This window comes from Anomaloglossus baeobatrachus, chromosome 7 (assembly GCF_048569485.1).
Source record: "Anomaloglossus baeobatrachus isolate aAnoBae1 chromosome 7, aAnoBae1.hap1, whole genome shotgun sequence".
Classification (NCBI taxonomy): Eukaryota; Metazoa; Chordata; class Amphibia; order Anura; family Aromobatidae; genus Anomaloglossus; species Anomaloglossus baeobatrachus.
Genome location: NC_134359.1, coordinates 57,654,626 through 57,726,714, shown reverse-complemented (window position 1 = coordinate 57,726,714; position 72,089 = coordinate 57,654,626). Strand labels below are relative to the sequence as shown.

Here is a 72,089-nt window from a genome sequence, read left to right as displayed (position 1 = left end):
CTCACCGCCTGTGGGGAAAGACACCATCTCTGCTGCTATTACCATCTGCCCCTGGAGGACAGCGACAGCAGAGGTGGCTAATCTCTGGCCGCGTACCACAAGTGGCGTCACAACAATCTCCTACTAAAATCGCCATTACTCTCCCTCCTTATTGGTGTACACCTTGGGGCACAAAGCCCGGCAGGCCACCGCGACACCTCAGACCACCACACCGGCACGGTGACGAGTAATTCAGGTACGAGACCCCATGCCTGATTTCCGCTGCCCCCTGGGTGCTACTGTGCCGCCCCCATGCCAGCAGCCGGCGCTGCTCGGATTCGGGCCTTCTGGGGTGGTGGCTCGAGGGTCTCCGGACCTGGTGGTCTCGCGGACACGCCGAATAAAAAGGCTAGGCCGTAGTAAGTTTGTGACGCCACCCACGGTGTGTGGTGAGGTGGAACACCACCGCTGCTGTTGTGCGGCACCCAGGGGAGATGTTGTGGCAGCTAGTTGTTAACTCCTCTGTGGGTAGGGGTCGTTGCCCCGGGACCCGGTGTCTCTGTGCAGGGTATAGCGACCACAGGGAGCGTTTGTTTACTCATAGTTAATAAACCACCAGTCTCTGGTAAACCAAGGTGCTGGTGACCGGTGCCGCGGCTGGTTGCATTCAGGCCCCCCGCCCGACTGGTGGTCTGTATCCTTTTCCTCTACACTGTTTTGTGTAAGGTGGACTTCCTAATCTGAAACTCAGGAGTCTGCTCCCGGCTGGATGTGGCCTAAGGAGCCGTGCCCGAAGACGCTGGCCCGTGGAATCTATGGGCCCTGGCGGTGACTTCCTATCCCTATCGGTGGGCTGTTGTCTTCTATGAGGGACTTTGGGTGGGACAGGAACTCTAGTCCTGGCCTCAATCGGCGAATTAACCAGTCCGCTTGTTTCCGGTTCTGGCTTCAGGGTCCGAGTACCCCCCTTTGTGCTACGGTTTCCGGGTCGGTTACCCGTGTCGGTACCAGCGGGCTACAACCCTGTCCCGGTCCACCTCGGTTCTGCCGAGCAGTCTTCCCATCTCCTGCTGACGGAGACCACCGTCTGCCTCCTAGCCAGTGGCACCAGGGCAACTTGAACTTTTCTGCTGGAGCTATACTTAGCTCCAGCCCAAACTCCTCTCCAACTTGAACTACAGATCAGACTAACTACTGTTTTCCCACCCTGGTCTGTCTAAACCCCTGGGTGGGCGTGTCCAACCACCTGGTCACACCCACTGGTGTGTCTGTCTTTCCCTAAGGGGTTGACTAGGCTTTCTAGGTTGGCTGTGTGTTTCCTAGCGGGGGATGGTGTTATGCGGGGGCCTATTTGTGACTACCTGGTTTTGCCAGGGCGTCATACTACAAATGCATATTGTCATGTTCAGCCAACATTAGTGAATGGGTAAGGGGGCTTTTAGTATGTACCACCAATTGTCTTAGGCCCCTTTCAGACATCCGTCTTTCAGGTATGTGTCACATCCGTTTTTAACATGAATGCCACACGCACCACTCTATGGTGTTACTCACACATCCGTCTTTTCACATGGACAGTGTGGCCCCGCAACACGAATGTAGCACCCCTGAGGTACCAGGTGCCACAAAATGTAACCAGTGGAAACCCACACCCCGGAATATCTGCGCCACTCAACACACCAGCACCTTTAGACCACATACACAACCCCAACACCAGATTGGGAGACTGCCTAGCAACAGGTAAAAGGGATGGGCACAGAGTGGATAGCTGCCACCCAATCTGTAGGGAGAGACTCAGAGAGGGGGAGGAGCCAGTGGTCAATTGGGAAGTTGGTGGGAGGAAGTGTTCAGTAGTGAGAGAGCGGAGTGTGTAGTCGGAGAGTAGTAGGAGAGGAGTTGCGAGGAGAAAGAAGGAGTTGAGAGTGAAAGTACAGAAAGAAAGGAAAAGACCTGCAGTAATAATGGAGAGCTGTAATAGGAGTGAGGGACTGTGGAGTAAGGAACCAGGATTCCAGGAACTGTGGGTTACTTGTGGAAGTGTAATACTCCAGGAATCGCGGGACGCCTGTGGAAGTCTGAAACCAAGGCTCACAGGACTCAGTACGAGGCGGGGAGCAGACCCTAGGACAGCGGGACACTTCATGGTCAACTGTTAACTCTGTCAGGCGAGAAGATCTTCAGGGTCTATCACCAACCAAAGAGTCTGAAGCATCAGCAGCAAAGAGAGGATCGGGGATTGAACCCCTTAAATAGTCCAGGCTGCCTGCAATAGGACCAAGACAGAAATGGAGGGGTTCCCAAGTAGCTCTAGGCCACGAGAGCACATTAGCAACAAGTGTGCACAGAGAACAAGGGGAGCGGGAACACCTGGAACTGGCACCAGCGGGTCCAGACACCGAAACCAAGTAAAGACAAGGCAAGTTAAAACTGCAATACTGGTGTGGACTGTTTCCTTTTCTCCTCCGTACACACACACTGACTGTTCCCTAATATAACCCCCATCATCCACTGCTGGGTTCCAGCCCTGCTGGCGGAGGGCCCAAAACACCTAAGCTGCACCACTCCACCAGCCCCAGCAAGACTCTGCAGCGGTGGCTTCAAATAACTTGGCCGCATACCGCAAGTGGCGAAGTCGAAAAACTCTTTATTTTTACTTCTCCATTTTCTGTTATTTGTACCCCCTTTTATTCGGACCGACACTCAGGGTCATGGAACCAGGCATCGGCCGCGACCACGACTGTTCCACACCACGCACCATGCGCCTGAGGCCGAGTACTCCACAGCCCTGGGGTGTCACACCCCAAAACTTGGCATAGTCGGCAGGGGCTGTGGGGTACTCGGTCCCAGGCGTGCGGTGTGCAGGGGTGAATAGTCATTGTCGCGGCCGAGGCCCGGGACAGAGTACCCCACAGGCCCTGGGACGTCAAACGTCTTTGAAATAAAATAATTTTCTATATTCACCTGTCGTCGGCGATGCTGTTTTTAGTGCTGCTGTCTCCTGCTTACAGGCTTGCTCATCATGCTCATGATTATTCACTTCACTGCGGACGTGGAAGCAGAAACATCGTCAGGGACAGCATTGCTGGAAACAGGTGAGTATCCAGCAAGCAGTGTGTGTGCAGAGACATCCAGGAGGTCATCAGAGTATCCGATGTACTCGGATGACCTCCTGATGACACCCCCTCTACTGCAGGTGTCACAACAGTGACTTCACGGGTTCATCAGTGTTCATTGGGAACTCTGGGGTGTCGCCAGGAGGTCATCAGAGTTCATTAGATACTCCAATGACCTCCTGGTAGTGTTGAGCAAGTAGTTAACTATTCGTAGTCGCTATGCTGTTAGCGAGTACTATCCGTTACTCGCAGATTCGTTACGAGTAGCAGGCACAATGTAAGTCAATAGGAAATACTCGCTAAGGCTAAAGTTTATACTTAATTTGTTTTCCATCAGTCACAATCCGTCGTTTTGAGAAACAACTGAATCCTGCAGAGCTTCAGTTTTTTCCCCATAGACTTGTATTAACGACGGATTGTGACTGATGGCATTGCGTTGCATCCGCTATGCGACTGATCAGTCGTGAAATGACTGACAGTCGGGCGGAAGCAATGCAGAATGTAACGGTTTTTTTGAGCGCCAAAAAAAACGCACCGCGCAGGATTTCGTCGGCATCCATCATGGTTATAAAATATAATGAGGGCTGGAATCCATCACAATCCGTTAAATGACTGATTCCGGCGACGGATCTGTTTTTAGCAACAGAGCATGCTCAGAAGTGTAAATTCCTTTCTGGTTAGAACAAAATTCTCGCTCTCTCTCGGTCTCTCTCTCTCTCTCTCTCTCTCTGTCGGTCGGTCTCTCCCTCTGTCTCTCATCACCGGCGAAGCGCTGCATGGCTGTTAGACTGCTCCGGCGGCTTCTCCTGGTTTGAAAATGCCGGCTGCCTATTTTTCCATCTCGTATTCACTGCTTCCCCTGCCCATCGACGCCTATGATTGGTTGCAGTTAGACGAGCCCCCACGCTGAGTGACAGCTGTCTCAAGGCAACCAATCAAGCCACCAGTGGGCGGTTCTATATCTTGCAGTAAAATAAATAATTTAAAAAAATAGCGTGCGGTCCCCCCCCAATTTTGATACCAGCCAAGGTAAAGCCACAAAGCTGAGGGTTGGTATTCTCATGATGGGGAGCCCCACGTTATAGGAAGCACCCCATCCTAAAAATATCAGCCAGCAGCTGCCCGGAAATGCCGCATCCATTAGATGCGAGAGTCCCGGGACTCTACCCGGCTCATCCCAATTGCCCTGATGCGGTGGCAATCGGGGTAATAAGGAGTTAATGGGAGTCCATAGCTGCCACTAAGTCCTAACTTAGTGATGGCAGGTGTCTTAAACACCCCCATCACTAAACTGTAATGAAAGTAAATAAAGACACACACCAAAAAATCCTTTATTTGAAATAAGACAAAAAACACCCTCTTTCACCATTTTATTTATCCCTAAATACCCCTCCAGATCCGACGTAATCCACACAAGGTCCCACGATGATTTCAGCTCTGCTACATCGGAAGTTGACAGGAGCGGTTGTAGATCACCGTTGCTTGCTGTGAGCTCCACAGGGAAACTGAAGAGTCGCGCTGTCAGCAGTGACGTCACCCAGGTAGTGCCGGTGTGTGTGCGGTGATGATGGGAGCGGTAGTGCCTGTGTTTGTGTGTGGTGATGATGTGGGCAGTAGTGCCGGTGTGTGTGCGGTGATGATGGGGGCAGTAGTGCTGGTGTACGCGGTGATGATGGTGGCTGTAGTGCCGGTGTGTGTGCGGTAATGATTGGGCGGTAGTGCCGGTGTACTCGGTGATGATGGGGGCGGTAGTGCCGGTGTGTGTGCGGTGATGATGGGAGCAGTAGTGGCGGTGTACTTGGTGATGATGGGGGCAGTAGTGCCTGCGTGTGTGCGGTGATGATGGGGGAGGTAGTGCCAGTGTGTGTGCTGTGATGATGGGGGCGGTAGTGCCAGTGTGTGTGCGGTGATGATGGGGGTGGTAGTGCCGGTGTGTGTGCGGTGATGATGGGGGCGGTAGTGCCGGTGTGTGTGCGGTGATGATGGGGGCGGTAGTGCCGGTGTGTGTGCGGTGATGATGGGGGCGGTAGTGCCGGTGTGTGTGCGTTGATGATGAGGGCGGTAGTGCCGGTGTGTGTGCGGTGATGATGGGGGCAGTAGTGTTGGTGTACGCGGTGATGATGGGGGCAGTAGTGCCGATGTGTGCGGGGATTATGGGGGCTCTCTCTCTCCCCCCTTTGCCAGGTAACTAATCCATTTTTTTAACGGATCCATCCCATCAGTTGTACCACAATCTGAAACGCATCAGTCACAATACTGATTGTGACTGATGCAAAACAATGGAAGTGTGAACGTAACCTTAGTAGCGAGAAACCCGAAAGCTGTACTTTTCTTGCGAGTAGTGAATAGTACTGCTTTCGGGTTACTCGCTAATTAGCGAGTATTTCTCATTGATTTACATTGCACCTGCTACTCGGAACGCTTACGAGTAACAGCATAGCAAGTATGAATAGCTAACTACTCGCTCAACACTACCTCCTGGACATCACTGCACACACACTGCTTGCTGGATACTCGCTTGTCTGCAGCGCTGCTGCAGCTTCCAGGTCCGCAGTACAGGGAATATGCATGAGCATAATGAGCGGGCCTGTAAGCAGGAGACAGCAGCACTGGAGACAGGTGAGTATAGCAATTCATTTTATTTCAAAGACATGTTTTTTATCCGGCACGTGAAACATGTATGACACACATATGACCATACCTATGCATGTGGCTTGTACCTGTTTAAACAGATGTCTGAAAAGGGGCCTTACTTTGTGCCAAAAATTTGCAACAAAATGTTTTTTTTGGGGTTTTTTTTGGCTTAACACCCATTTTCAATTTAGCCGCTGCCACACCCCTTGTTGGACAAGGCACTGAAAAGGTCTAAAAAAAAAAATGAAAATATTCAGCAATATTATTATTCATTTCGGCACTGTGAGTATTACAGTACCAGTAAATTAAATTATGAGCGCTCAGTTAGCAGAAGTATAAGTTTCATAACATGAATAATGAGTCATTAAAAATGTGCAATTTAATCATTTTCTGATATCAGCGGTAAACAAAGTTGTGTAATCACAATAAGGGCTGGAAATTATTTTGTACATTTCTGTAATACTCATTTATTCTGATCCTAAATCCCTATAATTACCCTTTTTATAATACTAATGGTGCATTATGATAATGTGTACTGGATAGGACCGGAGTCATTGTTCATTAATTTGCTAAACCATCTTTATTCCGTAAGACTCATATTTCTGAACTATTCAGATGACTTTTATGGTTTTGTTTTTCTCGGAGATATGTTCTGTAATGCAAGTGACATATGACGAAAGAGCCGTGATGATTTAACAGTGGATATCAAGTACATAATAATAGCAAACCTCAAAATTACCTCCATATAAAGCCCAGCATCAGGGGCGGAATGATCACAGTTGCAGGGGTCGCCATCGCGACCGCCCTCGGGGTTCTGGGGGCCCGAGGACTCAGTGGCGCATCACCAATGGCAGCAGGCCACTAGCATACCCAGTACATCAACGGTGGACAAAACTACTGATATCAACAGGTTCTGCCAATAGTCTAATGTGTTAGGTGGACCTTCTGACACAGGAGTGGAGATACACACGTGGACAAAATTGTTGGTACCCCTCCTTTTATGAAAGAAGACCCCCCACAATGGTCACAATAATAACTTGAATCTGACAAAAGTAATTGACACGCCCCACCAGGGCGTGAGGCACTCGGAACCGGGTCGATTCTGTTCTGGGTTGTCACGGCGGCAGGGTCCGACTCCGTGACCCTGGCGGGGTCATTTAAATGATGAGTGGGGGGATATATTTACATGGGATATGTCATGACGCCACCCATGGTATGTAGCAAGATAGGGGCCACCACTGCCATTCAGTTCCCCTGGTGTCGGTGGGGAGGCAGCCGAGTTGGTATAGCTCTCCACAGGTAGAGCTGGGCCCCAGGGCTGGGAAATAGATGATAGAGTCTATGGTGTTGAGATGTCATGACGGGGAGCAGGGCCGGAGGTGCGGGTAATCACTGGGCAACACAGGAATGCAGTCACAAGTCTCTTACTCACAGTTGTCAGTTCCAGGTTACCACAACTAGTCAAATGTTGACCTCGGAGTGCTGGGTCCCATTGTGATGGGCCCCAGCCGATCCCCGGATAGGTCGGAGGCACAACCCGGTACACCCTTCTGTGTTCCTTCCCTGGTCGACTCCTGCGCTGGCCTCTCCCGCCTGCTCCGCGCCTTGCACACAGTGCCCTGAGCCGGTGTCCACGGATCCTTTTTATAGGTGGCTTTCTTGCCTCGTCCCCTTGGTCCTATGTGGTCACCTTTTCAGCGGATTATGTACAGTGGTGGCTTCGGTACTTGAAGTAACCTCAGCCTCCGGTTTGCGAGATGAGTCTTGTTGTTCTCCACTAGTCCAGGGGCCAGTTCCCCTTTGCGGCCTAGTTCTTCCACACCGGTACGTCGGCTGTGGATGCGAGTCCACGAGTGGATCTCTCACTTCCCGTGGCTCTAGGACCCCTTTTCCTTCTTCCTCCCTTGTTCTAGGACGAGCTCGCCAACTCCAGCCCTCATAACCTCTCTTCTCCTTACATTCTTCACCTTCCCCCTTACTTAATCTGCATCCTGTGTCTAGTTTCACTTTCCTTTTCCACACTGTTCTAAGTGGCTACCCACTAGCTAACCCCACGTCTATACTGGTTCCCGGGACTGTGCTCTCCCTAAGGAGCAACTCGCTCTAATCACAGCTTAATGGAGTGTAGCTAATTTAAGTGTGTGTCTGTGTACAACGACTTGTGACCTCCTCCTCACTCGGGAATGGGATACCACACCTCTGGCTGACATGCAGTACCTCTGTGGCGACTGGACCCTGTGTTGCCACATAATAATAAACAAAAAAATCTATGAAAATGAAAAAATGAAAGTCAGACATTGCTACTTTTCAACTTCCACAGAAGTTGTAAAAAAATAAACCTCATGAAGTCGGCCTGGATAGAAATGATGGTTCCTTCCTTAACTTAATATTTTGTTCCACAACCTTTTGAGGCAATCACACAATTCCTTTAACTGTCAATGAGACTTCTGTACCTCTCGACAGGTATTTTGGCGACTGCTCAAGAGCAAACTGCTCCAGTTGTCTTGTGTTTGAAGGTTTCCTTTTCCAGATGGCATGTTTCAGCTCTTTCCAAAGATGCTCAATAAGATTTAGGTCAGGGCTCATAGAAGCAATTTCACAATAGTCCAATGTTTTCCTCTTAAGCCAGCTTTACACCTTACAATTAGGTGTGCAATCTCGTATGCGATGTGACACGCCCAGGTTGCATATGGGATCTTATGAGATTACACGTAGGTCGTTCATTTGCTGTCACACGTGCGTTAGTAGTCTATGTTAAATTCATCAATTTTGTGTGCGATCCTTTAGATCATGTGTTCTGTGACGTATGCATTGGGCACCCTTTTTTTTTTTTAATAACAATCCAGAACTGTCGCATCTAATGTATGCGGCAATTCTGGGCGGCTGCTGACTGATATTGTTAGGCTGGGGGGCTCCCCATAACGTGGAGCTCCCCATCCTGAGAATACCAGCCTTCAGCCGTATGGCTTTATCTGGCTGGTTTTAAAATTGGGGGGGACCGCACGCCGGTTTTTTTAATTATTTAATTATTTATTTCACTGCACAGTATAGACACGCCCACCCGCTGCTGTGATTGGGTGCAGTGAGACACCTGTCACTCAGCGTGGGGGCGTGTCTCACTGCAATCAATCATAGGCGCCGGTGGGCGGGGAAAGCAGGGAATAAGAGATTGTTTAAGGAGCGGCCGGCTTTTTCAAAATAGTAAAAGCCGCCGGAGCAGTGTGAATGCCGTGCAGCGCTGCGCCGGGGATCGGGGATCAGTGAGTATGAGAGAGGGGGTAAGAGGGATAGACTGACATGGACAGAGAGAGAGGGACAGAGATAGTGACCGACTGACAGAGATTAGTGAATGACAGACATTGTGAGGCGCTTCAGAATGCAGCTTTTCAGCTGCGCTCTGAAGCGGACCTTTTTTAAGCTGCGGTGCAGAGCGCACACCTGCCCACATAGCCTCAGACACCAAAATCGTATGAGGAATGTCACACGTTTCAATTGACTAGGTTCATACAACAAAACGTCCAATGTATGAGGAATAAAAGACGTGTTTGCAATAACCGTATTTTCGTTCAATCTTGATTGCACGTAGGTGTCACACGCAAATACGTCACGAACGATGCAGGATGTGCGTCACTTAGAACTTGACCCCGACGACGGATTGAAAGATTTATTGAAGCGTGTAAAGCGGGCATTAGCCATTCTTGGGTGTTTTTAGCTGTGTGTTTTGGGTCATTATCCTGTTGCAAGACCTATGACCTGTGACTGAGACCAAGCTTTCTGACACCTGGCAGCACATTTCTCTTTAGAATCCCTTGATAGTCTTGAGATTTCATTGTACCCTGCACAAATTCAAGACACCCTGTGCCAGATGCCTCCTCCATGTTTCACAGTAGACACCGTTCTTTTCTTGATATGCTTCATATTTCCGTCTGTGAGCATAGACCATAGATGTGCCTTGCCAAAAAGTTCCATTTTTGTCTCATTTGTCTATAGGACATTCTCTCAATCTTTGTGGCTTGTCAACATGTAGTTTGGCAAGTTCCAGTCTGTCCTTTTTATGATTTTTTTTTTTTAAACAAATGGTGTCCTCCTTGGCCGTCTCCTATGAAGTTCACTTTGGCTCAAACAATGACAGATGGAGTGATCTGACACTGATGTTCTTTGAGCTTGAAGTTCACCTTTAATCTCTTTAGAAGTTTTTCTGGGCTCTTTTGCTACCATTCGTATTGTCCATCTCTTTGATTTGTCATCCATTTTCCTCCTGCGGCGACATCCAGGGAGGTTGGCTGCTTGGATATGGTCTTATAACCTTTACCTTCAACATGCTTGTTTATAATTTTCTTTCTAATCACCTGAGACAACTCTTTCCTTTGCTTCCTCTGGTCCATGTTGAGTATGTTACACACCATGTCACCAAACAGCACAGTGAATATCTGTAGCCCTATATACAGGCCCAGTGACTGATTACAAGATTGTAGACACCTGTGATGCTAGTTAGTGGACACACCTTGATTTAACATGTCCCTTTTGTCACATTTCAGCAGTACCATCATTTTTCCAGTTTTATTTCAATGTTTTATTTTTGAAAAATTCTGTGGAAGCATGATTGAAAAGCAATGTCTAACTTTAATTTGTTCCTTTTCATAGATAGTTTATTATTACTTTTGTCAGATTAAAGTTATTTCTGTGACCATTGTGGGTTTTTCCTTTTATTAAATGAGGGGTACCAACAATTTTGACATGTATATCATTGGTGCAACGTTTGGGCAGTATAGGAGCCCAAATGGTAAAGGGGTCCATTTCTACCTTCAAAGTAGGAGGAATTGTGCATTAGGATGAGCTCTTTGCTACAAAAGGCCCATATATTGTTCTTGCACAGGGACCCTTTTCTGTCCGTGTCCGCTAGTGCCCTGACAAATGGTTGTTAGGAAAGATAAGGATGTGACGTGTCCAATTTGCTAATCATTTTGTGCTCCGCAATCTAAGCCATCGTCAGAGGAGTCCTACAGCGGCTCTTGTAGACTTCACAGGAAGGCTCAGCCAAGGGGGCGCCCCTGTGTATGGCAAAGTCGGGCAAAAAAGCGGCCATCCAAACCATCATTCGGTCAACAGCCATTTATTGACTTGGGGGAGTTTAGAAAAGTTTCTCCCGCTTATTAATGCATGTGACCAAACTCTCCAAAGTTACCTATAATATAAATTAATTTCACTGTGGACAAGATTTTGCATTTGCTGTCAAGTTACAATAATATAGTGGGTGCTGTCTGTGTAAACAGGTGACATCTCCAGCTGTGATTATCGCCTCAAGGAATATATTGACAAAGAAAACAAAGGGATGATAGAATTTAGCAAAATAAATCAACATGTAAATTCAAACGAAGGAAGATCAATATGTATACACATGGATTTCTGCACTTAGGCGCCATTCACATGTTTGTGATGTATGGACCAATGCCAAGACCAACTGTGGGTCTCCTGACCCCAATTAACAGCCTCGTATATAACGATCAGGCTATTACTTTGAGTCAGGAAACCACACCATTGTCGTCCATACCAAAGACATGAGAATGAAGCCTTTTTGGAAAAAAACCAAAAAAAAAAAACCACACAAAACACACATTAATAAGGGGTTGCCCGCTCATCCCCGCTAACTCCAGTTTTGCTTTCAGGAAGTCTAGCAGAATTGCTCTTGCTTTAATAGTCCACTTACAGTTATGGTATAAAACCTAAAAAAAAAGTTTAATTTTTACAGAAACAGCATCACTTATGGTGTAACTTGAAGCTCTTGTAACTTTCCGATAGGGTCCCTGGTATTTTCATATGGGCCAAAGGAACCTTTTGGGTCCCCATAGGCTTCAGGACACTGATGCAGCTAAAGTTATACTAAGAAAATAATGGTCACCAGAATTAGCAAGAAAAGCAGAGCAAATCGTATAGGCAATTGTGTGATAACAAAACCATTAAAATATAACTTTTAATATACATCACTTAAAAAATTAAAAACACACACACATGTATAGTTAGTTGCATAGCAACCAATGTGAGGACAGTAGAATATATAGAGGCACTTGCTAACCAATATCACAGTGACCTCTCCATAAGTTCCACAGTGAGAAAAAGAAACCACAATAGGTGGACAAAAACAATGGTAACAAACAATAAATGGCAATGGTTATGAATAATAAATACCAAAGACAGTGTTGACCAAAAACGGGGGGGGGGGGGGGGGGGGTGTCAATTTTTCAGCCTCACAGTGCCCCTTAATGGCAACACTCTGTCCTTCTATGCTCCTGGACCTCCCGACGCGTTTCATAATTTATATAATCATCAGGTGACAGTGGCCAGGGGAGCAAAAAGATAATCATCCATAATGGACCTCCATGAAATGGTGACCGGGCATCTTTTTTTTTTTCCTGTGATGCCCGGTCACCATTTCATGGAGGTCCATTATGGATGATTATCTTTTTGCTCCCCTGGCCACTGTCACCTGATGATTATATAAATTATGAAACGCGTCGGAAGGTCCAGGAGCATAGAAGGACAGAGTGTTGCCATTAAGGGGCACTGTGAGGCTGAAAAATTTGCCTCCCCCACCCCCCCCCGTTTTTGATCAACACGGTCTTTGGTATTTATTATTATTCATAACCATTGGCGTTTACTGATTGTCACCATTGGTTTTTTCCACCTATAGGGGTTTCTTTTTCTCGCTGTGGAACTTGAGAGGTCACTGTAATATTGGTTAGCAAGTGCCGCTCTATATGCTACTGTCCTTACCTTGGTTGCTATGCAACTATACATAGTGTTTTCATTTTTTAAGTGATATATATTAAAAGCTAAAGTTACACCCCTGAGCATGACCCTTTTATTGGCAGTGCAGCTTGAAGGGAACCTTTCCCCTCAAAAAAAAAAAAAAAAAAAAAATGCTATTTCCCTTCAGATGTAAGGCTATGTGCGCACAGTGCGTTTTTCGCGGCGTTTTTGCGCGTTTTTCGGGTGCGTTTTTGGCCTCAAAACTGCAGGACTTTGCTTCCCCAGCAAAGTCTATGAGTTTTCATTTTTGGTGTCCGCACACATTGTTTTTTTTACCTGCGTTTTTGAGTTAAAAAAAAAAATATAAAAAAATGGACATGTCAGTTTTCCGCCGATGCAATGCATTTGAAAAACGCAGCAAAAGGCAGAGATCAAAAACGCAGCAAAACGCAGCCAAAAACGCACCAAATCGCGGCATAAACGCATGCGTTTTTTGATGCGTTTTTTCGACGCAGGTGCGTTTTTAGCGGCCAAAAACGCACAAAAACGCAGCGTCAAAAAGACGCAGTGTGCGAACCTAGCCTAAAAGTTAATCTGTAGATAAATTGCGCTACAATTAGAGTTAAGCGAGTAGCTAACTATTCCTACTCGCTATACTCATAACAAGTACTGTCTAATACTCGCGTATTTGTTCCTAATAGCAGTAGGAATGCAAGTCAACGGGGAAAAACTCGCAAAGTAACGAGTAACCCAAATGCCATACTATAGGTGCAAGTAGCGAATAGTACGGAATTCAGGTTAATCGTTATATTGCGAGTATTGCCCATTGACTTGCATTGCACACACTATTCGGAATGAATACGCGAGTAGTAGACAGTACTCATTCTGAACATAGAGAGTACGAATAGTTAAGTACTCGCTCAACACTAGCAACAATACTACCTGGCAACTTAGGTGGAAGTGCGACTACAGGGAGAAAATAAAATTAATTCCTCCTATGGGGCCGCCAGCTTTCAGTCATGGGAATGTACATTAAGCAATAACAGTTACAGCACAGTAATAATAATAATAATAATAATAAAGTTTATTTATATAGCGCCAACATATTCCGCAGCACTTTACAATCAGGTGGGGGGTTGTATAGACAAATAGAAAACAAAATAGTACATAATTCAACAGCTACAGTAGGAATGAGGGCCCTGCTCGAAAGCTTACAATCTATGGGGGAAGAAGGGGGACACAAGAGGTGAAGCACACTTGTAGATCTGGCCGGCCGTCATTATGCTAGTTTATTGGTTACATATAAAGATGAATAATCTGGTCTTTAGACAGTAACCTTTTGGGTGCCTTTAAGTGCTATTGGTTGTATGTATGATGTGAGAATAGCATCTAAAAGGTGGGACAGGAGAGTTAGGTTAGTAAGTTATTATGATAAGCTTGTTTGAAGAGGTGTGTTTTTAATGTACATTAAAAACTTGGGGGCTGGATATAAGTCGCATTCTTTGGGGAAGTGCATTCCAGAAAACTGGCGCGGCACGAGAAAAGTCTTGGAGACGGAGGTGTGAGGTATACACAGTATACTGTGTGCCGACACTGTAAGAACATCCCAGCACTTTGACAGAAAACTCTGCAGCACATCTGTACATTCTGAGCAGAGTGACCTGTCAATCATAGTTCCGGGCCGTGCGATGTGCAACAAATAAAGCAGCTTCGTGCATGTGCCATGACTGAAATCTAATCTAAGAAGACAGCTCAAAACATACAAGGTTTCTTTATTTATATAAAGCACATAAGAGCAAACATCACACCAACGCGTTTCAAGTGCAAGCCATGACTGAGTGCGCCTTGCATTTGAAACGCATTGATGTGACGTTTGCCGTTATTATGCAGTTTATATAAATAATTTTGAGCTGGATTCTCTTTATTCAGTTGGAAGCCATGGCGAGGCTGGATCTGGGACTCCATACTGTGGATGAATGGACAAGGTGGTGAGCTTGACTTTCTTTTTCTTGCAATGGCTGCAATCTGGCAGCTTCCAGGAAAACATAAAGCCATTTTCTCCCAGTAGCTGCACTTTCAATAAGGCGGCTGGGCAGCATTGTAACATTGTTTACCTGTAGATTAAGGGGTGCTTCACACACAGCGAGCTCGCTGCCGAGATCGCTGCTGAGTCACGCTTTTTGTGACGCAGCAGTGACCTCATTAGCGATCTCGCTGTGTGTGACACTGAGCAGCGATCTGGCCCCTGCTGCGAGATCGCTGCTCGTTACACACAGCCCTGGTTCGTTTTCTTCAAAGCCGCTCTCCTGCTGTGACACACAGATCGCTGTGTGTGACAGCAAGAGAGCGACAAATGAAGCGAGCAGGGAGCAGGAGCCGGCATCTGACAGCTGAGGTAAGCTGTATCCAAGATAAACATCGGGTAACCAAGGTGGTTACCCGATATTTACCTTAGTTACCAGCAGCTCTCACGCTGCCTGTGCTGCCGGCTCCGGCTCTCTGCACATGTAGCTGCTGTACACATCGGGTTAATTAACCCGATGTGTACAGCAGCTAGGAGAGCAAGGAGCCAGCGCTCAGTGTGCGCGGCTCCCTGCTCTCTGCACATGTAGCTGCATTACACATCGGGTTAATTAACCCGATGTGTACTGTAGCTAGGAGAGCAAGGAGCCAGCGCTTAGTGTGCGCGGCTCCCTGCTCCCTGCTCACACTGGTAACTAATGTAAACATCGGGTAACCATACCCGATGTTTACCTTAGTTACCAGTCTCCGCAGCTTCCAGACGGCGGCTCCGTGCAAGCGCAACGTCGCTTGCACGTCGCTGCTGGCTGGGGGCTGGTCACTGGTCGCTGGTGAGATCTGCCTGTTTGACAGCTCACCAGCGACCATGTAGCGATGCAGCAGCGATCCTGACCAGGTCAGATCGCTGGTCGGATCGCTGCTGCATCGCTAAGTGTGAAGGTACCCTTACCCTATAGCTACGTGTAATTAGCATTTTCCAAGGTCATAGATTGTGTAAGTACGTTCACTTGAATGGAGAGGGCGTCAATTCCTGACACAGCCCTTAAACAAGGATGGAGCCATTTCTAAGAAAAACAGACGTTCTTCCATAAGTTAAACACTTTTAATGTAAAATTTATTAATCGTTCTTCAGATTAGGGAAGTAAAAATTCTGCAAATCAATTTGCCCAATGTATCCTAATGGGAATTTTAATGCAAATCAATTTTTTAAACATTAAGTGGATTAATCTCTAAAATCAAGAATAAAGTATAAATCTCACCACACAATATGCCATCAGGTATACATTTTATTCACAAAATACATAAAGGAGAAATACATCTAAAAAAACAAGATCTAGAAATGTGTCAGAAGATACCATCAATGTAGTCCGTGAGTTTAAGACTGGCAAAAGAAAAAAAGGGACCAAATTTTAGCTTTACTTTGGAGGATTTCCAGGTTGCATGCACAGTCTTCAATGTGAACACAGGGAACAAGCTCCTGGTATACACATTAATGTTTCAGTCGGTCATCGGTTTACATGACGGAGGTCAAACCAATGTCGTTTTGGCTTCCATCTGGCCGGTATGCGTCTATAAACCATTTATATTAAGATGTACAGACTGCAGTTTCCAAAAGAAAGCATATACAGTGGAGAAATATGGTGGACGGATCTCACTAAAATCTTATTGGATCCGGTTGAAAATCCTCCAACAATTACATTCCATATTTGTTCTCGACCATCGTCACATTGTTGATCTTTGTCCGGCCTCATCTAATTTCAGGTTCCTTTTTCTGGCTTCACTGTTTAAATCCACGTCAGACTTGTCTTTGCTGTAGTCAGTAGTGCTGGCATCATCAGCAGCACTTCCAAATGGATGTTGGTCTATCAGGACATGCTCAGGTGGCCTCTTCCAGTCTGGTCGTGTGGTTATCCATATAATTAATCCTCCGAAAACAGCAATCAGGAGCCCCAAAGTGTTCACGAAGACTCCATGTGGTGGCAAACTACTGTAGGGTGGGTTTTTCCTTTAAACAGAGAACAGTGGATTTGATTATTAGGGGAGTATTTTGATTGTGAAGCCCTGGCACCAATATTTAACTTAGCCACTATAGAGGCAATAATTGGTATATTGGTGGGATTTTGACCCAGATCCAGAAATATTTGGACAGTAACCAAATATTTGTGATTTCAGCTCTGCAAGCCACTATTTTTTATTTAAAATTAAACAACTGAGATTCAATTGAAGTGTAGATTTCCAGGTTTAAGTAAAGGGGTTAAACAAAAATATCTTTTGAAAAGTTTAGGAATTGGAACCATTTTTCTACAAAACCTCCTCATTTCAGGGGCTCAAAAGTACTTGGACAAATTTACTTTATCATAAAAAAAGAAAAATGTTAATTTTTAATTCTTTGTAGAGAATCCTTTGCAGGCAATGACAGCCTGAAGTCTGGAAGCCATGGACGTCACCAGACGCTGGGTTTCCTTCTTTGTGATGCTATGACAAGGCTTTACTGTAGTTGCTTGTTTGTGGGTCTTTTTTTCCATTAAGTCTGATCTTAAGCATGTGAAATGCATACTCCAATGGGTTGAGATCTGGTGAATGACTCTGCCATTGCAGAATATTCATCTTATTTGCCTTACAAAACTCTTGGGTTGCTTTGTTGGTATGTTTTGGGTCATTGGCTGTCTGTGAAGCACCATCCAATCCACCTTGCTACATTTGGTTGATCTGAGCAGAAAGTATCACCCTGTACATCTCAGAATTCATCCGGCTGCTTCAGTCTTCAGTCACATCATCAATAAATCCTAGTAACCCAGGGCCATTGCAAGCCATGAATGCCCGGCCATTACACTACCTCCACCATGTGTTACAGAGGATGTACTGTGCTTTGGATCATGAGTCGCTTCCAAGCCTTCTCCATACTTTTTCTTCTCATCATTCTGGTACAGGTTGATCTAAAGGCCCCGTCACACACAGAGATAAATCTTTGGCAGATCTGTGGTTGCAGTGAAATCATGGACATATTGTTCCATTTGTACACAGCCACAAACCTGGCACTGATTGTCCACAATTTCACTGCAACCACAGATCTGCCGCAGATTTATCTCTGTGAGTGACAGGGCCTTTAGATTCATCTGTCCTCTGCAGCTTTTCTAAAACTGGGTGGCTTCTTTATATTTTTTTGGCAAAGTCTAATCTGGCCTTTCTATTGTTAAGGCTGATTAATGGTTTGCACCTTGTGGTGAACCCTCTGTATTTGCTCACATGAAGTCTTCTCTTTATAGTTGACCTATACACTGAAAGACCTAATTCTGGAGGCTGTTCCTCCATTGGGTGGATGTTGAAAGGAGTTTTCTTCACCATGGAAACGATTCTGCGATCATTGATCACTTTTGTCTTCTGTGGACTTCCAGGCTTTTTTGCGTCCCAAGTTCACCAGTGCACTCTTTTTTTTTTTTTTTGCCGAATATACCAAGTTATTGAATTGGTCACTCATAACATTTCTGCTATCACTCTGATGACATTCTTTTCTTTTTGCAGCTTAATGATGGTCTGTTTCTCTTCCATTGAGAGCTCCTTTGACTGCATGTTGTGGGTTCACAGCAACAGTTTCCAAATGCCACACCTGGAATCAGCTCCAGACCTTTCTCCTGCTTAATGTATTATGAATTAATGAGGCAATAGCCCACGCAGCCCGTTAAAGAGCTTTTGAGATAATTGTCCAATTACCTTTGGTCCCTTGAAGAAGAGCCAGCTACATGTTAAAGAGCTGTAATTCCTAATCCCTTACTCCAATTAGGATGTGAATACCCTCAAATAAAATCTGAGAGTCTGCATTTTAAGCCCATATTTATTATATAACTGTATCTTGAATATGTTATGGTAAACAGGTAAAATGCAAAAACTTGTGTCACTGTCCAAATATTTCTGGACCCAACTGTATAACGTGTTGCTTTCTTCATTCGCCTCTGAAAGCCCATTTCACACATCCGGCATTTCGCCGGATTGCCGGATCCGGCACACTCCAGTACAGTATGAATACAGTACAATGGTATCGCGGCAAGCTTCGGTCACATGATCGCATGTGACCCCAGCTTGCCACGATGCCATTGTACTGTATTACACTGTACTGGAGTGTGCCGGATCCGGCAATCCGGCGAAATGCCGTATGTGTGAAACGGGCCAAATGGGTTTATATTAGAGAAGAGAAAAAAGATGTGCACCACCACTTCGGTACGCCATAGCAGCCAGACCAGTGCTAAGCGAACGTCCTCGTTCGGCACTCAACTATAGGCATCTGAGGCTACTCTTCTGATTACTATACCCCCATAACATCTTGGCACGACTCACACCATAACGTTGCTTGAGCACTTGTGACTTGCATGGAGTTGCGGGTGCCTAGTAATTGTAAGACACAAACACTAACCTCTGATTGTCACACCCGGTCAGCGTAGGGGTAATTATACAAACACTATTTGCCCAAAGGGCAATAAGAGGTACCATAACTAAAGACCTAATCAAATAAACTTTTATTAAACTATATAAATGGACAAAAGTTAAAATTGGCAGGTGGGAAGCCAATTCCGTATAAGATAAGTGCGGCCGCGGACCGACACTACTCTGAATAAATTCCTAACGTAATATGGCTGGCTATCACCTACACTGCCTGTTAAAAACTAACAGCTAATAGCCTCTCCGACATGTTTCGCCATGACTGGCTTCATCAGAGGGCTGAGGCTATAGAACCATTCTATAGCCTCAGGCCCCTGATGAAGACAATCATGGCGAAACATGTCGGGGAGGCTATTAGTGGTTAGTTTTTAACAGAGTAGTGTCGGTCCGCGGCCGCACTTATCTTATATGGAATTGGCTTCCCACCTGCCAATTTTAACTTTTGTCCATTTATATAATTTAATAAAGTTTATTTGATTAGGTCCTTAGTTAGGGTACCTCTTGTTGCCCTTCGGGCAAATAGTGTTTGTAGTACTTGTAAGAGGCTCCCAAAATGTTGGCATTCAAATGCCGGGAAAGGGAGTTTGAGGAGCTCCGGTTTGGATGCCATGAGGTCCAGAAGTGTACGCCGAACCAAGATGGTGCAAATCTTTCTGCTCATCTCTAGTTAAATTTAGATACAAAACTTTATATTTATTACAGTCAATTTATTTTGCTTTGATGATACTTACAATGAAAATATAAGTTTCTCTGTGATTCCCATAAGTGCTGTCGCAATAACCCCTCCAAAAAGAAGAAGCCCAGAGTAGACGTGGATCGGCATAAGAGCCGCCCGTATGGAAACAGGGGTGAACGGAAGAAGGTAGACAAAAATACTGGCAACAAGCTGAAAAACAAAAGTAGGAATACATTGAGGACTTTGGGAGGTTGTTTGACATCAATAAATAACAGTAATTATAGTTTTTTTTTCTATTAATTAAAACCACACACTGACAGATTTTTTTTTTTGATCTATGTTTATTATAGAACTTATTTTTTCTGCATATGATTATGGGGCACCAATCCTATCTGGGCTATAGTAGCCAAATGGACCATAGAAAACAATAGCCTGGGGATGTTCATTTACTTCTTTGGGACAGTTTTGAAGGCATGTTCTTTGATCATGTGCAGTGAGGGAGAAGAGGCGAGCTGTGACCATCAAGTATTGTGATTGGTTGATCTGATATTGACACAGATCTCTCAGCAGGATTTCACCCCCCAAACTATTTATATGTGCATTTAGCTCTTTCACAGTCAAGTCCAGCAATATCTTTACACGACCAGTTTCTTCCTCCGTAACTTAGAAATCAGTATTTGAATTGAGAGGCAAAAGAAGCTGAAGAGCTATTTGTAGATCTGAAGTCTCTAGCATTCCAGCTCTATTCCCCGGGCTGCCTCCTCCTGCTTCACTGATGGCTCTTTTGCCTGAAGTTACACAGCATAAAGGCTGTCAGTCAAACAGGAGGAGGCGGAGCTGAGTGTGGAATAGAGCTGGAGTGATGGAGGCTTCAGATCTACAAATAACTCTTCACACTCATTTGCATATTAATTCAAACACTGATTTCTCAGTATCGGACCGGACATGTAAAGTTAAAAGAGCTACATGCACATATAAATAGTTTGGGGGTGAAATCCTGCTGACAGTGTGTTAAAAATATGAATAATAATAATAATAATAATAATAATAATAATAATAATAACAGAATCATGCGCACTGGCAGAGTAAAATAACGCGCCATATAAAATAGGTACAGTGATGCCTCAGTTTTCGTTGATAATCCGTCTGAATACAATCAATGAAAACGGATACTGACTAAAACCGAAGCAATCATTTCCATAGGAATCAATGTAAATCCAATTAACTTTTTTGGACACACTAAAAATACATACAAAAAACCCCACATTTTATAGGGAATAAAGATAGTGTCTAATACTAAAAACAATAAGAAATTAATATAAAATGAATATAAAACACTAATGTAAAGAATAAATAAATTTCATCTTACATTTCTTACATATATTTTGAAACTGACAAGCGGAGTGACACTCACATAATGCCACACAGAGCCGGAGAATGCATGGATCACCCTTTGTTGTTGCAAAAATAGCAGCGTAGTCACGTGGGCAAAACAAGAATGCCGCGGAGACACCATCACATGTTTCTCAACGCTGGCAGGAAACTAGCCAGGTCTTTCACCGGGAAGGAACAACCACGGGAAGGGCAGTCTCCAGTCAAGGAAACCGCCTATACCAAAACATGGTATCCATCTACAGACAGCTGTTTCGGGGTATTTGCCCCTCATCAGTGTGGCGTAGGAAACTAGCTAGTGGGAGCAATGCCTAGTAGACACGTTGGCATGCAGACAAAACCAGATGAAAACCGAGGCACATTTGTAGAGGAAAAAAAAAAAAAAAAAAATCAACGAAAACTGAAACCAACGATAACAGATATCAACGAAAACCAAGGTATCACTGTAAATTCAAGGGTGACCCTCCACTGTAGGGGGTAGTAGAGACACACTGACTTTTCCTATTCTTGGGTCAAAAAGTCTCAGTTATCTTGAAGATGATGTGTACAATGTTCAGATCCTGTATTTTTAGGATTACAGGTAAAGCATGAAGCATCTTAACATTGGCCAGTCATCCTTAACAGAAAAGACTTAACTTTAAGGGGTCAATGTGTCTCTACTATACCCTACAGTGGAGTAAGAGTCACCCATGAATTTGCCTATATTCAGTGGCCTCTTGGTTTTATTTTATCAAGGCTGGTTTATTTATTTTACTTTTTCCCCACATCTTTATGTTGCTATTCACCCCAAACAAGCACCTTCTGGAATTGAGCAGACACCAGCGGCCTCCAGTTTGGATGTTTTTTGAAGACAGATTGTGTTCGTCATTTTGTAAGTTATCCTGGCCCAAGGTGTAATGGTCGATGTCAAATGTCAAATGTCCTGGGGCATCTTTTTCACACCAGATGACGAGTCTGTAATTTTTCCTGTCTGGGTTACAATTATTATCATTCTAAATTGACTAGTTCTCAATTCTTCCTACTTTATAGTTTTATGGATTACCCAGCAAGATGTTATCACTAGTGATGAGCGGGCACTACCATGCATGAGTGCTTGGTACTTGTAATTAGTGATGAGTGAGCACTACCATGATCGTGTGCTCTGTACTCGTAACTAGTGATGAGTGAGCACTACCATGCTCAGGTGCTCAGTACTCGTAACTAGTGATGAGTGAGCACTACCATGCTCGGGTGCTCTGTACTCGTAACTAGTGATGAGTGAGCACTACCATGCTCGGGTGCTCTGTACTCGTAACTAGTGATGAGCGAGCACTACCATGCTCAGGTGCTCAGTACTCGTAACTAGTGATGAGTGAGCACTACCATGCTCGGGTGCTCGGTACTCGTAACTAGTGATGAGCGGGCACTACCATGCTCAGGTGCTCAGTACTCGTAACTAGTGATGAGCGGGCACTACCATGCTCAGGTGCTCAGTACTAGTAACTAGTGATGAGCGAGCACTGCCATGCTCAGGTGCTCTGTACTCGTAACTAGTGATGAGCGGGCACTACCATGCTCAGGTGCTCAGTACTCGTAACTAGTGATGAGCGGGCACTACCATGCTCAGGTGCTCTGTACTCGTAACTAGTGATGAGCGGGCACTACCACGCTCAGGTGCTCAGTACTCGTAACTAGTGATGAGTGAGCACTACCATGCTCGGGTGCTCAGTACTGGTAACTAGTGATGAGCAGGCACTACCATGCTCAGGTGCTCAGTACTCGTAACTAGTGATGAGCGGGCACTACCATGCTCAGGTGCTCAGTACTCGTAACTAGTGATGAGTGAGCACTACCATGCTCGGGTGCTCGGTACTGGTAACTAGTGATGAGCGGGCACTACCATGCTCAGGTGCTCTGTACTCGTAACTAGTGATGAGCGGGCACTACCATGCTCAGGTGCTCAGTACTCGTAACTAGTGACGAGTGAGCACTACCATGCTCGGGTGCTCAGTACTGGTAACTAGTGATGAGCAGGCACTACCATGCTCAGGTGCTCAGTACTCGTAACTAGTGATGAGCGGGCACTACCATGCTCAGGTGCTCAGTACTCGTAACTAGTGATGAGTGAGCACTACCATGCTCGGGTGCTCAGTACTGGTAACTAGTGATGAGCAGGCACTACCATGCTCAGGTGCTCAGTACTCGTAACTAGTGATGAGCGGGCACTACCATGCTCAGGTGCTCAGTACTCGTAACTAGTGATGAGTGAGCACTACCATGCTCGGGTGCTCGGTACTGGTAACTAGTGATGAGCGGGCACTACCATGCTCAGGTGCTCTGTACTCGTAACTAGTGATGAGCGGGCACTACCATGCTCAGGTGCTCAGTACTCGTAACTAGTGATGAGTGAGCACTACCATGCTCGGGTGCTCAGTACTGGTAACTAGTGATGAGCAGGCACTACCATGCTCAGGTGCTCAGTACTCGTAACTAGTGATGAGCGGGCACTACCATGCTCAGGTGCTCAGTACTCGTAACTAGTGATGAGTGAGCACTACCATGCTCAGGTGCTCGGTACTGGTAACTAGTGATGAGCGGGCACTACCATGCTCAGGTGCTCAGTACTCGTAACTAGTGATGAGTGAGCACTACCATGCTCGGGTGCTCGGTACTGGTAACTAGTGATGAGCGGGCACTACCATGCTCGGGTGCTCGGTACTGGTAACTAGTGATGAGCGGGCACTACCATGCTCGGGTGCTCTGTACTCGTAACTAGTGATGAGCGGGCACTACCATGCTCAGGTGCTCTGTACTCGTAACTAGTGATGAGCGGGCACTACCATGCTCGGGTGCTCTGTACTCGTAACTAGTGATGAGTGAGCACTACCATGCTCGGGTGCTCGGTACTGGTAACTAGTGATGAGCCGGCACTACCATGCTCGGGTGCTCAGTACTCGTAACTAGCAGTTGGATGCTCGGATGGACGCGACTCATGTACTGAGTATAATGGAAGTCAATGTAGGACTCGAACATTTTTCTGGAAGATTTCCCAGAAAAATGCTAGAGTTCTCCATTGACTTTTATTACCTCCAGTCAATCATCAGGTATCACTGCTTGGCAATGGGAACAATGATATCTGCACTAAAGTAAATACCCAATGAAGCTACTAACTGGTTGCAGTGGCCGTGTGTCGGGCAGACTATTGGCACCGGATCGCTGGAGGATAGAAGGAATAGTTTAATAGAATTCTTCACTACAGATGCAAGCATCAGATGTTTCATATATTAGAGAAAAATTTGCACGCAGTTCAGTTTCTGTATTTTTGCATCAAGCTAGACACGACACAGGGCACATGGTAAGGTCGTTTTCTCTCTAATATAGTGATGAAAGTGTGGGACATGTTTAGATCAGCTATAGACTATATTGAGAACATGAACCGGTCTCACCTGCAAAATGAAAAGTATGACCACAGTCAGCCCAACCCAGCTGTGCAGACTGTACATGTTGGGAATATTTTTGGCATTGTGGAAATCAAACACCGCCACCAAAGCCACCACCACCAGGACGGCTGCGGTAAGGTGCAGGCCAGCATGTATGCACTTCATCAGCAGCTTGCTACATTTCCAGGTCCATGGTAATCGATAAACTATTATTGCTGTAAAAAAAAAAAAATATTCAGAAATGTGAGACTTCAGAAGGCTAATATTATATAAAAAGGTACAAATAACATCACATTTTTTAAAAGGGATTTTCTACTACCGTACAATTGTAATGAGATCCTAAACCTGACACATAGCTGATCTACAGCTACTCCTCACATGCATCGATAGTGCCCATTAGACAAGTGATTGGCTGCAGCGGTTAGCTGTGCCATGTGCTGTAGTTTACTGTAGCCTGTAAACAAACACCAGGAGCAGCAACAACAGAAGGGATCGGGAAGGAAAGCTCGGATTTAAAACAAGACAATAGTCTTTAAAATATTCTAACAGTAAAACTTTTTTATTCTATATTTTTGTAGTAACTTTTGTTTTCTTTAAAACATCGCTCCAACTTCCAAAAGGTAAATGCTAAAATCCACACTGCCTGCAACCACCAGTAGGGGGAGCTGAGGAGCTTCCTGCATACTGTTTGTGGACTGAGCTCAATAATATTCAGTGAGTTCCACCAAGAGGTGACAAAAAGCTGCCAGAATTTTAATCATTCCAGCTCTATGTCTCTGCAAAGTATTTGAAGCTCTGTATCAGTAAAACTTGCAAATCAAAGTAAAGCTTTGAGATAAACTAGATTTAGAAATTAGCATAAGATAAACATTATATTCAGATTTATAAACCAAAATAATAATAATAATAATAATTCTAATAAAAAAAAATAATTGTGGAAAAGGCAAAAGGCAACATTATTATATAATATTTATATATATATATATATATATATATATATATATATATATATATATATATATATATATATATATATATATATATATATATATATATATATTTATATTACACACATATGCTGGTCAAAAAAATAAAGGGAACACTTAAACAACAAAATGGTATTTTAGTGTTGCCTTTAGTTTTTGAGCAGTATATAATATTTTTTATTTTTATTTTTTTTTGTCTTACAACCTCACAATACCAAGCACAGTGATGCCTCTGACACACGCCTTCTTAAACATAAGTCAGTGATACATACCTCTGTGCAGTGACATTAACCTTATGTGTACAAAGGCATGAAATTAAAGTGGCAAATGCACTAGAAATGTCCACATCTCCTAATATAAGGACAAGAACTGAAGGATGTAACCCAAAAGCTAAAAAAGCAACTAAAAACACATGTGATTTGTTAGATATTCATGAAAAATCTCAGAATGAAAAAAATATGATGGCGGCAATAAAAAATATGCTAGTGCAAGTTATGTATATACCTCAAATGTCTAATAAAATTTTTTGTACTTGGCTGTCACAAGGAGCTTTATACAAACACTGCAGACTGTCATGGCGGCATCAGGATCTGTGGAGACTACACATCCTGGCAATCTGTGTGTCGCCCGAGGACCAGGGGTACTCAGATCCGGGCCACGGGGTCACTTCTGTGGGTATCACGGTGGTGTGACCCGGTCTGTGATCCCAGGCTCCACAGTAAAAGGGGATTAGGTAAGGGAGATTGTCCGTGACGCCACCCACGGTTGTGGTGAGGTCGTGACACCACCGCTGCTCTGGACGGGGATCCCGGGAGCGATTGTGTAGACCAGCTAGGATGTTGTTTCCCCTCCGTGGGTAGGGGGGTTTGTTGTCCCGGGGCCCGGTGATGGGGTAGGGATTGATGATGGCAGGCGGGTCGCGGGGGCAGCGCTGTGCCGCACGGCACGGTGGTACTCACTCAGCCCAATGATGCACACAGAGTCTCTGCTGAAACAAACGGCTGGATGGACAGGTCCCACAGGCGGCTGCGGTGTTTTTCCCCTGACCCCAGGTTGGTAATGTAAGTCCTCTCTTTCACCTCCGAGCACGCTCCTCCTGCAATCCGGTTTCCAGCTGGCTCCCCGATTCAGTACCGGTGGGCCACCGCCCAGCCCCGGCTACCTACGGTTCCACCAACTGTCTTCCCGGCTCTCGCAGACTGCCACTACCATCTGCCTCACTCTCTGCACGGGGGCCTTAGGCTCCAACCGAGGCCCCTGTCTGCTTCTGTCTCCCTGCAGACCTTCTCTCTCCTCCTCTCCCTGGACTTGACTGGGCTTGTTTCCTGCCTCAGGCCAGCTAAACTCCTGGGTGGGTGTCTCCATCTCCTGACTCCGCCCACCTGGTGTGTCTGTCTGAGCCCGACGAAAGGAATCAAGTTTCACTGGGGATGTCTGCTGTGAACTGCTGGGGGTGTGTGTGTTATTACCTGTGGCCCCTGGCTTGTCCAGGGCGCCACATTCCCCCTTAGCAAAATGCAGATCGTCCGCGGGCTGCCCATCCATCACCGGTTTTATTTTTCTTTTAACTGCAAAAAGTAGAAAGGCATATCAAACATTAAAACACAAGCATTACTTTTTAACTTCCCATCACGGGATGCATATCACTTTAACGTTGCAGCAACAATCAAACACTTTTAATAATGGCAACGGAACGGGTCCTTTAGTCACCCACCCAAACAACCTGGCCCTGATGCTGCCCCTAAGAAATGGGCAGCACCCCTTGACCCCAGTCCAGAACCAGGTTGCCCAGATAGTTAACGGGATAGGTGCTTCACTGCCGTTGCGGCCGGGCGGACTGCCGGAGCCGTCGTCATCTCCGTCACGGCCGGGCGGACTGCCAGGGCAGTCGTCATCGGCGGTGCGGCTGGGATGGAAGCCGGGATCGGTGGCAGGGCGGTGACAAAGGTAAGACCTGGGCCCTCCCTCACAGACGCTGCGAGCTCCGCTACCGGTGACAGAGGTAACGGGTCGGTCGGGGCGTTGGCCGCGGGCACGGGCACTGAGGTTTCAGCGGTGCCGGACAGACGGGACATCTCGTGCAGCGGTTTTCCAGGAACCAAACACTGGCAGAGTCCTGGCGTCCCTGCTTCCACAGCCGCGGTTCACATGCGGCCGGACGCCATCCCGTCCCCCTTAGTCTCTTTTTAGCACTTCCTTCTTCAGGGGACGGGGCTCCACTTTAGCGCCTTTCCTGCTCGGGGAAGACGCTCGAGCGGGAAATTTTTCGCGCCCAAGATGGCGGCTTTGCAAAATTTTCGGCCGGACACCTCCGGCGGTAACAAGGCGCACCTCTACCAAACGGCAGAGCGGTAGGATCCTGTTCGTGACGCCAAATGTGTCGCCCGGGTAACAGGGGTACTCCGATCCGGGCCACGGGGTCACTTCTGTGGGTATCACGGTGGCGTGACCCGGTCTGTGATCCCAGGCTCCACAGTAAAAAGGGGATTAGGTAAGGGAGATTGTCCGTGACGCCACCCACGGTTGTGGTGAGGTCGTGACACCACCGCTGCTCTGGACGGGGATCCCGGGAGCGATGGTGTGGAGCAGCTAGGATGTTGTTTCCCCTCCGTGGGTAGGGGGGTTTGTTGTCCCGGGGCCCGGTGATGGGGTAGGGATTGATGATGGCAGGCGGGTTGTGGGGCCTGGTGAGGTGCAGGGTCGCGGGGGCAGCGCTGTGCCGCACGGCACGGTGGTACTCACTCAGCCCAATGATGCACACAGAGTTTCTGCTGAAACAAACGGCTGGATGGACGGGTCCCACAGGCGGCTGCGGTGTTTTTCCCCTGACCCCAGGTTGGTAATGTAAGTCCTCTCTTTCACCTCCGAGCACGCTCCTCCTGCAATCCGGTTTCCAGCTGGCTCCCCGATTCAGTACCGGTGGGCCACCGCCCAGCCCCGGCTACCTACGGTTCCACCAACTGTCTTCCCGGCTCTCGCAGACGGCCACTACCGTCTGCCTCACTCTCTGCACGGGGGCCTTAGGCTCCAACCTAGGCCCCTGTCTGCTTCTGTCTCCCTGCAGACCTTCTCTCTCCTCCTCTCCCTGGACTTGACTGGGCTTGTTTCCTGCCTCAGGCCAGCTAAACTCCTGGGTGGGTGTCTCCATCTCCTGACTCCGCCCACCTGGTGTGTCTGAGCCCGAGGAAAGGAATCAAGTTTCACTGGGGATGTCTGCTGTGAACTGCTGGGGGTGGGGGTGTGTTGTTACCTGTGGCCCCTGGCTTGTCCAGGGCACCACATCTGCATGCTAACTTATCTTATGCCTAGAATTAGTGCATGTGTACTGCCCCCGAAACAGACGAAGGGCTGCTTGGATCCGGATCCACAGTGGCTCGAGAGGTCTCCTGACCCAAAGCGGGGTCGCGCGGCCACTCGACATCAAAAAGGGGGAAGAATATTTACAAAAGGGAGGGTGAAAGGATTAAAGAATGTTTGTGACGCCACCCACGGGTCGTGGTAAGGCAGGATACCACCGCTGCTGCGTTTGGGAGAACGCGCCCGGGAGCGATGGGATGGCAGCTTGGGATGTTAACCCCTCCGTGGGCAGGGGGGGGAAGGTGTCCTGGGGTTTGGTGATGGGGTATGGTTGGGGACCCATTGGGGTAAAGGGGCACAACATACTCACAAAGTCCAGAGATGCTGACACTGACACCGGATAAACCAAAGTCCTGAAATGCCCTGTAGCCTTTGTTTGAACACGCTGGGTCCGTGCCCCTTTGGCGTTGCTGGTTGGTCTGAAGCCTTGTCCCTTGGCACTGTGTTTAGTCTTTGTGGATCCCTTTTGCCTAAGACTACTCGGGTCCCGCTCACCTGCGTGGCCAGCAGGGTGAGATTGCTCTCAGGGTTCACGTTTGGGATTTTCTGGACGGTTTTGGGAAGTCCTATACCCCTTGTTGCGCTAGTAACACGATTTTGGAGCGGGTGGAGACCGGTTCATGAAGATTCAGTCCTCGTCGGGTGAATTACTGGGCTGCATAAAGCTACTTCCCAGCCTAGGGTCTGCGTACCCCATCGTGCCCTGGCCCCTGCCCGGTTGTACCACAAGGCCGCCGAACTGCCCTCTGTGGCAGTACCATGACCCTTGCCACTACCCCTGCGGCTGGTGTTCCATCTCCTTCTAGACCAGGCCAACGTCTGGCACCTGGGACGGGTACAGGAGCCCAGCTCCGCAGCGTGACCTTTTCCGGTCACGGCTCACTGACTACTCTGACTACTCCTGACACTTCTGGCCCTCCTTCTACCATCACTCCATCTGGGCGGCCCTATTCCCCTCAGGCTGCCCAGTGGGTGTCTGGTGGGTGTGGTGCAGAGTGTTCCTCAGGATTTGTGTATACCTGTTCTTAGCAACACCAAATGGACAGGACCCCTAACCAAGGAGGAGCGGGTACCATGCAGAAGGGCAGATTGCACGGCACCCTTGTGACGACCCGATAGGCCAGGGCGTCGCACATGCAGACAGCGGGCATCAACCCACAGACTTCTAGTTCATAGGCAGTTAATCTCTACTAGTCTGCTTGTTAGTCTCTTTTGATCACATGCTGGGAATGCCGTCTAAAAATATGTGGTGAACATTTTCGGCTACCGCAGCTCACCTCCTAGTCACTTTAAAAGAGCTGAGCTGTAGGACTTGAGAATGGCTGCTACAGAAGGACTGTGCGGCACCTTTCTTTGTTTAGATCCAGCTGCCACCAAAACTGTAAACAGTGGATCAGTAGAGGACGGGTCTGATAATGATGACTTTTCTTTAGTGACCAAAACCAATCGCTCTATTTTCATGTGTCATTTTCAAAAGTTAAATTCTTACCACAGAAATAATTAACAAATCCCCTATACAATATGGCTACTTCACGTCAGCATCATTTCTCAAATGACCTTTTATTTTACAAATTATAAAAGTTAAAAAAAAAAAAAAAAAAAAAGTTTTGCAGCAATTTTTTTTCCAGTAATTATATATAGCATTTGCGTATACTGTATATAAGAGTCCAGGCCGCTGTGTATAACGTAAAAAATACCTCTATTATTATACTCACCTAGGGGGCGGTCCGGTCCAATGGGCGTCGCTGCTCGCCGGTCTAGCGCCTTCTCTCCATTGCAATCGCCATACTCATTCTTCCCAGCCCCTTGTGGATGACGCATTCTACGTCTTCCACACAAGCCAATATTGCGGTCCTGCACAGGTGAACTTTGACCTGCCCTACTGAGGGCAGATCAAAGTACTGTACTGCGCAGGCGCAAGGAAAGGTTAAAGACCGCCCGCGCATGTGCACTACAATACTTTGATCTGCCCTCAGTAGGGCAGCTCAAAGTGCGCCTGCACAGGACCGCAAAGCTGGCTGGTGTTGTTGATGAAGGACACGTCATCCACATGGGGATGGGCAGGATGACGGCGATCGCAAGAAGAGAAGAGGCGCCAGACTGAAGAGCAGTGACGCCCATCGGACTGGTCCACACCGTAGGGGAGTATAAACTGTTTTTTACGTTATACAGAGCAGCCTGGGCTCTTATTTACAGCAGGTTAGAATCCTGTATATAAGATCCCACCAGATGCGCCGCATCCGGCCGTCATAGGCATGCATTGAAAAATGCGCCGCATCGGCCGAATGCGGCGCAATGCGTTTTTTGCCGCACGAAAAAACGTGCCAGGCAACGTTCCATCCGGCCGCCGCATCGGCTAAATCTGCCGCATACGGCAAAAAACGGATGGAACGCAAGGCCTTGCGGCACAATGCGGCACTAATTAAAGTCTATGCAGAAAAAAACGCAACCGGCAGCAAAAAAAACGGCTGCGATTTTCCTGCAAAGTGCCGGATTGTGCCGCATTGCAGAAACCGGAGGTGTGAAAGCAGCCTAACCCCATATCTTCAGGTTAATAGCATTTTTTCATGTGACTGGTTCACTTCAAAGCAGACGTCCCACTCCCTTTGTTAACCATCATGATGTCATTCTCGCTATATCAGGGGAAGAGCAATACCCAATTTTGAGATCCCGATTTCTGAGATAAAACGCTTATTGATCGTCATAACTGTGTCTCTATGCTTTGAAACGAGTGACAGAATCAGGACTAAAGTCTCTCATTGTCATCTTAGAATCTACAGGTGCATCTCAATAAATTAGAATATCCTCAAAAAGTTAATTTATTTCAGTAATTTAATACAAAAAGGGAAACACATATATAGAGTCATTACACACAGAGGGATTTATTCCTATATATTATATAGAGTCATTACACACAGAGGGATCTATTTCTAGTGTTTATTTCTGTTAATGCTGAGGATTATGGCTTACAGCTAATGACAACCCAAAAGTAATTATCTCGCAAAATTAGAATAATTACCACAAAACATCTGCAAAGGCTTCCTAAGTGTTTAAAATGGTCCCTTAGGCCTCCAACACACATCCGTGCCGCCGGTACGTGTTTGGTACGTTTTTGCACGTACCGGCGGCACGGAGACACGTACACCAATGTTACCCTATGGTAACAGGCACACACACGCAAAACCACACGGAACGTATGTCCGTGTCGTTTGTACATGTGTGCATTTCTCCACACGGTCAACATGTCCGTTTTTCTCCGGCATCACGCAGGCACGGACACGCTAAAGTCAATGGGTCCGTGTCTGCACGTATGTGACACGTAGCATGTCCGTGTGCTACCTGTACTGTTCATGTGCGCTTTTTTTGTGAGTTCTGGATGCGATGTCTGTTAATCTCCCTCTGTCGGTCGTTCGGTATCTTTCGCTGTCAGATGGTCGCTCTGTGTCTCTCTCTCTTTGTCTGTCCCTCTCTCTGTCCATCGGTCGGTCTCTCCCCCTCTCGCATACTCACCGATCCCCAGCGCGGCGCGGCACAGCTGTCAAAAACCTCCGGTGGCTTACTTTTTTGAAAATGCCGGCCGCTCATTATTCAATTTCGTATTCCCCGCTTTCCCCGCCCACCAGCGCCTATGATTCGTTGTAGTCAGACACGCCCCCACGCTGAGTGACAGCTGTCTCACTGCAACCAATCACAGACACCGGTGGGCGGGTCTATATCATGCAGTAAAATAAATAAATGAACAAAAACGACGTGCGGTCCCCCCAAATTTGATACCAGCCACGGTAAAGCCACAGCTGAAGGCTGGTATTCTCAGGATGGGGGGCTCCATGTTATGGGGAGCCACCCAGCCTAACAATATTAGCCAGCAGCCGCCCAGAATTGCCGCATCCATTAGCTGTGACTGTCCCGGGACTCTACCCAGCTCATCCTGAATTGCCCTGGTGCGGTGGCAATCGGGGTAATAAGTGGTTAATCATGGCAGGCATCTCCCCGAGATACCTTCCATGATTAACCTGTAAGTTAAAGAAAATAACCACACACAACGAAAAATCCATTATTTGGAATAATACAAAAAACAAACCCTCTTTCACCATTTTATTAAGCCACAAATACCTATCCAGGTCCAAATGTAATCCACGGAGGTCCCACGATGCTCTCAGCTCTGCTACATGAAGGTGACAGGAGCGGCCACATACCATGACCGCTCTCTGTCAGCTCCACGCAGCAACTGAGGTGAGCCGCGCAATCAGCGATGACTCACTCCGGTTACTCGCAGCCACCGCTGGATCCTCCAACTGTGACAGCAAGTCGTCCAAGTTACTGAAGTGAGCTGAACGATCTGCAATAAAGTCACAGGTGAGTTACGGTCTCAGGTGGAGGACTCCAGCTAACCGCGGGTAGCCTGAATGACGGCAGCGCTAGTCACGCCGCTAACTTCAGTCACTCAGGGGATTATCGGTCACCAGTGAGTCCTTCACGGGTGACTGCTAATCAGGACGCCACACACACAGAGCCGTGGTATGACAATGAAGTCGGGTGAAGTTCATCCGAGTTCATTCTCATCGCGCGTCTCTGTCTGTGTCTGCTGTCAGCGGGTATGTAGCAACGACATTTTGCCTCACACACGGATCATTTCAAACGGACCACACGGACATTACACGTACGTATCTCACGCATACACAGACATTCCATATGCACACACGGCGAGCATACGCCATCACACGGATGTCACACGTACCGGAGAAACGCCCATAAAAAAACGGAACACGGACCCAAAAAAGGGAACGTGAGACACGTACGTGTTTTTTGCGGAAGTGTGGCAGAGGCCTTTGTCTGGTTCAGTAGGCTACACAATCATGGGGAAGACTGTTGACTTGACAGATGTCCAGAAGGCAGTCAGTGACTCACTCCACAAGGAGGGTAAGCCACAAAAGGTCTGTACTGCCCCGCTCGCAGCAGCCGAGCTGCTCGGATCCGGACCTGCTGGTGGGTGGCTCGAGCGTCTCCGGACCCGGGGGTCTCTCGGTCACTTCGACTAAAAGGGGGGTTTGTGGATTGGGGACGTAGATGTACGGCCGGAGCTGTGTTAAGTTCGTGTCACCACCCACGGGATGTGGTGAAGGTGGACACAACCGCTGCAGTTACGGGGCACCCGGGGGAGATGTTGTGCAGCCAGTTGTTAACCCCTCCGTGGGCAGGGATGGTGGGCCCGGGACCCGTTGGGGGTTTTGGTTGGGTGGTGCAGGGAGACGGGCGACCGGAGGGTGCTGATGTACTCACTATTAGTAAATACACACAAGTCTCTGGTAAACCAAGGTGATGGTGGTTGGTGCCCGCAGCCGGTTGCAGTCTGGTCCCCCACCCGGCTGGTGGTCTCTATCTTTCTCCTGCACCTTTGTTGAATGGTGGACTGCCTGTGCTTGCAACTTCAGGAGTCCGCTCCCGGCTTGTGGTCGCCTAGGGAGCCCGTTACTCGTAGACGCTGGCCCGTGGGATCTCTGAGCTGTGGCGGTGGCCTTTTATCCCCCTCGTTGGGCTGTTACCTTCAGTCGGGACTTTAGGTGGGACAGGACTTCTAGTCCTGGCCTCAATCAGTTAATTAGCTAGCCCCCAGTAGCTTCTGGACCTAGCTTCAGGGTCTGAGTACTCCCCTTTGTGCTCCGGTTTCCAAGTCGGTTCCCCGGGTCGGCACCGGCGGACTACAACCCCTGCCCCGGTCCACCTCGGTTCCACCGAGCCGTCTTCCCGGCTCCTGCAGACGAAGACCGCCGTCTGCCTCCTAGCCAGAGGCACCAGGGCTCCTACCCCGGCACCTGCTCAAATTCGGCTTTTCTCCTCTGCTGGAGCTGCACACAGCTCCAGCCCACACACCTCCCCAACTTGAACGCCGAACTCACTCTCCTCTCTACTTTCCCGCCTCAGGCTGTCTGAGACTCCTTGGTGGGAGTCTTCCAACTGCCTGGTTCCGCCCTCTGGTGTGTCCATCAAGCCCTGAGGGGGTGACTAGGGTTTTGCGTTTGGCTGTGTGTTACCTATGATGGACAGGTGTAATGCGGGGCCCTATTTGTGACTACCTGGCCCGGCCAGGGCATCACAGGTCATCCCTAAAGAAGCTGGGTGTTCACAGAGTGCTGTATCTAAGCATATTAATGGAAGGTTGAGTGGAAGGAAAAAGTGTGGTAGAAAAAGGTGCACAAGCAACTGGGATAACCGCAGCCTTGATAGTATTGTTAAGAAAAGTTCATTCAAAAATTTGGGAGAGATTCACAAGGAGTGGACTGCTGCTGGAGTCAGTGCTTCAAGAGCCACCACAGACAGACGTATCCAGGACATGCGCTACAACTGTCGCATTCCTTGTGTCAAGTCACTCATGACTAATAGACAACGCCAGAAGCGTCTTACCTGGGCCAAGGAGAAAAAGAACTGGACTGTTCTCAGTGATCCAAGGTGTTTTCAGATGAAAGTAAATTTTGAATTTCATTTGGAAATCGTGGCCCCAGAGTCTGGAGGAAGAGTGGAGAGGCCACAATACAAGCTGCTTGAGGTCGAGTGTGAAGTTTCCACAATCAGTGATGGTTTGGGGAGCCATGTCATCTGCTGGTGTAGGTCCGCTGTGTTTTATCAAGACCAAAGTCAGCGCAGCCATCTACCAGGAAATTTTAGAACACTTCATGCTTCCTTCTGCCGAATGGACAGCAGGACTTGGCACCTGTCCACACTGCCAAAAGTACCAATATCTGGTTTAATAACCACAGCATCACTGTGCTTGATTGGCCAGCAAACTCGCCTGACCTAAACCCCATAGAGAATCTATGAGAGACACCAGACCCAACAATGCAGACGAGCTGAAGGCTGTTAATAAAGCAATCTGGGCTTCCATAACACCTCAGCAGTGCCACAGGTTGATCGCCTCCATGCCACGTCACACTGATGCAGTAATTCATGCAAAAGGAGCCCCGACCAAGTATTGAAGCATTTACTGTACAGACTTTTCAGTAGGCACCAACATTTCTGAGTTTAAATTCATTTTTTCACTTGGTCTTCTATAATATTGTAATTTTATGAGATAATGACTTTTGGGCTTTCATTAGCTGTAAGCCATAATCATCAACATTAACAGAAATAAACACTTGAAATAGATCACTCTGTGTGCAATGACTATATAATATATAGAAATAGATCCCTCTGTGTGTAATGACTCTATAATATATGTGTTTCTCTTTTTGTATTGAATTACTGAAATAAATTAACATTTGTATGATATTCTAATTTATTGAGATGCACTTGTACATACTAAACGTGTTTTCTTTCTTTGGGCGTGGCAAGGGTTAATGTCAGTATTCCTTGCTAGCAGCTCCTGATTCCTGGTCAGGTGTTTTTGTAGCGCCCCATGGGGCAGGTGGTTAACCTACTTATTGTCAGGCTGTTGAGGGTCGGGTCAGGCGATGTCACGGATGGCGTTGACCGATTCTGTTGCCCCAAGGCATACATTAAATGAAGGGAAAGTGGGGTGTTTGGGAAAGTTTGTCGTGACGCCACCTGTGGTATGCAGCCAGGGATTAGCCGCCGCTGCAGAATTCCTAACCGGGGCAGGTGTTATGGCAGCCGGAATGGTGTCGCTCCCCACAGGCGGAGCGGGCCCCAGGTGGATGATGAGCGCGAGCGCAAGAGACAGAGCGAGAGCGAGAGCGAGAGACTGTCCCCCTTAGCAGTTAGGAACCCGTGCTGAGCTCCCGCTCCAAGCCCCGGACGTAGTTGAGTCCAAGAGTTCCAGAAGTGTCATGTCAGAACTATGGTCCCGACTTGTCTGTCTCGTGCAAGTGAGTTGCGCCTACCTCTACCCCTACTGGTGCTCGCCTTCTGGCGGTTGCCCTAGTGACTAGAAAGTCCCATGACTCCGTACGGTTACCCCCCGTCTGCCCCAAGACAGCTCCCCAGTGGGAAGCACCTAACTGTATGTAAGATGAAATGTGGTGACACCGATGATTAACTCTCCCCTTACCCGAGATGGATACCACACCTTAACTAAGGTGCAGCACCCTGTGGCGACCAGAGCCTCAGGGGGAGCCACATTTTTGGTTTGGGACCACTCCCAGTCCCTTTATATACCTTTTGCTTCCAGCAGAAGGTGCTGGTTATTGTCTTTGCCATTTGGATTCTGGGCCTGTAGGTGGAAGGAGCAGCTGGAGTCCTTACTGTTGGTAGCGGTGTAAGTGCAGTGCTGGTACCTCACTGCGGCCTAGTTGTTATTTTCCTCCCTGTCTTTCCTTTGCTTGGTGTGTTTTAGTGCAACGGTGGGACTAGTGATCCTTACCTTCCCACTCACTAACCAGGGCTTACCACAGGGTCTCTCAGGGTTTCAGGTTCCTGCTAAGTGACAGGTGAGGAATTTTACAGGGACTGGCTAGGTGTGCAGGGTACAGCGGCAGGTAAGTGGAGGTGGTGTCCCATCTTCCCTCTCACTAGCATCAGGGACCACCGTTGTTAGTGTCCCCCCGATGGGCCCCTTTTAGGTCTTGGTAAAAACCCTGTCCGTTGCATGTTTTACCTCATGCCGAACCTTCCCTAAGTCTGTGCCATCACATTGACAGTCATTAAGGGATTGTCAGAATAACCTTGCTGCCTTCTTTGAGAAGAAGCACCACTCGCAGGTCATCCTAATTTTACATGACTATACCTGTGCTGCAATACCACAGACAACCTGTAGACAGGTGTGGCGCTTTTTTTTTTTTTTTTTTTTTGCTAATCCTGCATAACTCTTTTAAACAACCTACTGATAACAAGTGAATATTCTGTGTAATGTTAACCTTTTCCTATCTGTGTCTGATAGCCCAAGAGTCTTATATCCGTAAATATTACAGACCAGACAATTCTAAAGAGCTTGTATCCTCACTGTAGGTACAATCCTTCCACAAGAGAGGCTCGCTCTGATTTTTGTTATGAAACATTTGTACACGCGGTCCAAGATTTTATGTCACATGTTTTCCATATCCTGTGCTCCAAACACGGAATAATAAAAAGCAACATCTCTTTTTACCGAAACAACCGAAGAAATGATATTAGAAATGTCAGTGTCCAACAGTTCGGCCAGAATTAGGAGATATTTTTGAAATGTGATTGTTAAAAAGTTTAAAAATGTTACAAATAACAAAAATAAGTCTCTTCTCTGATTAGCACAGTCCATTGCATAGAAGAAAAAAAAAGCAGGAATTTTAGGCAGAGTAAAACTTAATGGCCGTGGTGTATAGAGTGACAGATTTATACGAGGAAAATACAGAGCTATATGACTCGCCCACCCCAGGGCTATGGGACACCCGGTGCCGGGCCGGACTAGTCCGGGGGGTCGTCAGTGGTGGCGGGGCCCGACTCCGTGACCCTGGCGGGAGTCAATTAATATGGCTTCAGTGTTGGGGGTGATTAAAGTTTATAATATTCATGACGCCACCTGTGGTTTGCGGCTATTAAGCCACCGCTGCAGTATGGGGCCTCCGGGGTGATGGAACGGCAGCAATGGTGGTACTGCTCCCCACAGGTGGAGCTGGACCCCGGGGCAACAGTTGGTGCTTGTAAGTGTCGATGTAGTTGCGGTGTAAGTGCAGGGCCGACAGGGCGGTGAAAGGACCGGACACAAACAACAGTCTCTTTACCTTCTCCTCTTTTACTGGATAAACGGTTAGTCCTGGGAGACCGTTACAGGTGGTAGAAGGCTCCGGCCGGCCTGGAAGTAACTGGGGTGCTCTTTTTGGCCAGCTGAGTATGAGGCCTACTCCCTGTTCTTCCTTTGCTTTCATAGGACCCTGCACTCTGAATTAGAAATGGCCCTCTTGCTGCTGGGACTAGTGGTACGTCCCTCTCCCTGTGTGGTAGGCTGCGCAGGCCCTCTCTGATGCTTCTCTGCTGGAGTCCACACCGGGCCTTGGTGATGCAGTTGTATCTTCAGGTTGCTTATGGGGGGCCAGGAGACCTGCCCTTCGGATTCGGCTACCAGGGAAGGGTTTTACACCCTGGCAACCACAGACTCCGATGACTAAGTCTCTTCTGTGCCTCTCTGCCAATCCTGCTTCACTGGGCCAAGCTATTCCAGCTCCAGGCCCCAGTCCACAGGACAGCACTACTCTGCGTCTTCACTCTCCAACTTCCCTAACAGACTGAACACTAACTCCTCCCTCAGGTCAGGCTTGAGGAATGCTCCCTGGAACTCCAGGTTAAGAGCTCCCTCTGATGGCATGAGGGAGAAACTGCGTTGGATGTTGGTACCTACTGGCCAATGATTTCCCCAATTACCTCCAGGCTCAGCATTAACCCTTTGGAGGGGCAATGCTGTTGTGGCGACCAGGTCCTGGGGCGCCACATATAACTTTTAGCTAAAACAACAGGGTTTATTAAAGGGAACCTGTCTCCAGATTTTTGCCTTCTAAGCTAAAACCATCACTTTAAGCAGCGCCTGTGCTGCATTCTATAAAGGTTTGCGTTACCCCGGGCCCCCCTGCAGACCCCACAAATATCTTTACAAAATCTCCAGCCATGTATGTGAGTCACCCAGGGTTATGGGGTACAGCTGGGGAATGTCACTTGCTGGCCGTTGCCCGGTTCCGTGCCCTGGGGAATTAAATGAGAGTTTATCACGTGACGCCCCTTGCGGGTTGCGGCTATGTGGATAGTGCCGCCGCTGCACACTACCGGGGCTGGTGTTAGAGGCAGCCTGGATGTTAGGCCCTCCGCAAGCAGGGCTGGGCCCCAGAGGGTAGGTGATGTCGATGGGTGTTGAAAGAAGAAAGGCCACACAAGGGGTTGCAGTGTAACTGGTTCCTTTACTCACGGCAAGATGTAAACCGGTCACCCGAGGAAGACTGGTGTTGACCGCAGGTCCCCTTAGTCCCAGTGCCGGTTTAGTGACTTCTTTCCCCTGCACCTCTCCTTGGTTGGTGGGTCCCCGTGGCCTGGTAGTTTCTCAACGGCAGTCCGTATGATGGTAGCGTAAATCCTGTGGGGTCGACGTCTCTGGTCCTGTCCCCGATTCTCCCATTGCTACAGTGTCCCGAACTTCAAGGTCAGTGAGGTCCTTGATGGTCCACTCACTGAGCAGATTTTATCAGGTTTGCTTGGAGCATTTGCCTGACCTAGGATTCTGTACCCCGTCGGTGCTGTGGGTCCGGGAGTACTCCACCGGTAACCAACCGCCTTGTCCCTCAGGTCACTGCATCTACTCGCTTCCTCTCTCTGTCACAGACTCCTACAGACTACTGTCTGACTGTCCACTGTCTGCCCCTCCCACCTGGTCGTCTAGTGGACTGGATTGGCTCCACCTCTAGGTGGCCATCCATTCGTCCAACCCTAGCCTGGTACCAGTCTATGGGGAAATTGGGGAAAACAGAGATTATCTGGAATGTTTTTGTTGTTACCCGCACTGGTCTTCCAGGTTCCTGGGGGGTAGGCCCTGCATCCTGGTGGGGATACAGTACCTTGTAGCTCCCTTATGACCTCAGGGGCGCTACATATGTAAATTGTCCGATCCAGTCCAATGGGTGTTTTAATCTGCGACTCCTGTCCATCTTTACGCCATCCTCCTGAGCTGACAGACGTAGATGACACTTCCGGCGCCATTCACGTAGGCAGAGCCGAAAGCATAGTTGCACCTGTGCAAACCGGCAAGAGCTCTGCACAGGCACAACGCTTTGTCGGGCGTTGTGGATGACGTCACCCACTTCTTGCACATCGCCGGGTAAAATCTAGTGCCTGTGCAGAGACTTGCCGATTTGCACAGGTACACCTATGTTTTCGGTTCTGCCAGCAATAGGGCAGAGCGAAGTGCCCCTGTGCGAGCAAGGAATATGCCTACGCAGGCGCAAGATTTTTGCCCACCTACATGGATGGTGCCAGAGGCGTCATCTACGTCAATCAGCTCACGAGGACGGTGAAAGGAGGGACAGATTAGTACACCCATTTTACCTGACATATATGGAGGGAGATTTTATAAAGGTATTTGTGGGGTCTACAGGGGGGGGGGGTCAGGGGGTAACGTGCACCTTAGAATAGAATAGAATGCAGCACAGGCGCTACTTAAGGTACTAGTTTTAGATTAGAAGGCCAAAATCTGGTGACCGGTTTCCTTGAAATTCATCACCATTTTCACAAGGTGCTTATGTGGACCTTCAGGTTTTAGTATACAAGCCGTCAGTATGTGACCACTGCAGCCGATCAGTGGCTGCAGCACTCAGGTGAAAATACTATTGGCATCATTGTTCACTAACAGCAGCATTGATGCTGGTAGTAAGGTACCTGAATGCTGAAGCCACTGATTGGCTGCAGTAGCTACATTATAGCTGCTGGTAAGAAGAAAAAAAACAAGACTCAGAAGATTGCTGGCGTGTGAGTCCGATTCACAAAGGCAAAGAGCAGTTAAAGTTAAAGTAAGAGATGAGTAAATCAATTTGATTTTAATTTGTGTTGAGTTTTTGAGAACTTGCTGGACCCTGCAAAAATGAGCAACTTGCTAATCACTTCAAGTGGATCGCCAAAAATAGCTGCTGGCATTTTAAACAAGTCAGAAGATAGCATAAGTCAAAGAAGACTCCCATGACCTCAGGTGGGATCTCAGGAAGTCTTCTCCTTAATGCCTTGCAGCTTTCACATCACATGATATATAACAACCATCAGTATGAACTATAATAGCCTGTATAAAAGCTAATGCAGGCAATGTAGCGCCAATTCCTAGTGAGTCTGGATAGTGAGGTCATAACTTAGCGATATGGAGAGAAAGACATACAGTGACAAGCAAAAGTATAACAATATTTTGATCTTTTGACATTCAGGCATCATATGTTACCATCCACTACAGCTATGAGTGTGAGACTACCTTCATTTTATAGACAATCATCTTGGCTATCTCATACATGATATGATAAGAGTCTGCATAAGTAATGTATGAGATAGCCAAGATGGTTGTCTATAAAATGAAGGTAGTCTCACACTCATAGCTGTAGTGGATGGTAACATATGGAGCCTGAAAGTCAAAAGTTCAAAACATTGTTACCCTTTTGCTCGTCACTCTAAATGCGACAATATTTTGCTATGATTTTTAAAACAGTCTGTAAAAATGTTGCAATTTTACTTGAGATTCCACAAAAAACAGCAACCCAGCCTAAGCAGTGTGTGACAGCACAACACAGCAGAGAAGAGAGAATAGGATCATATAAGGATTTCAGGACAAATAAAGTTCTACTATGGAGTACTTTCAATTCACAGCAAATTAAATTTACATGGAAAAATCTGTTTTAAGTCTGAAAACCCTTTTAAAGCCATGTTCACACTTCTGTTCAGACATTCTGTTTGTCTGTTCAGCTTTAAGGAACAGACAAACGGAATGTCCAAAATAGACATAACTGATGGAAACAGAAGCAAGAGCCCCTATTGATTATTGTGGGGTATCTCTGGGTTCTGTTATGTGTCCATTTTTAAAGGGAACCTGTCATGTGCAATATGCACCCAGGACCACGAGCAGTTCTGGGTGCATACTGCTAATCCCACCTAACTGTCCCTGTATCTAGTGGCATAGATAAAGAGATCTTGAGGCCTAAGACACACGGCGTGAAAAACGGAGCGAATGGGATGCGATTAAGAAAAAAACAACAACATCGCATTTCTCTCGGACTAATATTAGCCTATGTGTCAGGACCCATGACCGATTACTTTCTCAGCCCTAATCGGACCAAGAAAACAATCGCAGCATGCTGCGGGTGTAATGCGATCCAGTTTTCTCTCACACCCATTCAAGTCTATGGGACTAGAGAAAAATCGCACTTCACTCGCAGTACACCGGTGTACCGCGAGTGCAGGGCGAGAATGGCAATAGCCAGCAAAGGACGAGAGAGGGAGATAAAGCCCTCCCTCCCGTCCGCAGAGCCGGCCTGCTCCTCCCTCAGTGCTGGGCCGCCCCCGCAGCTGAGGTCCGATCACATAATCGGACCTCAGTCGCAGTGACACTCGCATGACACTCCACTCCTGCTGTGCTGCCAGCGTGAGCCGAGTGTCATGCGGGGATCGCAGTAGATCCCTGTGTGGACCCGGCCTTAGGCCTCCGACACACATCCGTGCCGCCGGTACGTGTTTGCCATTTTTTGCACGTACCGGCGGCACGGAGATGTGACGCCCTGGGCAAGCCAGGGGTCACAGGTCATGACACCACCACACCCTACACCCCGGATAGGTACACCAAAGCTACACAAAAATCCTTGTTGCCTTCCTCCAGGGGCTGATGTTCACACCAGGGGGTGGGCCAGGCGGTTGGCTCCGCCCACCGAGGAGTTCACAGCCCTGGAGGCGGGAAAACCTGGCAGATAGAGTTTGAGGAGTGAAGTGGAAGGAAGTGGTAGAGGAGCAAGTGAGAGTAGTGACAGTAAAGGTGACAGTTGAGGAAGCCTGAGGTTGGTCCGGGTGTGTGCCCCGGACTGAGAACAGCAAGGTTAGCAGACGGCGGTGACCGTCTGCAGGAGAGGCTGCTTGGAGGTTGCCGAAAGGACCGTGGACGGGTGGTGGCCCGGCGGTACCGGAGCGGTATACGAAGAGAAGCCAGCACCATTGGCAGGGGCCTTTCGGATCCCGGCAAGGCTAGGAGTCACCGTGAATTTGCCAAATCCGTCAGTGAAGGGGACCTCTGGGTCTCCCAACAACCAAGTCCCGATTGAAGGCAACAGTCCAACCGTTAGAGAGAGACACCGCCACCGCCAAGGCACCAGTTTCTCAGGGCCAGCGCCTGCGGGCAAAGAGGGGCTCCTCCGGCACATATCCAAGCCGGGGAGCGGGTTACCGGTGGGAACCCATCGCTACCATCATCATCTTAGGTGCAGGAAAAGGGACCGTCACCGTCAACTACTGGGGAAAAGCAACAGCAGCCGTCCGTGGGAACCGTCTTTCCAGCCGTGTGTTTTACCGAGAACTGTGTCACCGTCTCAGGCTGAGTGAGTACCACAGTGCCGCAAGGCACAGAGCTGCCCCCGCGTCCCTGTGCCCCACCAAGCCCTGCACCGGCCCTGCCATCCAGCATCCCCCACCTCATCACTGGGCCCCGAGACAACCACCCCCCTACCCACAAAGGGGAAAACTAACAACTTTGCTGCTCCCTGTCACCGCTCCCGGGATCCCCATACAGAGCAGCGGTGGTGTCCATACAATCACCACAACCGTGGGTGGCATCACGGACAATAAACTATCCCAAAAACCAAACCCCTTTCACTCACGGGCGAGGAACGCCGCTCGAGTCCCCGGGATCCGGCCCATCGCTCGAGCCACCGAGCAGCAGCAGGCCGCAGCAGCAGCGGCAGCCGGACCCGAGCAGTGGGAGAGCGCAGCGTCCCCTCCTCCGCCCGCGACAGAGACACGTTCAGCAATGCTACCATATTGTATATTGTAGCAGGCATACACACGTAAAACCACACGGAACGTGGGTCCGTGTGCGTTTGTACGTGTGTGCGTTTTTCTACATGCTGACACGCCCACGTTTTCTCCGGCAGCACGGGTGTCACACGGCCCGCACCCATAACACACGGATGTAGTGTGGAGAAAACACACGTGTCAGTGAAAAAACCCTAAAACATTTACTCACCTTCTCCAGCCCTCCTGTCTCTGCCGCTGCTGCCTCTTGCTGCCGACCGCCGCTCATTATGCTCATTATTTATTCAATTCACTGTGGCCGGCAGCAGCAGCGGGGAGACGGCAGGGCTGGAGACCGAAGATCAGCACCACGGACAGCAGCGCGGAACATGTGAGTATGCAAATTACCGGTTCTACATGTGCTATCGTGGATAGCACACGTACAACACACGTGGATCCCACGTACCTGAGACACGTACTTACCACACGCAACACGCAGGGTAAATACGTGTCTCGCGGCACGTGCGTGTTTTTAACGGAAGTATGTTTCAGGCCTTAGAAAAAGTATTTTTAAAGATCTTTTATCATATGTAAATGAAGGAGGGGACTAGTTCCAAGGGTGTTACTTCCCCTGGCTAGTCGGTCCCCTTAGCATGTTAGTACGCCCCTGTAGGCATGCATACATGCTAATGTATGCACAGCATCAGAGGTCTGGTCGCTCTCACCTCTGCTGTCAGAGCTTGTTTTCAGCTTAATGCGCATGATCAGAAGTCCCGCATTTCCAGTCATGGACACTATGAAGCCGGGTGTATGCGTCCCGGCTTCAAACTGGTGTAGTGCGCATTATCTGAAGTGCCAGGGACTTCTGATCATGTGCACTGCTTGGTGTCTGAGGCTGCAGCAACAAACAGGTATGCGCGTCACGGCCGATGAGGCGCTGGGCCATGAGCATTGAATAGCATGTTAGCACACTCCTGTGGGTGTGCTATCATGCTAAGAAGGCAGAATGAGCGCGGGAACCATCACTCTCGGGACTAGTCCCTGGCCTCATTAGCATATCATAAAGGATGTTTAGAAATAATTTTTCTAAAGATCTCTTTATCTATGTGGTGTATACAGGGACGATTAGGCAGGGCTTAGTAATATGCACCCAGAACTGCTCATGGTCCTGCGTGCATATTGAACCTGACAGGTTCCCTTTAAACTGGAAGAAAAAGTTCTGCATTATGCTGGTTTTGGTTCTGGTTTAAAAATGACACATAACAGAACCCAGAAAACCCCCATAAAGCCATTTTCATCAGTTATGCAGTCATTTTTGGAAATGTATTCCATTTATCTGTTCCTCAAAACAAAATGGACAAATGGAATATCTGAACATAGCCTAAACAGTTGCATTTCACAAGCATCAAAATGACCTTTTTATACTTTTTGTAATTTGTCAGGACATCCCTTTAATACTGTGGATTCCTAATATTTCTAACAACTACTACAACATATCTAGTCCGGGCAATCATCTGTGAAAATACATCAGCAGCACAAATCTGGACTGCACCCATATGGGATTAGACGGCTTTTCTTTGGTTGAATGAGCTCCCACGTGACCAGCTCAATGGCATCTTGGCTCTGGAAACGACTTTTGGTGTTTCACAACTATATCAAATTAACCCTTTCATGCCAAAATGACTGTTCAAACCAAGTACAGTGCTAATGCATCATGGCTGGACCAATCATTTACTCCTTTCCACCTGCTTGTTTCCCTCCATCTCTTTGATTGATAGCGTTGGCTTCATAGAGCCAGAGATAGGTGGAGGTAGATGTAAAACAAGCAGGTAGGAAGGGGCATTTAAAGATTAGGCTCGCCATGATGCACAAGCTCCTGTAATTGGTTTGAACGGTCATTCTGTGCCGACAAGAGTCCATTTAAATACTGTTGTGAAGCTCAAACAGCAGCATTTATGGCACGAGGTCCATGGGGGATGGAAGTGACGTGTCATTGCATGTGCCAATTGGCACATTCCTCTGAAACGCAATTGTGGTGTGCTATTGGGCTGCCATGGCAGCCCGAAGCCTGATGAAAAACCTTTTGCCTACAGTGACTATGCTCTTGTGAAAACTGTGTTCAGTAATACAGTTGTATTGCAGCGTATGGAAGAAGAAATCAGAGAATCACAGGTTCAAGTGTCCGAACAGACATAAAAACAAGCAGTCATCGTGCCATGTGGTTGGAAAGATAGAAATAAAAAGTTATGGCCCTTGGAACAAGGGTGGAAATAAATTAAAACCCAATAACTAAAATTTTCAGTGGCGTTAAGGTCTAGTACTCTAAAGCGGGGTTTACACGCTGCGACATCGCTAGCATTGGCTAGCGATGTTGAGCGCGATGGCACCCGCCCCCGTCGTACGTGCGATATTGTGTGATCGCTGCCGTAGCGAACATTTTACGCTACCTCAGCGCCACACGCACATACCTGCTCTGCGACGTCACTCTGGCCGGCGAACCGCCTCCTTTCTAACGGGGCGGTTCGTGCGGCGTCACAGCGACGTCATACGGCAGGCGTCCAATAGAAGCGGAGGGGCGGAGATGAGGAGGACGTAACATCCCGCCCACCTCCTTCCTTCCGCATAGCCGGTGGAGGCAGGTAAGGTGAGGATCCTCGTTCCTGCGGTGGTCACACACAGCAATGTGTGCTGCCGCAGGAGCTAGGAACAACATAGTTAATAAACTGAAAACAATTTTTCGTTTTAGGACGACCTCTCTGCGGCAAACAATTTTGGCTGCTTTTGCGATCATTTAAGGTCGCACATAAGTGTCACACACTACGATATCGTTAATGAAGCCGGATGTGCGTCACAAACACCGTGACCCCCGACGATAATTCATTAACTATATTGTTGCGTGTAAACCCCCCTTAATTGTCACGGGTGACAGACAGTCCTGCAGTGTCTGGTGTTGTGAATACCATCAGAGATGGTACTGTCCCTGGGAGTGTTTCTGGACTCCCTCTGGTAGCTAATGCTGGTAGTGAGTCTGATTCTGTATCTGTCACTCAGACAGGTGTAGAAGATGATTGCTGTTTCAGGTAGCCTATTGATTCCAGCCTGGGGGTATAAAGGAAAGCTGTCTCGGTCTAACTTTTGCCAGTGATAATTGTTTTTGCCTCATGGGAAGATGTCCTGAATCCTTGTCCTCCAGCCTTTGGGCTTTTTGCCTGTCTCTTTAGGTTTTTGTTTTACCTTTTGAGCCTTTTTTGGATTCTCCAGGAATGCTATCAACAGCAATTTCTCTTTCCTTTTTATTAGTTCTGTTCCCATGTCATCCTGAGTCTGCAGCAATGCCTGATAAGTATTTTGCTCTCTTGGTCTGGGCTTGGTTGGGGCTGAATTTGCACTGAAAGGAGTTTCTTAATTTATGCCTTTTCCTAAACCTGTGTTTGAGAATATTATCTTTTGTTTGTTGCTGTTAATTAAGTGCTTTTCCTGCACCATTTTTGGAGGGCGATTTATTCCCAGCAAGAAAGGGAGTTGTTACTCCCTATCTGATCAGGATTTGTATTTTTGTATCTCATGTGTTTTTGCATTTGCACAAGAGTTCCTGATATAGTGGGAGGAAGATACGTAGTGTGATCTTTAAGGGAATATTTTTATTATTAGGTATTGATATTTGTCAGGGTTTTTGCTGGCTGCGCAAACAGTAATTTATCTTATACTTTTGTATATGACTAGCAGGGCCTCACTTTGCTCATATTATATTAACCATCTGTGTGTTTTTTTCTTACATCACTGTCGTTATATGTTGGGGGCTTTTTACTTTCCTTTGGGGCTCTTCCGAGGCAAGTCAGGATTCCTCATTTCATCTTTGAGGTTAGCTAGTTCTCTGGCGGTGATGAGGCATCTAAGAATGCTCCACCGCTACTTCTAGTTGTGTTGTTGTAGTCAGTGGATTGCAACCATCTAAGTTTCCAACTACTCTTTGTGCATTATCATCAGCCTTTTAATGGGATTTCTGTAAGATCTTTTTGCGGTCTCCTGACCATAACAGTCTGGCTATAGAAGGTTATGACATTTGGCTGCACAAACTGCTCCCAGACCTTCTATCATTCCTGCTTGGATTTCACCTTTTTTCCTTTGGGACCCTGGGGTGTTGTTCAGCCTGACAGATGCTGTTCATCAGTACTTTCCTTGTCTATATACACCTTCACTTCCTATTACTCTGTGCTGCTGATATTTGATACATCTTTATCAAATCTTCAGTGCAAGCAGGCGGCTTGCATACATCTGGAGAATCTTGGTGGTTGTTGCAGCTTCTGTCGCTGAGACAACTAGAGATACGTTTTTGTGGGTTTTCCTTGTTTGTTATACCTGTGTGTCCTTTAGTGCCTAGTGGGGTTGACTAAGTGCTCATCCCATCCACTCCTACCTAGGGCCCAAATCAAGATCAGCTCAAGTATCCAGCTCGGCGCATAGATGCGGAACCTTTCTAGGGTGGTGAGGGAACCCAGGGGGCAGCAGTAGGCTAGGTCAAGGATCATCATCTCCCCCTTCTCTAGATACAGGGTTTCCCTTCCCTTTTGCCATTCACTTGGTACTTCCCTGTACGTAGCGTGACACTAATGCCCAGTGCCCACGCTGTGTAGTTTTGACGCGTATTTTCAGAAATCTGCATGTCCATTGTGAAGTCAGCAAAGTCTATGAGAATTCAGAAGTGCTGTGCCCACGCTGCTTATTTTTCCCTTGCATATTTGGTGCAGAAAGAGAGAAATTGCACCATATACGCAAGGGAAAAATACTCAACATGGGCACAGCACTTCTGAATTCTCATAGACTTTGCTGGCTTCACAATGGACATGCAAAATCCACGTCAAAATACGCAGCGTGGGCACAGGGCCTAATATTCAATAAATAAATTGCAGGAAAACAGTGGTCGATTTTGGGGTAGGACTTCATGATGGACGCTATGTGTGGCTCTACCCAAGAAGTACATTTTTACTATATAAATATTTGTTTTGCTCTTAAAGCCAAAATCAAACATGTCCAAAGCTTGCAGTATATGTCTGTTACTAATGACATAACTGTTTGGACACAGATCCGCCAAACAACATTCCAAGCAACTGCATTGCATCAGAATGACCATGTCAGCGAGCTATGACTCGAGCTGCAAAATTTGACCAGAAAACAAATATTGAATCCAGTTGGATAAAAGACATTTAATGGGCTGCGCTGCTGAAATAAAAAGGTTCTTCAATAGTGATGATAATAAGGTTCTTATTATTTGCAAACGTCATACCGGTGTCTTTGTTAGGCCCCTTTTACACGTCAGTGATTCTATTACATATGTTACTGTTTTTATAACTACCAGAATCACGTACATATGCAGACCTATTAAAATCAATGGGTCTGCACACACATCAGTGATTTTTCACTGACGGTATTTCCGTGTGGCGTACACGCGTGTCCGTGTGTTCCGCTCGGAGACAAGTCCATTCTCCGGCAGTACTGATGTCACACAGACCACACAGTGGTGTGATCTGTGTGACATGTGCCAGAAAAAAATACGTGTCTTTGAAATAAAATTATTTTTAAGGGCGCTTTACATGCTACGACATCGCTAGCGATCGCACCCGCCCCCGTCGTTTGTTCATCACAAGCAAATCGCTGCCCGTGGCGAACAATATTGGAGGTATGCGTCACACGTACTTACCTGCCTAACGACGTCGCTGTGGCCGGCGAGCAACCTCTTTTCTAAGGGGGCGGTTCATGCGGCGTCACAGCGACATTACACGGCAGGCGGCCAATAGAAGCGGAGGGGCGGAGAGCAGCCGCATGAACGTCACTCCCACCTCGTTGCCGGAGAACGCAGGAACGTTGTTCATCGTTTCTGGGGTGTCACACGTAGCGATATGTGCTGCCTCAGGAGCGACGAACAACCTGCGTCCCAAACGAGCAACGATATGTGGGAAATTAACGACGTGTCAACGATTTGGTGAGTATTTTTGATCGTTAGCAGTCGCTCGTAAGTGTCACATGCAACGACATCGCTAACGAGGCCGGATGTGCGTCATGAACTCCGTGACCCCAGCGATATCTCGTTAGCGATGTCGTTGCGTGTTAAGCAGCCTTTATACTCACCTGTCTCCAGCGATGCTGTTTTCAGCTGCTGCTCTCTTCTGCTTCTTATCAAGCTAATTAGGCTCATGCATATGCACTGCACCGCAGACCTGGAAGTAGCTGCAGAGGAGAGACAGCTGCAGCCGGAAACATCAGCACCACAGAGAGCAGCGCCGGGGACAGGTGAGTATAGAAGTGCCTGATCTCCGTGTGCTATCACAGATAGCACATGGAGAACACGTGTGCTACGGCACACGGAGGGCCATAAAAGTCTTTAACACGTCAGTGAAAAACGTGTGCGTCTTTGACTGACGTGTGAAAACGTGTGCGTCTTTGACTGACGTGTGAAAGAGGCCTTAAAGGGAACCTGTCATCAGAAATTTAGCTTGAAACCTAAAAGATTCCCCCTCTGCAGCTCCTGGGCTGCATTCTAGCAATGTTCCTGTTGTTTATGTGCCCCCTTTCTGACCAAAATAAAGACTTTATAAAGTGGTACCTTTTTGTATTCAAATCTTGATAATGGTACACGGGGGCGGGCTCTCTGGTGTCCGTTAGTCTGCCTCCTGTCGCTTTAGTCCGTCCCCCATCGCTCCATTCCATACTTCAGGACGCCGCCCACTGTGCCCGAGGTGCCACGCACGCGAGGACTGCTGGTGACGTGTGAGCAGGCACGAGGTTATGGGCGGCGCTGTGATTGCATCGCAAGTGCCCGCCCATCATCTCGTGCCCGCTCATCATCTCGTGGCCATGCTCTTCCCTCTGCCTCCAGTGTTCTGTGCCAGCGCTGGCCAGATGACCCGACGTTGGAACGTTCTGCGCAGAACGCTGGAGGCAGAGGGGAAAGGGTGGGCACGAGATGATGGGCGGGCACTTGCGATGCAATCACAGCGCCGCCCATAGTCTCGTGCCTGTGACACACGTGACCAGCGGTCCTCGCGTGCGTGGCACCTCGGGCGCAGTGGGCGGCGTCCTGAAGTATGGAATAGAGTGATGGGGGACGGCCTAAAGCGACAGGAGGCAGACTAACGGCCACCAGAGAGCCCGCCCCCGTGTACCATTATCAAGATTTGAATACAAAAAGGTACCACTTTATAAAGTCTTTATTTTGGTCAGAAAGGGGGCACATAAACAACAGGAACATTGCTAGAATGCAGCCCAGGAGCGGCAGAGGGGGAATCTTTTAGGTTTCAAGCTAAATTTCTGATGACAGGTTCCCTTTAAGCGGAAAAAATGAACAAAGATGCCAGTATGGTATTGCGAATAAGAGGAACCCAAACCCTTATTATCATCACTACTGTAGATCCGGTATATTTGCAGATCATTAAATATGTTTTCTCCAAATGAATCCAATACTTCAGATGTTTATCCTTCATGCATACATAGGAGATGGTTATGATTAAGGAAGTCTAACCTCTGAAACGCGTCAACCGAGTGTTTATAACTTGCTGCACTATGATTTTTAATTAGTTTTCAATAAAATGGAATTTTAAGAAAAATATTTTCCCTATGAAGACGTTGCTGCTGGATATTTTTTTCTTTTTGCTGTCTCCCTCCATATGGTATCACCCTTTGTGAGCACAGTTTTCCTTTTCTAGATTTCCTCAGGGGAAAAAAAAACCCAAAACAACAAACGTTGGCATTCCTCTATCAGACTCCATGTTTTCAAGGGAAGTAATTAGTGATGAGCGAGCATGCTTGTCACTACTCGGTACTCGCACGAGTATCACTGTACTCGGGCTGCTCGGCGGGGACCGAGTAATCTCGCGATACTCGTGCTTTACTCGTGGTCTTCATTTCTGCATGTTGGCGCTCTTTTGAGAGCCAGCCCTCATGCAGGGATTGGCTGGCAGACCACTGCAATGCCACAGCCCTGTTAGTTGTGGAATTGCAGTGATTGGCCGGCCTGCACAGCGTCACCGAGCCTTTATATAGGCCGGCGCGCTGTGCTCTGCTCACAGCTATTCTGACAGTGAGTGTAGGGAGAGTGTCGCTGATTCAGGGAAAGCTTTGCGGCCCTTTATAGCTTTTTCAGTTGCAGGGCTGCAAACAGTGTGACCAAAAGTCCTTCTCAGGACTATTCTAGTTGTATACAGGCAGGCAGGGTATAGCCAGGTCGGCGTACAGTAGCAGAGTCCTTCTCAGGACTATTGTTGCTATATACAGGCAGGGTATAGCCAGGTCTGAATACAGGCTAGTGACCAAAAGAGTCCTTGTCAGGACTATTGTAGCAGTATACAGGCAGGCAGGCAGGCAGGGTAGTGGTGACCGTATACCAGCCTTCATATCTGGGGCTGGTGTACACAGTGTAAAACAGTCCAGATAGTGTCTGACTTGTCTGTACTGTAATTGTCGCTCCCCAAAAAAACCTGTTAGGTTATTATTGCGTCCGTGCTTGGTTTTTAAAACCGCACGTGTGTGCCTGTTGGTGGCAGCGTACAGGTGCACTGGTGTGCGTTTACCAAACTATTATATAACGCACAAGTGTAGTGTATAATACACGTCAGTCAGCAGTGGCTGATAGTGTCAGAGTTCTTAATTTTTGCTCCTAAAACCTGTGTTAGGTTCTTAGTGCGTCCGTGCTTGCATTTAAAAACCGCACGTGTGTGCCTGTCGGTGGCAGCGTACAGGTGCACTTGTGTGCAATTTCCAGAAACTTTGATATAACGCACAAGTAGTGAATATACACGTCAGCAGTGCACAGCATTGCAAAATGCGCAAGGGCATTGGCAAGGAACAAGGAAGTGGACGTGATGGTGGTGCAGGCAGAGGCCGAGGTCGTGGGCAAGCTCTAATTTCGCCACAACAAAGGGCCACATCTAGTCGCTCGCACGTCCTGTCCCAAATTCTTGGGGACCGCAGCAGTACACCGCTCTTGAACCAAGACCAGTGTCAACAGGTTGTTAGTTGGATAGCGGATAATGCTTCCAGTCAGATTGGCACCACCACAAACACTCTGTCTTCCACACGGTCAAGTGTCAGTAGCCGTGATACTGCACCGCACATTTCTGAACCTGATCCTCCTTCCTACCACCAGGCTGAGTACACGTCCTCCTCGGACATTAATGATCCCACACTTGGACACTCGGAAGAGCTGTTCACGTTTCCATTCACACATTCTGGCCTCTCGCCAGCTCATATTGAAGTGGGTCATGAGGAGATCGTCTGTACAGATGGCCAAATATTTGAGCAGCCACGTTCTCACGAAGTTGGCAACGTGTCTCAACAAGTGGTGGACGATGATGAGACACAATTGTCAGCAAGTCAGGAGGAGGAGCAGGGTGCGGAAGAGGAAGACGACGTGGTGGATGATCCAGTAACTGACCCAACCTGGCAGGAGGATATGCAGAGCGAGGACAGCAGTGCACAGGGGGAGGGAGGCGTAGCATCACAACAGGCAGTAAGAAGCAGGGTGGTGGCCCCAGGCAGAAGTCAGGCAACCGTTCCCCGGAACAACACGACGACACAAGGTGCCTGTACAAATGTTAGGTCTTCACGAGTCTGGCAGTTTTTTAAGTTGGATCCAGATGATTCAAAAAAGGCCATTTGCAACACCTGCCGTGCCAGCATCAGCAGGGGTACCAAAACTAGCAGCCTGACCACCACCAGCATGATCAGGCACATGTCAGCCAAGCACCCGACTTTGTGGGAAGTACAACAGAGTCGAGGAGCAGTGCTTGCTGATGTCACTGCTACGTCTTCGCTGGTTGTGCATGCGAGCCAATCCTCTGTCCATGCTGCCTGCGAACAAGCCTCCTCCACTCCTGCACCTGCAGTTGCCTACGCAGAAAGAACACCATCATCAAGCACGTCCTTGTCCCAGCGCAGCGTTCAGTTATCCATTCAGCAAACCTTTGAACGCAGGCGCAAATACACTGCCAACACCCCACATGCCACAGTTCTAAATGCTAACATTTCGCGACTGCTTGCGCTGGAAATGTTGCCTTTTAGGCTGGTGGAGACAGAAGCATTCCGTGACCTGATGGCGGCAGCTGTCCCACGTTACTCGGTCCCCAGCCGCCACTATTTCTCCCGGTGTGCCGTCCCCGCGTTGCATAACCACGTGTCACAAAACATCACACGTGCCCTGAACAACGCTGTTTCACCCAAGGTCCACCTAACCACAGACACGTGGACAAGTGCTTGTGGGCAAGGCCGCTACATCTCGTTGACGGCACACTGGGTTAATATTGTGGAAGCTGGGACCCAGTCTGAGCGAGGGACGGAACACGTCCTTCCCACACCAAGGTTTGCAGGCCCTACCTCAGTCAGTGTTTCACCCACACTCTACAGCTCCGGAATGTCATGCTCTTCAGCCTCCTCCTCCTCCTGCGCATCCTCATCCACTGTGCCCTCCACACCAGTCACAAGCTGGAAGCACTGCAGCACTGCCTCGGCGAAGCGGCAACAGGCTGTGCTGAAGCTAATCTGCATAGGTGACAAACCCCACAATGCAGAAGAGCTGTGGACAGCTCTGAAACAGCAGGCAGATCACTGGCTCACACCTCTGAACCTAAAGCCAGGAAAGGTCGTTTGTGACAATGGCCGGAACCTGGTGGCGGCTTTGAGGCGAGGCCAGCTGACACATGTTCCATGCGTGGCCCATGTGCTCAACCTCGTGGTTCAGCGGTTTATAAAGTCATACCCAGAGCTGTCTGATCTGCTGGTAAAAGTTCGCCGCCTGTCTGCACATTTTCGAAAGTCACCTACTGCTTCAGCCGGCCTTGCCGGCTTTCAGCGCCGTTTGCATCTTCCGGCTCACAGACTGGTGTGTGATGTCCCCACGCGTTGGAATTCAACTCTGCACATGTTGGTCAGGATATGTGAGCAGAAGAGGGCAGTTGTTGAGTACCTGCATCACCTAAGCCGTCGGGAAATGGGTCAAACTCCACACATAACACCTGAGGAGTGGAGATGGATGTCAGACCTATGTACCATCCTCCAAAACTTTGAGGACTCCACCAAGATGGTGAGTGGTGATGACGCCATTATTAGCGTCACCATACCGCTACTCTGCCTTCTAAAACGGTCCCTGCTGAAAAACAAACATGATGCATTGCAGGCGGAGCGCGATGAGTTGCAGCAAGAAACAGTAGTGGGTGTGGGTGATAACACACAGCCCAGCCTCGTCTCATCACAACGTGCAGTGGAGGACTATGACGAGGAGGAGGATGAAGACATGGAGCAACTCTCCGGCCAAATTGAGGATATGACATGCACACCAGTCATATCCTCGATTCAGCGTGGCTGGCCAGAGGACAGGGTAGATGAGGAGGAGGAGGAGGAGGAGGAGGAGGAGGAGGAGGAGGACAGCATGTTCAGTCATCTTGTTGGTCAGGCTACTGAAGTCCTGGCTGTTAAGAGTCTGGCGCACATGGCTGACTTTATGGTAAGCTGCCTGTCTCGTGACCCTCGCGTTAAGAACATCTTGGCCGACAATCATTACTGGTTGGTAACACTGTTAGACCCACGCTACAAGGAGAACTTTTTGTCTCTTATTCCCGTGGAGGAGAGGTCAACCAAAATGCAGCAGTTTCGGAAGGCCATACTCACGGAAGTAGGCAAAGCATTCCCCTCACAAAACGCTAGCGGCATAGGTCATGAATCAGTGGACAACCGAGGCGTACAGCCGAGAGAGGCACAAGTCCAATCCGCCAGAGGTAGGGGAACAGTCTTTAAGATGTGGGACAGTTTTCTCAGCCCCTCACGTACCACAGCCCCTGAGGTGCGGGGTAGTGCCACAAGAAATCCTAAGTTTGCCCAGATGCTGAAGGAGTACCTTGCAGATCGAACAACTGTACTCCGACATTCCTCTGTGCCTTACAATTATTGGGTATCCAAGCTGGACACGTGGCATGAATTGGCTCTCTACGCCTTGGAAGTCCTGGCCTGCCCTGCTGCTAGCGTTTTGTCAGAGCGTGTTTTTAGTGCCGCAGGTGGAATCATTACAGATAAACGCACCCGCCTGTCAACTGAAAATGCTGACAGGCTGACTCTGATAAAGATGAACAAGGGTTGGATTGGGCCAGACTTCACCACACCACCAGCAAATGAGAGCGGAGTTTAAAGTTTGCCATGTACCTCCACTCACCCATGGGTACACTTCTCGACTTTGGATAATCGCTGGACTGCTCCTCCTTCTCCTCATGCGCCATCATGATGACCGTTACAATAGTTAGGTCTTTGTTTCAGGTATACCCCCAGTGGTAAATTTTTTCGCCCATTCTTTGCAGAATGGACATTACAACGACAGGAGACCCGCTCCTTTGCAATGGGAACAATGTTTTGAGGCCCTCATGCACGTCTCTACCCAGGGACAACGTGGAGCCTCCCAATTTTTGGCTGCCCTGCCTAAGGGCTATACTGAAATACACCCACTTCCTTACAATGGGCACTTCAGGTTTACAGGCCATCATGCACGTCTCTATCCAGGGACAATGTGGAGCCTCCCAATTTTTGGCTGCCCTGGCAAAGGGCTATACTGAAATAGACCCACTTCCTTAAAATGGACACTTAATGTTTTGAGGCCATCATGCACGTCTCTACCCAGGGACAATGTGGAGCCTCCCAATTTTTGGCTGCCCTGGCAAAGGGCTATACTGAAATAGACCCACTTCCTTACAATGGGCACTTCAGGTTTACAGGCCATCATGCACGTCTCTATCCAGGGACAATGTGGAGCCTCCCAATTTTTGGCTGCCCTGGCAAAGGGCTATACTGAAATAGACCCACTTCCTTACAATGGGCACTTCAGGTTTACAGGCCATCATGCACGTCTCTATCCAGGGACAATGTGGAGCCTCCCAATTTTTGGCTGCCCTGGCAAAGGGCTATACTGAAATAGACCCACTTCCTTACAATGGGCACTTCAGGTTTACAGGCCATCATGCACGTCTCTATCCAGGGACAATGTGGAGCCTCCCAATTTTTGGCTGCCCTGGCAAAGGGCTATACTGAAATAGACCCACTTCCTTACAATGGGCACTTCAGGTTTACAGGCCATCATGCACGTCTCTATCCAGGGACAATGTGGAGCCTCCCAATTTTTGGCTGCCCTGGCAAAGGGCTATACTAAAATAGACCCACTTCCTTACAATGGGCACTTCAGGTTTACAGGCCATCATGCACGTCTCTATCCAGGGACATTGGTGAACCTCACAATTTTGGACTGCCCTGGCAAAGGAAAATACTACAAAGACTCACTTCCTCAAAATGGGCACATTAGACTCAAGAGGCCTTCATGTACGTCTCTTCTCAGGGACATCGGAGTGCCACACAATGTTTTCACGTAAAATCTTTCATGTATTAATCTCAAAAAGTAACATACACCAGCTCTATCTCACTATTGGGTATGTGCCCTTAACATTTCTGCCATGAAAAATCATTTTGGGGTCATTTTGGAAGGTTTTCTGGTGAGTCCGTAAAAATGGCGTAAAACGCGGACAAAATTGTTCACAGCTGTGACTTTTGAGTGATAAATGCTTCAAGGGGTCTTCCCCATGCTGTTGCCATGTCATTTGAGCACTCTTCTGAGACTTTTGTGCCATTTTTAGGGTTTCTCCATGCTGCCGGGAGGTCATTTCACAAAAATACTCGGGTCTCCCATAGGATAACATTGGGCTCGTTGCTCGGGCCGAGTACACGAGTATCTTGGGAGGCTCGGCCCGAGCTTCGAGCACCCGAGCTTTTTAGTACTCGCTCATCACTAGAAGTAATCTGATCAGGACCCAGTCATGGCAGTGCATGGAGGTAAGGAGAAGCACATGTTTCGTGCAGGTGAGTCTGCCATATGTAGGAGCCCTTATACTAGGGAAAAAACAGGACATTTGTTAGTGAATGGCCGGATGCTTCCCTGATATCTGCCCCCCGTGACGAATACCTTCCAAACTTGAGGATACCCCTTTAAGGCTGTGTTCACGTCTGTTTATTTAAAACAAACGGAACCAAAATATAGAATTTGGATCTTGTTCTGTTTCAATCGGAAGCAGATGGGCCTCATTGATTTATCATGGTCAGACTGGCTTCCGTTGGGTATGAGTTTTTGTTTTGTTTTACTATGGAAGAAAAAGACCTGCGTGCAAATGGAAACCAGACGGACCCCATATTAATCATCGTTTCCCATCTGATTCCATTTGAAATGAAAGCATTCAAAATTATTTTTGCTGCTTCCATTTTGAGGACATCCTATGTGTATAGACACAATGGGAGCATCATACTGGGTGACAATAATAATGAAACAGGGAGCTCTCAGCGCCCTTTTTAACAATTGTGCTTAAGCATTTGACAGTGCCTGCCTCCGTAGACAGTTTAGACTGAAGCAGCAGGGAAAAGTGTATAGGTTTGTAGCTTTATTTTATTTTTTTAAAATTGTTAGTACTTGAGGGGCTGTGTGGGGTCATCATACTGCGCAAGAAGCCATCATAATGCGCAAGGGACCGCGTTGGGCCATCCTACTGTGTGAGGAGCGATCATCCTGCGAGAGGGGCCTGTGTGGGGCCTTCATTCTGCGAGAGGGTCCATCTTACAGCATAAGGCGCTGCTTAGGGCCGTCACACTGCGCGACGGGCTGCGTGGGGCCGTCACACTGCGCGACGGGCTGCGTGGGGCCGTCACACTGCGCGACGGGCTGCGTGGGGCCGTCACACTGCGCAAGGGACCATCATACTTCATACTGCACGAGGGGCTGTTTGGGGCATCATAATGCACAAGGGACCATCACAACGTGCAAGGAACAGCATGGGGCCCATCATCCTGTTGGGTGAGCTTGTGGGAATATCATAGGTTAATAATAATAATAATCTTTATTTCTATAGCGCCAACATATGCCGCAGCGCTTTACAATTCAGGAGGAACATATACATATATACATAAACATATACAAACAAGTAACAATTATAGAGGATACAATATTTAAAAGGAAAAATGGCAACCCTGCTTGTGAGAGCTTATAATCTACAATTAGATGGGGGGAGGGGCAAGGTACAAGTGTTTATTTAAAATGACAATCCAGCCAGCTCATGGGGGATAGATGATGGCTTCCTGGACCAGTTGGCCAGAGCCTTGAGATGCATTTGGGTGCCATGAAGTTTTCGTGGGGTAATGTTCTGAGAAGTTGTGGAGGGACTATGTGAATTTAGTTTGGCTAGGGAGTGTGATAGGCCGCCCTAAAAAGATGCGTTTTTAGGGAGCGTCTGAAGCTGAGTAAGTTGTGATTTATCCTAACTTCTTGGGGTAGAGCGTTCCAGAGGTTTGGTGCAGCTCGGAAGAAGTCTTGGATTCGGGAGTGGGAGGTTCGAATTAGTGTGGATGTTAGTCAAAAGTAATTTGCAGAGCATAGAGAACGGGTGGGGTGATAGACAGAGAGGAGGGTGGAGATGTAGGGGGTGCCGCACTGTGGAGAGCTTTGTGTGTGAGAACAAGCAGTTTGAATTGGATCCTGTGATATATGGGCAGCCGATGCAATGACTGGCACAGAGCAGAGGCATCCGAGTAGCGGTTGGCCAGGTAGGTGACCCTGGCTACTGCATTAAGGATGGACTGTAGAGGGGAGAGTCTAGTTAGGGGGAGACCAATTAATAGAGAGTTACAGTAGTCAAGGCGAGAGTGGATCAGGGCCACGGTGAGGGTTTTTGTCGTTTCCATTGTGAGAAGGGGCGGATTCTAGAGATGTTCTTGAGGTGCAAGTGGCAGGAGCGGGCAAGAGATTGTATGTGGGAGGTGAAGGAGAGATCAGTGTCAAGTATAACCCCCAGGCAGCGGGCTTGCGGCCTAGGACTTATCGTTGTGCCACACACAGAGAGGGAGATGCCAGGTTTAGGAAGGTTGGGAGATGGAGGGAAAAGCAGAAGTTCAGTTTTGGAAAGGTTAAGTTTCAGATAGAGAGCAGACATGATGTTGCAAACTCATATTACCTATACGTGGCCTCTATTTTCTATAACAGACTCCTGATATGATTCAATCACAACCTATAAGAAGACTCTGGAATCTGGAATTTGTATGTGGGTAACTATGTCCATACATATCATATGATTAACTAGGTGGTATGGACTGACCTTTGATCATTGTGGCTACGAGGTGCATTTCCACTTAATGTAATAGATTCTATGGTAACCTATTCAATAGCAGCCATCAGAAAAATCTTTATATATACCCCAGGCCCTAGGTATTGTAATTTCTATGTTGTCAGAAATACCTATCTATATATGTCCATTTACACATAGGACATTATTGTAGGCTAACTGGTCCAGTAAGTATAGTTATCACCGGATTTGCACTATCCCTTTTAGTGCGGTTATACATCCCTCCCAATATCCCAAATGTCATCCTAAAGTATAATGAATTTTATGTAATTTGCACGAGCACTATTTTGTAATAATAAATTTCTACTTGTTGAATATCAATATTTAGATTCCAGAGTCTTCTTATAGGTTATGATGTTGCAAACTGCAGTCAGGCAGTCACTTGTGTTCTGTAGTACAGCGGGGGTGAGCTCAGGGGATGAGGTGTATAGCTGTGTGTCATCAGCATAAAGATGGTACTGAAAGCCAAATCTGCTGATGGTCTGTCCAATTGGGGCAGTGTAGAGGGAGAAAAGAAGAGGGCCAAGGACTGAACCTTGAGGGACCCCAACAGTGAGAGGGAGAGGAGAAGATGTGGAGCCAGCAAATGATACACTGAATGGAGCGGCCAGAAAGATAGGAAGAGAACCAGGAAAGAACAGTGTCCTTTAGGCCAATAGAATGGAGCATAGAGAGAAGGAGATGGTGGTCAACAGTGTCGAAGGCTGCAATCTCATGTGGCCCCTTTGTAAAATTAGTTGTCCACCCATGTGTACTGTCTCTCCGGTCTCATAAGGATAAAAGTGCTTTATTCTGGCAATCGGTAGAGGTCCCATCAGTTGGATAAAATAGGTGATAATGGTAGTGTAACTTTACCGGACAACCCCTTTAAAGAAGATAAGGCCATTATTCGTTATAAGGTGAAACCTAACTTAAATTTATAATTTTGCAAAAAATAAAATAAAATTGTATTTTAGTGTAAAACACACACACACACACACACACACACACACACATGCAATATTTCAGCAGACACTCCTGTATGATACCAGACAGTGCCGGGCCCCTGGAGGGCAGGTTTCCTGCCAGATGTTGCATGCGGTGAGTGCTTACACAATGTTATTGGTTTACAATTACTGACTTCTTCATTTTCTAGCATTCAGCAGCACGTGCCACTATCATTTTTTGGGGAACTGCAGGTTCCACCCTATTTTGACAATTTGTACCAAGCCGTAATGTACAAAAGCAACAATTTAAATAGAAAAAGTAACACTAAAGTTTTCACATCAAGATCCCTGCCCTAAAACTCATAGAAAGTGTTAAAAACATATAATATCAGATTAGTAACAACCGCTGCAGGACACATACCAATCCCCTCGATGAAGATGAAGCCTGTGATGATTAGGACAGGGTGCCAGTTGAATTCTGCGCTGCCTCCGTCCCAGGCCAGCCCGTCACTGTAGTGTAACACCCAAACCAACACAAAAATAACCAAGGTGAAGCCTAAAACCAGGGATGAAGCAAGGAAAATGAGAAAACTTTTGTAACCTTCCATCTTCTGCAGCTCGTACTCTGCTACTGAACTGACTTGTGGAATGGTCAGAATGAGCCAGAGAAAGGACCCACCCCGAAATGATGGAGGGAAGGAAGGAGGAGAGAGGATGGAGGAGGGGATCACTCCCAGGGAGAGTTTACTCAGTCAGTTTGTGGTGAAATAAGTGATCTCAGATTTTGTTTTGCAGCTTTATTCTGGCTGTAATCCCAAGGCGCAAATGTGATTCAGTAAAAGGGGCAGGAACCTTGTAAGTAACATAAGGCTATGTGTCCACGGTAGAATGTACCTGCGGATTTTTCTGCATGAAAATCCGCGACTTTCGCGGCAAATCCGCACCTTATTTTTGACGCGGATTACCGCGAATTTGCCGCGGATTTTGATGCGGTTTTTTTTTTTCCCCATTCTATACCCAAAATCCGCACCAAAATCCGCAACAATTGACATGCTGCAGATTTTTCCGGATCAAAATCCGCTGCAAATCCGCCGCGGAAAAATCCGCAGCATGGACACAGCATTTCCAAAATGCCATTGAAATGGCTTGGAAGTGCCGCTGCTGCAGATTTTCGGAAGATCCGCGGTAAATCCGCGGCAAATCCGCGGCAAAATCCGCGGTAAATCCGCAGCGTGGGCACATAAAAGAGAAAATAGATCTGGAGTCATTCAATCAGTGTGGAGCTATGGTTATAAAGAGTCTGCCTCCTGCAGGAGAAATAGCAACCACTGTAGAAATTAAGGGGCAAGCCGCTATGAGATCACTTGCCCTTGTCCCTTTAACACTAGAAGTCCCAGGAATTTCAAGCTCCATAGAGTGCCAATGGTAAAAATGTCAAATGACCCCTCTCTGGGACTTCTAGTGTTAAGGCTATGTTCACACAGAGTTTTGGGGGTGTTTTTTGGAGCAGAAACTAAGCAGAGTTTCCTCTCAGCTTGTGCGCAAAAACTTGGTAGCAAACTCTATGTGCACAAACCCTACGGTTATGTGCGCACTAGGCGTTTTTTTTTATGCGTTTTGCGTTTGTGTGTTTTTTAGCGGCCAGAAACGCAGGGTTTTTTTAAACTGTTAGGTGTGCACATACCCTAAAGCTACGGTATGTGCATCCTACAGCTTTAAAGGGAACTTGTCAGGTCAAATATGCACCCTGACCCACGAGCAGTTCTGGGTGCATATTGCTAATCCTTGCCTAACTGTCCCTGTCTACACTAGTATCGATAAAGAGATCTATAGAAAAAGTATTTCTAAAGATCTTTTACCGTATGCTAATGAGGTCAGGGACTAGTCCCCTGGGCGTTAGTTCCCCTGGCTAGTTGCCTCTATTAGCATGCTAGTACACTCCTGTGAGTCCCTGTGGGTGTGCTATCATGCTAATGAATACGCAGCGTCACAGGATGATCTCACTCACCTCTCCGCCACCATCGCATCCGACGGGGAATTTTGGCTCAGTGCACATGACCCTGGTCATGCGCACTATGAAGCCGGGTGTACACATCCTGGCTTCAAACTGAAGTAGTGCGCATGACACAAACTCCGGGGTCACGCGCACTGAGCCGAAATCCCCCATTAAATGCAATGGCGGAGGAGAGGTGAGTGAGATCATCCTGTGATGCTGCGTATTCATTAGCATGTTAGCACAACCACAAGGGCGTACTAACATGCTAATGAGGGGTGACTGACCGGGGGAACTAACGCCCAAGGGACTAGTCCCTGCGCTCATTAGCAAACAATATAAGATCTTTAGAAATACCTTTTCTAAAGATCTCTTTATCTATGCTACTAGATACAGGGACAGTTAGGCAGGGATTAGCAATATACACCTAGAACTGCTCGTGGTCCTGGCTGCATATTGCACCTGATAGGTTCCCTTTAAGTCACCAAGTTTTACAAGGTTTTGCTGTGGTTTTTTTGCAGCAGCTCCACCGCCGGCGTCTTTTTGTTCTGTGCTTCCTGGTATATACAGCAGGTGGCTTCCAAAGTTGTTTGAAGAATTACTTATTTTAACCGCTCCAAGATATCCAAACGGAACTTGTGCACAGCAGTGTCGTTTTCACATTGCTGTGCATTATGTTCATTTTTTAGCAGCGCTTTTTCACGGAGACTCTAGGTGAAATCTGCCTTTATGGGCTCTGTTCCACTTCCGATTAACATAGCCAAGTGCAATCTGATAAAACATTGGACTGCACTCGCACCAGTGCAAAGGCATGAGGCAGTGCCCATCTGTGATCGATTTCTCATGCCATATCGGCATGCAGAATGAATTGCAGCATGCTGAGTATGGCAGGGAGTTTCGGCTCACACCCCCATACAAGTCTATGGGAGCATGTGAAAAATCGCACTGCGCTCTGAGTGCAGTGCGATGTATGTAGAGACAAGCCAGGGAGAAAGTGCTCCCTCCCTCTACTCCGTACCTGTGATCCGATCGCAAGATCAGATCACAGTCACACTCGTAGCAGAGGGTCATTAGCATACTATTTCCGATGCTCTCGCATCAGAAGCTATACGCAAGTGGAACCGAGGCCTAAAAGACATACTGTGCACATACCCTAAAAATGCTTATAGAGAGTCTGTCACCAGATTTTTTTCTCCCCCACCTGAGAGCAGCATAATGTAGAGACAGAGACCCTGATTCCAGCGATTTGTCACTTACTGAGCTGTTTGCTATCATTTTGATAAAATCAATGTTTTCTCTGCTCCAGATCTAGCAGTTATACAGAGATCATGAATATGCTGGACTACTTGCAGCATGACAAGTAGTCCTGTAATGATAATCTGCTGCTGATTAAACTATGGTATTATCAAAACTACACTAAGCAGCCCAGTAAGTGACACATTACTGTAATCAGGGATTCTATCCCTATATTATGCTGATCTCAGATCATGTGGCAAAACCTGGTGACAGATTCCTTTTAATAGACTCTTCCTATTAATTTCTCTTGTATAACCAATTTGCTGTCAGGGCCGCCACTAGGAATTTCAGGGCCCCATACTGGCAAAATTTTCGGGCCCCCTTGGGACTCTGCCCAAGCTCCACCCCAGCTCCACCTCCACCCATCAAACTTCCTACAGTCTCACTGCCACTCTTGGAAAAACATGTCCTTTTCTTTGTATATATGTCCCCATTTAGGTATATATGTCCCATCCTGGGCCCCTCCTGCCATATATATCCCCCTCCTGGGCACATTCTGGTATATATTGTATGTCCTCCTCCTAGTACATATGACCTCTTCCTGGGCCACTCCTGGTATATATGTCCCCATGCTTGTTTATTTGTCCCTTTCCTGGTAAATATGTCCTTCTGGTATATATGACCCCTCCCTGGGCCACTCAATGTGTATATGTCTTCCTCCTGTTATATATGTCACATCCTGGGGGCCTCCTGGTGTGTGTGTGTGTGTGTGTGTGTGTATGTATGTATGTATGTATATGTGTGTATGTATGTATATATTTATATATAAGTATATATATATAATATATATATATATAATTATTATTTATGCCTCACCTGGGCACGTGCGGGTATATATATTCCCAGCCTGGTTTCTGCCCCTCCTGGTGAATATGTCCTCCTCCCGGTATATATGTCCCATCCTAGGGACTTCCTGGTATATATATATATTATATATATATATATATATATATATATATATATATCCCTCCTGGGCACATGCGGATATATATATTCCCAGCCTGGTTTCTGACTCTTCCTGGTGAATATGTTCTCCTCCCGGGATATATGTCCCATCCTGGGAGCCTCCTGGCATATTTGTCTGCTGCAAAAAAATTTTGCTCACCCTCCCCGACTTCCACGTCGCACGGTGTCTTCTCTAAGCAGTGAGCCGTGATGCATTTCAGCACCCTCCCGTGCATCTAGCTCAGGGGTGGGGAACCTTTTTTCTGCCGGGGGCCATTTGGAAATTTCTACCACCCTTCGGGGGCCACAAAAAATGATCAGCTTTAAAATTGCCCTAATATATTTGGTCAATTAATTAATTAACCCTTACTGTGGTGGCTGGGGCTGCTTCTCTTTGGTGCGGCTGCGATGTTCGGTGATATTGATCATGTGGCTTCCCACAACTGCTTTTCCTGGTTTGTCTTGGTCTGGAGCGCAGTCAACAGATTGGTAAATCATATACATCATGTAGGAGACGCTGAAGGCACACACATTACAGGAGGGGCTGGGGGCATATACACACATCACAGCAGGAGGGGCTGGGGGCATACACACATCACAGGAGGGGCTGGGGCTCGGACAGTACTGCTGGGCATGGACAGCACTGGTGGTGGCACGGACAACACTAGAGGGGCACAAACAGGACTGGAGGACATGAACAGGACTGAGGGTGGCACACAGCACTGGGAGGATAGCACACAGCAGAGAGGCAGGAGGCTCACAGCAGAGAGGCAGGAGGCTCACAGCAGAGAGGCAGGAGGCTCACAGCAGCGGAAGGCAGGAGGCTCACAGCAGCGGGAGGCAGGAGGCTCACAGCAGTGGGAGGCAGGAGGCTCACAGCAGTGGGAGGCAGGAGGCTCACAGCAGCGAGAGGCAGGAGGCTCACAGCAGCGGGAGGCAGGAGGCTCACAGCAGCGGGAGGCAGGAGGCTCACAGCAGCGGGAGGCAGGAGGCTCACAGCAGAGAGGCAGAAGGCTCACAGCAGGGAGGCAGGAGGCTCACAGCAGAGAGGCAGGAGGCTCACAGCAGCGGGAGGCAGGAGGCTCACAGCAGCAGAAGGCAGGAGGCTCACAGCAGCGGGAGGCAGGAGGCTCACAGCAGCGGGAGGCAGGAGGCTCACAGCAGCGGGAGGCAGGAGGCTCACAGCAGCGGGAGGCAGGAGGCTCACAGCAGCGGGAGGCAGGAGGCTCACAGCAGCGGGAGGCAGGAGGCTCACAGCAGAGAGGCAGGAGGCTCACAGCAGCGGAAGGCAGGAGGCTCACAGCAGCGGGAGGCAGGAGGCTCACAGCAGCGGGAGGCAGGAGGCTCACAGCAGCGGGAGGCAGGAGGCTCACAGCAGCGGGAGGCAGGAGGCTCACAGCAGAGAGGCAGAAGGCTCACAGCAGAGAGGCAGAAGGCTCACAGCAGAGAGGCAGAAGGCTCACAGCAGGGAGGCAGGAGGCTCACAGCAGGGAGGCAGGAGACCACGGGCGGAGGTTCCCCATCCCTGATCTAGCTGAAGCAAGACAGGGACTGGGGTTGGCGGTCAGACACGGGCAGAGATCAGCAGACCCTGGGCAGAGATCAGTGCCCCCCACAGCAGAGATCAGCATGTCCCCCCCCCAGCAGAGATCAGCGGGCCCGGGCAGAGATCAGCACCTCCCCCCAGCAGAGATCAACGCCCCCCCAGCAGAGATCAGCAGGCCACCCCAGCGGAGATAAGCGGGCCCAAGTAGATCTCAGCGCCCCCTTCCCCAGCAGAGATCAGCGGGTCCCAGAAAGAGATCCCCCCCCCTCCCAGGCAGAGATCGGCGGGCCCCAGGCAGAAATCAGCGAGCGGGCCACCCCAGCACCTCTCACCCCCCCTTTCCCCGCAATCGTTTTCAGCTCACAGCGCTTACCTGGGCCGCTGGCTGCCGCGTCCTCACCACCTCAGCCGCTGTTGCAGGAGTGTAATGAGGTCACAGAGTGATGACCTCACCACCCTGCTGCAAGGCCCAGCGATGACGCGCCGGCGCCCTGCTCCGCTTTAATGACCCTGCCTCTACTACAGCACATGGCTAATTTGCATGCCCTGCCCCTTCACATGCAAAATAGTCATGTCTGGTAGTGAAGCCACACTGCAGACCCCTCTGCTGTGACTGGGGCCCCTGTGAAGAGAAGGGGCCCGTCCTGCCTGGGGCTTAATAAAGATAAGTATTTACTCCAGGCCTGGCCGGGCCCCTTCTCTTCACGGGGCCCGGTACACCAGTCACAGTAGTAATGCCCTGATGGCGGCCCTGTTTGCTGTTATATGATTTTGTTGTTAATTTGTGAGGTTTTTTCCATTTCAGGTTTTGACAAAAGTTTGATCGAAAAATTGCAAGTAAACGTCACTTCTTTGAAACGGATCCTGATCACATCAGCTCTAAACTAGGCACTGCCCAAACAAAAGGCAGCAAAAATAAAAAAGAAAGAAAAACCAAACCTTTTTAGATTATGAGCACTTTACATTTTTTTCATGCAGCTTCTACCTGGAATCCGCCTAAAAAAAAAAAACTCCGGAAAAAAGGAACATTGCAATGTCAAGCTGACTTGCTGTACACGTTTAGTCTTCTGTCACTTCCTTTTACCAGTTCAGGGTTCAGAAACAGTGAAAAAATTAAAAGAAATAAGATTCTCATTCTTTGGGAGGCTTCATAGTTAAAAGGGCAGGAAAATGACACCAGCAACGGAGCTGCTGCATAAAACAACAGCAAAACTGCTAGCGAAGATGTTTCAGAAAAAAGACCACCAACTGCATCTGGAATAGGAACTTTATATGCCCAAGGCCTTTTTTTGAATAAAAAAAAAAAATCGCAAAATCAGCAACAAAATCCGCATCAAAATCCGCAGTTTCAGAAAACTGCGGATTTTGATGCGGATTTGATGCGGATTTGACTCGGATTTTGTTGCTGATTTTGCGTTTTTTTTTTTTTTAATTCAATTGAATAGGCAAAATCCGCACGAAAACCTGCAACAATAATTGACATGCTGCAGATTTTTCCGCATGAAAATCCGCACGATTTCCGCTACGGAAAAATCCGCAGCGTGGGCACAGCATTTCCCAAATGCCATAGAAATGGCTGGGGAGTGGCTGTGCTGCAGATTTCTGGAAAATCCTCGCATTTTCCGCAGCGTGGGCACATAGCCTAAGGGTATGTTTACACTGGGTTTTTTTCCCAATACACCATGAGCAGCTGCTATAACCACACCGTGGCACTTTGATTGACAGCCTTCTCTGCAGCATATGTGTACAGACAATAGGAGACCATTGACTTTAATGCAGACGATAGAGCCACTTTGTGCTTTGTCTGTCCACTGATTCAACTATATACAGTATGCCTGTTAGATGCGGGCACAATAGTGCCATGCTTTTGTTCCCCACCTCTAAAACGTGGACAGATGAAGAGTACAGTGACACTCGTAGCAGAGGGTCATTAGCATACTATTCCGATGCTCTCGCATCAGAAGCTATACGCAAGTGGAACCGAGGCCTAAAAGACATACTGTGCACATACCCTAAAAATGCTTATAGAGAGTCTGTCACCAGATTTTTTTCTCCCCCACCTGAGAGCAGCATAATGTAGAGACAGAGACCCTGATTCCAGCGATTTGTCACTTACTGAGCTGTTTGCTATCATTTTGATAAAATCAATGTTTTCTCTGCTCCAGATCTAGCAGTTATACAGAGATCATGAATATGCTGGACTACTTGCAGCATGACAAGTAGTCCTGTAATGATAATCTGCTGCTGATTAAACTATGGTATTATCAAAACTACACTAAGCAGCCCAGTAAGTGACACATTACTGTAATCAGGGATTCTATCCCTATATTATGCTGATCTCAGATCATGTGGCAAAACCTGGTGACAGATTCCTTTTAATAGACTCTTCCTATTAATTTCTCTTGTATAACCAATTTGCTGTCAGGGCCGCCACTAGGAATTTCAGGGCCCCATACTGGCAAAATTTTCGGGCCCCCTTGGGACTCTGCCCAAGCTCCACCCCAGCTCCACCTCCACCCATCAAACTTCCTACAGTCTCACTGCCACTCTTGGAAAAACATGTCCTTTTCTTTGTATATATGTCCCCATTTAGGTATATATGTCCCATCCTGGGCCCCTCCTGCCATATATATCCCCCTCCTGGGCACATTCTGGTATATATTGTATGTCCTCCTCCTAGTACATATGACCTCTTCCTGGGCCACTCCTGGTATATATGTCCCCATGCTTGTTTATTTGTCCCTTTCCTGGTAAATATGTCCTTCTGGTATATATGACCCCTCCCTGGGCCACTCAATGTGTATATGTCTTCCTCCTGTTATATATGTCACATCCTGGGGGCCTCCTGGTGTGTGTGTGTGTGTGTGTGTGTGTATGTATGTATGTATGTATATGTGTGTATGTATGTATATATTTATATATAAGTATATATATATAATATATATATATATAATTATTATTTATGCCTCACCTGGGCACGTGCGGGTATATATATTCCCAGCCTGGTTTCTGCCCCTCCTGGTGAATATGTCCTCCTCCCGGTATATATGTCCCATCCTAGGGACTTCCTGGTATATATATATATTATATATATATATATATATATATATATATATATATCCCTCCTGGGCACATGCGGATATATATATTCCCAGCCTGGTTTCTGACTCTTCCTGGTGAATATGTTCTCCTCCCGGGATATATGTCCCATCCTGGGAGCCTCCTGGCATATTTGTCTGCTGCAAAAAAATTTTGCTCACCCTCCCCGACTTCCACGTCGCACGGTGTCTTCTCTAAGCAGTGAGCCGTGATGCATTTCAGCACCCTCCCGTGCATCTAGCTCAGGGGTGGGGAACCTTTTTTCTGCCGGGGGCCATTTGGAAATTTCTACCACCCTTCGGGGGCCACAAAAAATGATCAGCTTTAAAATTGCCCTAATATATTTGGTCAATTAATTAATTAACCCTTACTGTGGTGGCTGGGGCTGCTTCTCTTTGGTGCGGCTGCGATGTTCGGTGATATTGATCATGTGGCTTCCCACAACTGCTTTTCCTGGTTTGTCTTGGTCTGGAGCGCAGTCAACAGATTGGTAAATCATATACATCATGTAGGAGACGCTGAAGGCACACACATTACAGGAGGGGCTGGGGGCATATACACACATCACAGCAGGAGGGGCTGGGGGCATACACACATCACAGGAGGGGCTGGGGCTCGGACAGTACTGCTGGGCATGGACAGCACTGGTGGTGGCACGGACAACACTAGAGGGGCACAAACAGGACTGGAGGACATGAACAGGACTGAGGGTGGCACACAGCACTGGGAGGATAGCACACAGCAGAGAGGCAGGAGGCTCACAGCAGAGAGGCAGGAGGCTCACAGCAGAGAGGCAGGAGGCTCACAGCAGCGGAAGGCAGGAGGCTCACAGCAGCGGGAGGCAGGAGGCTCACAGCAGTGGGAGGCAGGAGGCTCACAGCAGTGGGAGGCAGGAGGCTCACAGCAGCGAGAGGCAGGAGGCTCACAGCAGCGGGAGGCAGGAGGCTCACAGCAGCGGGAGGCAGGAGGCTCACAGCAGCGGGAGGCAGGAGGCTCACAGCAGAGAGGCAGAAGGCTCACAGCAGGGAGGCAGGAGGCTCACAGCAGAGAGGCAGGAGGCTCACAGCAGCGGGAGGCAGGAGGCTCACAGCAGCAGAAGGCAGGAGGCTCACAGCAGCGGGAGGCAGGAGGCTCACAGCAGCGGGAGGCAGGAGGCTCACAGCAGCGGGAGGCAGGAGGCTCACAGCAGCGGGAGGCAGGAGGCTCACAGCAGCGGGAGGCAGGAGGCTCACAGCAGCGGGAGGCAGGAGGCTCACAGCAGAGAGGCAGGAGGCTCACAGCAGCGGAAGGCAGGAGGCTCACAGCAGCGGGAGGCAGGAGGCTCACAGCAGCGGGAGGCAGGAGGCTCACAGCAGCGGGAGGCAGGAGGCTCACAGCAGCGGGAGGCAGGAGGCTCACAGCAGAGAGGCAGAAGGCTCACAGCAGAGAGGCAGAAGGCTCACAGCAGAGAGGCAGAAGGCTCACAGCAGGGAGGCAGGAGGCTCACAGCAGGGAGGCAGGAGACCACGGGCGGAGGTTCCCCATCCCTGATCTAGCTGAAGCAAGACAGGGACTGGGGTTGGCGGTCAGACACGGGCAGAGATCAGCAGACCCTGGGCAGAGATCAGTGCCCCCCACAGCAGAGATCAGCATGTCCCCCCCCCAGCAGAGATCAGCGGGCCCGGGCAGAGATCAGCACCTCCCCCCAGCAGAGATCAACGCCCCCCCAGCAGAGATCAGCAGGCCACCCCAGCGGAGATAAGCGGGCCCAAGTAGATCTCAGCGCCCCCTTCCCCAGCAGAGATCAGCGGGTCCCAGAAAGAGATCCCCCCCCCTCCCAGGCAGAGATCGGCGGGCCCCAGGCAGAAATCAGCGAGCGGGCCACCCCAGCACCTCTCACCCCCCCTTTCCCCGCAATCGTTTTCAGCTCACAGCGCTTACCTGGGCCGCTGGCTGCCGCGTCCTCACCACCTCAGCCGCTGTTGCAGGAGTGTAATGA

At 48.2% G+C, this 72,089-nt stretch overlaps 1 protein-coding gene across 1 annotated transcript; it reads right to left on the bottom strand.

The window, feature by feature from the left end:
* Nucleotides 1–15,760: 15,760 nt before the first annotated feature.
* Nucleotides 15,761–61,901, bottom strand: CYBRD1 (cytochrome b reductase 1). Its single transcript, XM_075318863.1, has 4 exons — nucleotides 61,654–61,901; nucleotides 24,420–24,628; nucleotides 19,658–19,812; nucleotides 15,761–16,497 (listed from the first exon to the last, which is right to left on the bottom strand). The coding sequence occupies exons 1-4, from the start codon at nucleotides 61,838–61,840 to the stop codon at nucleotides 16,215–16,217; spliced, it is 834 nt and encodes a 277-aa protein (XP_075174978.1). The 5' UTR covers nucleotides 61,841–61,901; the 3' UTR covers nucleotides 15,761–16,214.
* Nucleotides 61,902–72,089: the final 10,188 nt, after the last annotated feature.

Excerpts from the sequence above, each read along its gene's own strand:
- CYBRD1 (XM_075318863.1), bottom strand. The coding sequence starts at position 61,840 with ATGGAAGGTTACAAAAGTTTTCTCATTTTCCTTGCTTCATCCCTGGTT. Across the intron at positions 24,629-61,653 it reads CATCTTCATCGAGGGGATTG|CAATAATAGTTTATCGATTA; the intron begins GTATGTGTCCTG and ends TTTTTTTTACAG. Across the intron at positions 16,498-19,657 it reads GAGAAACTTATATTTTCATT|GAAAAACCCACCCTACAGTA; the intron begins GTAAGTATCATC and ends CTCTGTTTAAAG.